The 72089-nt window shown below is 38.2% G+C and overlaps 1 protein-coding gene and 1 long non-coding RNA gene across 2 annotated transcripts; both read left to right on the top strand.

Annotated features, from left to right (window-relative positions):
* Positions 1-4688: 4688 nt before the first annotated feature.
* LOC107814478 (uncharacterized) lies at positions 4689-8185 on the top strand. Its single transcript, XR_012702080.1, has 3 exons — positions 4689-4848; positions 6533-6785; positions 7511-8185. It is a non-coding gene; the product is annotated as an uncharacterized LOC107814478 (long non-coding RNA).
* A 6034-nt stretch (positions 8186-14219) lies between these two features.
* LOC107832002 (serpin-Z10-like) lies at positions 14220-39580 on the top strand. Its single transcript, XM_075236159.1, has 3 exons — positions 14220-14274; positions 37046-37242; positions 38737-39580. Exons 1-3 carry the CDS (start codon positions 14220-14222, stop codon positions 39535-39537), a joined length of 1053 nt encoding a protein of 350 aa, XP_075092260.1. The 3' UTR covers positions 39538-39580.
* Positions 39581-72089: the final 32509 nt, after the last annotated feature.

Here is a 72089-nt window from a genome sequence, read left to right as displayed (position 1 = left end):
GTCTTCTAGCCCGTGGCCTTTTTAGTAAAGCACCCCATCTTGTTCTTTCTCCTCTTCAGAGTCTTGGTCAACAATAGTTTTCCTTTTTGATGAAGAACCCAAAATTATCTCTTGGGCCCTTTCCAAAGAAATTCTGGAAGCTACGATGGCCTCAACACTTATGCCTCGAATGGGAAATCCTGACAAAAAGAAGGATCAAAATAATATCTGGAGGAAGCAATAAGTGAATTTATTAAAAAAAAAACTCTTATCGTGAGTTTTCACATTCCAACCAAATCGATGAGAGAGGTTTTTCCAAGACCTACTGTCCATTGGAGCAACATTCAATAGCTTTCTTACCCAACCACGGAAGTTGGGAATTTCATCAACAACTCCCATGGTTGCTGAAAAAGAAAAGGAAAATTAAAATGATGATCATCAAAATTGAGAAAAAGATACGAGAAAGTTATTGAAAAGAAAACTCACGTGAAAAATTCCACTTCTCAGGAAAGGGAACATTTTCATCATCCACTAAACCAACAGTGGGGGCAGCAACAAACCTGGCGTACCAGCCATGGTCTTTATCATCTTTTGGACTGACCAAAACTCTTTTACTTCTTGCCAGTAGAGTAAAGACTTCTTGGCGAAAGAGTTTGGGAGAATAGAGATGGATTAAATGAAAAAATATAAAAGGTATACCAGCCATGTTAGCCAAATGCCTCAAACAAGCAACAGCCACACAATAGGGCCAATTTGTCCTAAACAGACGTCGAAAAAATGACAGAATTCGAGGATAACTGGGTCAATAACAGGTTTGAAACCCAACGTGAAAGGATATGTATAAACAAAAGAAAACTCAGTTAAATAAGAGGTGATTCTTTGGTTTGTATTGGGGATTATAATGGGGAAGTCATGACTCCAATGGCAATCTCTACGAACTACAGAAATCAAAACTTCAGTAATTTGAGTTGGGTAGATGTTAGCACGATCTAATGAAGACAGTTGGTTTCTGATGGATTCTCTATCATTGTAGAAAGATAGTTCCGCGGGAATACTTTCATCCACTAAAGGTTCACGAAGAGGATCAATGGGTTCTTTAGTCCCTAGATGAAGATCTTTGAGAAAGTGAACCCCTAGTTCTAGAAGGTGGAGTAGAACTCAATGAAGGAATAGAGGGGCCTCGTGATGAAGAAGACCCTAAACTACGAAGCCTTCATCCTCTTCTACTTCTAATAGGAGCAAGAGAAAGGTTATCAATAATGGTGACTCTCCGAGGGTTAGGGTTTGAAAAAGACATAGTAGTACGAGGAAGAAGAAAATTAAAATTGAATACTCTAAACTTTTTGTGAAAAGACAAAGGTAAAAAGTTATATTTATAGTCAGAAGCAACCGTCAAAGGAAAAAGCGCAATGATGGAAACATCATAATGAGAACTGTTGCTTCGTAATTGACAAAGCCGTAAAAAAGCCTTAAAATGCCCTGAAGGGTTGCAGAGCCAACCAGGAGACACCATGTGTCATGGACATTAAATGGAAGAGACAGATGAAGTATCAGTTCCAGGGAAGAATTAATGGCGGGAAATATTCCCGCTTTAATGAGGTCCACTTCCCAAATATTCTATTGATGAATAAATGGCAAGTGGAGGGACTATCTGTATTGGAAAAAATTAAGTTTATATATGGAATTCATTATAAGATGACACGTGGACCAGTCAAAGAAAGATAGGTGATGACGAATAATCAAAGAGGCATGAGCTTCAACAGGCACAAGCAGATATTTAGGGAAAAAGCAAGGAGGATAGGCGCTCGAACCACTTTATGATGGAAGAGAATGAATCTGATAGTAAATAAGGTATAGATACGTACTATTGGGCATTAAATACGGAAAACGTTAAGGAATCTGTATTGAATCAAATATGATTACTGATTGTAGTGTTACATTAAATGTCATTAAATGCCATTAATTGACAATAATGGCTCAATTATGGTAGAAACGAAACGTATTACCTAGAAATAGTTATAAAAGGAGAAGACTGATTATTTGTAAAGACACGAAATACTATTGAAATACATTGATTTACTTTGCATTCGATTATTATTTCTCAATTATTCCTATTTCTATTTGATTATCAGTAACTCGAGTTCTTCTAATATAAGCTTTGACCGAAGTCCTTATTTTTGGTTAAACAGGTATGCAACAAAAGTACACCACCTATCTCTTAATCTATTTTTGTTTTGGGAGCCTTGTTGTTTGAGGATATCGTGGGCATAGAGATGTTCATCAGGTCAATGAAAAAGATTAGTCCACCAAACAATGCCCTATTCTGAGAAAACTTGATAAAAAGTTGAGAATATTCTCTTCTTCGAACATCATAGTTGTAGAAGTCATATAAGAAGAGTATATGGTAAACAGGGTAGATGCAAAAATTTGATTATGGTAAACCTAATATTACTTTGGATGGATCTTATACTATTTTAGATGTCTAACAGATTTTGAAAGAGAAAAATTTGTTTTATCCCAAACAGAACTCTAACTTGAGAGAGAGAGACGATAGTTAGAGCAATATCAGGGACGTTGAATGATAAAAGGGAATAATATCTTCAAATAATTCATAATAGAGAAATATCAGGGAGGTTAAAAAATATCATGTATTTTGGGTAACCAAAAGTTACCATATATACTAGGGAATTCTTGTAACCAAAGAATACAAGTTGTAAACAGTAAATTTTCATAGTCCAACCCTATAGGGTTTTAGGATCCAATCTATATAAATATATAAAGCAGGTCTTAACAGAGCTTATGTGGCACTTCTCTTAAGCTTGTAAAGGGATTTATCTTTTTTGTCATTTTTTTGCTTTTTAGTCTATTTTCCTATCAGTAAATCTTTATCTTCCAAAAGAAAGAATGAAACGTTGCCACAATTGAAATAATGGAAAAACAAATTCTTTCTTCCAACAGAAATTAAAGAACGAAGCGTCGCAACAATTGAAATAATTGAACGGTTACAATTTGCAATAATACTGATAATTAAAGTTGAAAAGGAGCAATACCAACAGTTTGCAACTTATGCAAGTATTTCTATAAGGATTTTAGTTAAAGACATTCTTGTCCGTAAACTATGATGTGAGAAGCACCAGTCACCATTTCCAAACGCCTCACACAATGGCATTTCAATGCAACATATTATCGATGTTACTGCTCCGGTAGTTTGCAAGCCAATATTATGGAACTATGGATCAGAAAGTTAATTAACAAGGTTTCCGATTAAGCTTGAAAAAGAGGTAAGCAAACTTAACCTCGCCTATTTTCTATATATTCAAAAGGTTGTGCATTGTTTTACTCTATCTATATTGAGATCTCCACAAAGTAAAGAACTTTTAATTATTTGCTACTATAAAATCTGCACGAACTGTGAGTTTGTTAGTGGATTTTTGGTTCTTCATATGTGTCGGAGGAGGAAGTAATCACACATTCCGTGAGATTGAAGAAAAATATTTGTTCAGGCTGTGTCCAAAAGTTATGGAGTTGAATGTAAATAATTTTTTCAAGTAACTATTTAGTTCAAACTAGAGTGAAATATTGTACATCTTAAATAAACACTTGGAAGCGCTCACTGGAAAGATATACAGCTTTTCTTATCCATCTTTTGAAAGCCGTTTCTAAAATTACAATAAGGTGCAAATCAATTTAAATATTGGCATAATTGTAGTAAGGCCACGAACATCCACAAACATTATCTTTTTAAGGAAAAAAAACTTATGGGAAAGCAAAGAGCTCCACATAGCACTTCCAAATGGAGAAATTTGATATAAATATGTGCACACGTGCTGCATAAATATCAACATTAAAAAACATATAAGTGAATAAGTACACTTAGACCGGAAAAAATACAATCTTAATAAGCTACAATTAACAGGTTCTACATCGATCAAAGTTGGATCTAGAATTTAAGATATATGGATTCTATCTATAGGTTCTTGTTATTGAACTCATTGTATTTTTAAAGTTATGAGTTCATCCTACAATTTTACTGGAAATTTTATGCATCAATATATGTATTTTCAACTCTTTTTTCTCTCTCACATGCTTAAGGAGAGTAAATATATTTTCTATACCATGAGATCACGGGATGATAGAAAATACACTTTTACAAGTTGGTGTGTAGTTTGAACTATGAGACCAGTTGAGAGGGGACTTATGTAATAACCATTTTTTCAGATTTAAAATAAGGAAAAATTATACAAGTATTAAAATTTATCTCTAATGAATGGAAATAAAATTAAGTACTTATATACATATATCAAATAATGTATACAAAGAAAATACTACATGTCTTAACGTTTGTTACTCATTGCACATGAGATCAATCTTTCTTCAAACGTTATAACACCTCTAAAGTGATGGAAAATAGAGGAAAACAAGTGTTAACAATAAATTAGATAAAAACTTGAAATTTGATTTATTTAAATTAAATGGCTAAAATATTTTACCATTCACATGTTAATAGAACGATTATTTAAAATCTTTAGTTTTCGAGTGCGGATATATTTACTAGTACTATATAAATCAAGGACGGATTAAAACAACCAAAACTTTGACTTAAAAAAAAAAAGAATATGGACTAATGTGTCAATTTTACTGTTGCAGACATAGCAAGACTTTTTCTTTTTCCTTTCTGATAAGTCCACTGGAAAAGATTAATTAAAAATTTCTACTGCTATTAGCAATTTATTTCAATTGTTAAGGAAAATATGGGACAAGTGCAGAGCGAAGCCATTGACAACCGATCTCAAATTGATTCATTAAAGGCATCGAAAGCCACCTCTGCTGATGAATCTCCGCCGCAATCTCTTGATTCTTTGATTGCTGGTAACATCTCTATTCTCTGCTTTTACTCTGTTTATTTCTTCTGTTTTTTTTTGCTTTTGGATAAATTTTTTATTCCTTTTTTCAAGAATCCAAAATCAAAGTTTAGTCTTTATTAATAGCTGCACTACAAGGGGCTTGCAAATTTATTAACTTTTTTTTTTCTTCTAACGGGGTTGGAGAAGAGCTGAGATGTGTAGTGAAGGTAGTAATCAAAGAATTAAGAGATTGCACCTAGAGGCGGATTTAGGATTTTAATTCTATGGTTTCAATATTTAAAGTTTTTAGCATTAAACTCATTATATTTTAAAGTTATAGGTCTATATCTACTACTATTTATTTTAATTTTAGTGATATTCACGTATAAATTTATGTTCTGTGGCGAAAGTACTGGGTTAAGTGTATGCTCCATTCGCCCCTGATTGCACCTATTGCTTTTGGCTCAACCTTTATATGCGTATGTTATTAATAAGCGCAATAACTTCACCTCAATATCAAACTAGTGGAGGTCGACTACATCAATCCTCTAGTTCTATTGGGTTCATTTCTCCACTACTTAATAATTTGTAATTAGGGATCTAAAATTAGAGATTCTCTAAACCTCTGGCGTTTCACTACACTATCTCTAATCAAATTGGCCTTTTGTGACCAACTAGTTGGTATTGATACTTTGTCTCCATTGACCAATAAAAAATAAGAAAAAGAGAGAAAAGGAAAGAAACCTTTGTTTCAATGTCTATTCTTTGAATTATATAGTATTTGCAAAGACTTGAGCGCAAGGAGAGCCTTGGCACAACCGTAAATATTACGGCCGTGTGACCAGCTAGTCACTGTGTTCAAGATGTGGAAATAGCCTTTTGCAGAAATGCAAGGTAAGGTTGTGTGCATAAGACCCAATGTGGTCCGGCCCTTCCCCAGATCCCACGCATAGCGGGAGTTTAGTATATCGGGCTGCCTGACAAAGTTTAGAGTAGTACTCTGCACCTTTGGACTTGAAATGTGGATTCATCTACGGTGGTCGGGGAAAGGGAGTAAAGGGGCTGGTTTGTTGAATATGTGGTTTCTTATGTGTCGATACTACGATGAAAGTTATATGCATGACGGTGTCAATATTTTGTTTGTGCGAAATGATGGAGTTGCTATTTAAGGAAGATAATATTGAAAAATGCAGTTTTCCTGCTATCATTAAAGAATTGACTTTCATTTTTGGCTATCTAATGCATGTTTTCTGTGTACTGAGACTTAACATTATGGCCAAGTTCAACTAGTTTGGGATTGAGTCAGAATTGATTGACTATTTGTTGATTGGAACATTGATAAAGCTCTGATTTCACTTCCCATATGAGTAGCTATCAATGCTATTTTCATGTATTGTTTTCTTACTGCAATCTGATTTTTGCAACTATCTCTACTTCTTGCTCTATGTCTCTATAAGTGTTTGTCGTTATCCCAAATTCCTGAGAGACAAATTGTCTTTGGATCCAGTAACTACAGTTGATCTATTTGTATAACATCAAGGTGTATACCAGATCTATAGTGAAAGTATGCTAATTAGTTATTTCCAAAGTCTTGAGCGCCGTGTAATAACAATATGGATTGAATACTTCCTAATGATGTTTGAACCATATTTGTAAAATTTAAAGACTCCTAAGAAATTTTCACAAATAGTCTTCCTTTCGTCTTGTAGAAGCTGCAGCATATGGTGAAGATGGTGAGAATGAGGTTGCTTCAGGCTTTTCGGATCATAAACTTGCTCAATAAAAGTTGAAATTTGTTACTTCTCTTTGCTCAAGAAACTGAAACTCTGTTTTTAGTCCATTGACGATAAAGCTCAGAAAGCCCTAGAATGCCCTTGCATTGCTCATTTACTGAGTGGACCCTGTGGCAACCAGTTTTCAGATGCTTTCCTCTGTTTTCTCAAGAGCACGGCTGAAGAAAAGGTAACTGAATTTGTCTGCTTCTTGCTATTTGTAGAGTTACAATCGGTGCATCTATCTCATCTCTCGTGAAGATATTCGTCACATCTTTTTAATTCAATTTAATTTCAGGGAGCTGATATTCCTCTATGAACCAAGGTTGTTAAGTGCCACATAAGTTATAACATGGTGACCATAGATCAGCTTATTAAGCTATAGTTGTGCCTATTTCTGTGTAACTGTGTTCTATATTACGAGAAAAAGATTAATGTTATGTGTGTGTCTTTATTTTTTCTTTTTTGAAAAAAGTTGGTCCAAAAATTAAGATTATGTGTGGTTTTTGTTTTCTGCTTGAGAGAAGTTCAGGTTTCCTTTCTCCATAGTCTAGAACAAGTTACTACTATGAACGGCGGTAGACAATACCACGCATTAAAGATCATTCTTGACCTAAAAAATTGGCCTCCACAGTTGATGTCCTAAAATTTGGTTGCTTGCTTATGGTAAATTGACTTTGATGTTATGTAAGAATTACGATCAGAAAGCTTAGTTCGGTGTTATGTAAGAATTACGATCAGAAAGCTTTGTCATCGTCATTCATACGCAACACTGAAAGAGAAGTGCTCAAAATTTTTCTTTGAACTGATAATGGAAATGAACATGAGTTTTCATTCAGTCTTTTACTTACTCGTTTTATTCGTTTTCCCTTTTCATGCTTCTAACATGTGAAAAACCTTCATTTCCGACTGTAGGGCTCTGACTGCGTTAGTCCCTTTGTCGCTCTTCAGAGTTGTATCAAGGCAAATCCTAATGCATTTTCAAAGGACATCCTGGAGGACGATGATAATACCAGGAAACAAGATGAAGTCAAGAAGGAGGAAACACCTAAACAAGAATACAGAATCATCCCCCCCATTTGGTCTGTAGAATCAAAGGGCTCTAAGCGTAAGGCGTAGAAAGTCTCACCTTTTTCTTTGTTCGTTTTTGGTCCTTTCTAGGAAGCTGGAGTGGTATAACACTACTGCACTAAGTAGCAGTGTATTGAAAAACTTTTCTCGTTGTGATTTACATGATCAGACTTTTGAAGTTTATTAAGCTGGAATTGTAGAGACTACTAGGCCATAGCTTTACTGGTTATTGTTATTGCTTTTCCGTCTATTTTCTGGCTCTTAGAATGCTGTTATTAAGCTGGAATTGTAGAGACTACTAGGCCATAGCTTTAGGATGCTCTTAGGATAAAATTTCAGTCTTCTTGAGCCGAGGGTCTATCGGAAACAGCCTCCCTACTCCCTCGGGGTAGGGATAAGGTCTGCGTACACACTACCCTCCCCAGACCCCACTTGTGAAATTTTACTGGGTTGTTGTTGTTGTTATACACAAAGATAACTTGCTTATTTGGCTAGCAAAAGTTTGGATGGATTCAGTTTCTCCGGTGATCCCAACTTTACCGTTGTCAATTGCTATTTCATGGAAAGCTTTAGTCAGTGTATCTCTATTACATGCGCGCCATGTAGTATTAAATGATTTAGCTTCACATTTGATACTTATGAGGTACGCGAAAGGTCCTTAAATTTCAAAAGGGTGTACAAATAGTTTGGATGATAAAGGGGAATGTCCTATACATTATTCTTTTGTTAGCTGTCTAATATTGATACTGTGGCAGGGTTAACCATGGTTAACCGATAAAGTTTATGTATAAGACTCATGTCATGTATTTATTGGTTTGGTGCACCGGATCTGAGATAACATTTTTCGGGTATTTTGTGATCAACCCTGGGAAGTCGATTTTTTTCCCGTGGAGTGACAAATATTTGTGCAAAAGAAAACATGTAAAATATTAATCCGTTTGACAGATATTTGAATTCACAAACCCCATAAAAAATCTTCTAACAGTACTCCTCCTTTGACAGATCTCTGGATTTTATCCTTTTATCAACATATTCTTTTAGTAATCATTAGAAATTATTAACTTGTCAAATATTAATATTGGAGAAGATCACAATAAATAAAGAACGAAATTATTTTGTTCAGAGGTAGATCCAAGATTTTAATTCTATGGGTTCAAAATTTCTATTTCAGCCACTGAAACTATCACCTTGTTGAGTTATGGGTTCATAGCTCAATTTATTCAGCAATTTTAATAAATTTTATACTGAAAATCCAGGTCTAGCATAAAAGTTATGCCATAACTAATATGCTGGATTCGCCCATGATTCTTTTAAGATTAACAAATCTGTTCCATCTTCTCGTTTTTCAACAACAACGCTGGAAATTCTTCCTTGTTCAACGGCCTCAAAGTGAAAGAAACTTCCCAATTGGTGTTATGTACAATTGCCTAGACAAACTCAGGATATAGAGTCAGCGAGTTTAGAATAAGTAGAATATTTTTTTTAAACAATTGTATATATACATATTGAACCAATAAAACCCGCCCTAAAAGAATAAGTAGAATATTTTTTTTAAACAATTGTATATATACATATTGAACCAATAAAACCCGCCCTAAATCTGACTCTCTTGACTTGTCCTTCGTATTCTCCTTCGCCTAACGTGTAGAGTCACACAAAGATAATTTGCTTATTAGTTGAAGAAAAGTTTCACGCAGCTTGTGAGTATACAATGTAAGAGTCACATAAATGAAATGATTCACCTTCTTTATACCTTCCTCAATGACCTACATTTCCCTATATATATACATCAATATATGAACATCTTGCAGCCAAGAAATTGTAAAACATGGAAATATTGGAAAATAAAAATGTAGAAGTAAACAGCAGTAAGTACAGGGGAAAAGTATGTGTGACAGGTGCATCTGGTTTTCTAGCTTCATGGCTGATCAAACGCCTTCTATTGTCTGGTTATCATGTCATTGGCACAGTTAGAGATCCAGGTACATGCAACTACTCCTACTCCTACTACTAGACTATGTTATACGCAGGGGCAGATGTAGTGTTCTATCGACGGGTGCAATTGAATCCATAATTTTCGATGCAGAGTAAAAATTTGTATGTAAAAATTCATTAAAATTGCAAAAGCAGATATGAACCCATAAATTTATAATGGGTTCGATGCTGAAAACCTTAAAAGTTGAGCCCATAGGGTTTGAATCCTTAATCCGACTTTGGTTATACGGATCCTTCATTTGCCTCCGCGAGAGCGATATACATATGCAAATGGAGTGTATTTTCTATGGATTCAACCAAACTTTAAGTTTTTGACACAAACATTCTATATAAAGAACATTAAAATTTCAACAAAATTTAAATTCTGAACCAATGATTTTAAAAGTGCAATGAGTTCAGTGCTAAGAACATTAAGATTAGACTCATAAGGTTTAAATCTTGGATCCATCTCTGAAAGATAAAGGTGAAGGTACTTCTTGCAAAGTCTTCAAAATACACTAAATATTAATAAATGCGATATCTTTCTATACCAAATATGTGTACTTAAACGAATCTATGTAACAATAGCTACTAGTAATGGAGATTTATCCACTCAAATCTGTTACATGGCATTGATGTTTTTATGTTAAAATCAGGGAACCAAAACAAAGTAGGCCATCTATGGAGGCTGCAAGGAGCAGAGACTTCATCTGGTGAAAGCTAACCTTACTGATGAAGGAAGCTTTGATGATGCTATTATGGGCTGTGAAGGTGTTTTTCATACTGCCTCACCTGTCTTGGGAAAGCCTACTTATGATCTTACGGTATTCAAAATATTCTGTTCGTTTCATTTTATATGACAATATTTGATTGAACGCGCTTTTGTAAGTCAAACATTTTAAAACTTCACAAAATGAAAAGAGTATCATATAAATTGAACAAAGGTCATCACCTTTAAGTGACTACATGTGCATATGCACGCTGAAATCATGAAACCTGCAATAGATGGTACCTTAAATGTGCTAAGATCCTGTAAGAAAAATCCAAATCTGAAACGTGTGGTTTTGACCTCATCTTCCTCAACAGCAAGGGTAAGAGATGACTGTCACACCTCCTTTTTCACTACCCCGCAAGGGTACAAGAGAGTTTTCCAATTAAAGGACAATTGAAACGGGATTATTATTAAAAAATCAGAGTCGCCACTTGGGAGATTTATGGTGTCCCAAGTCACCGGTTTAATCCCGAATCGAGGAAAAGAATGACTCTGTTTAACAGTCCGCGAACCAGAAATCCGGATAAGGAATTCTGTTAATCCGGGAGAAGGAGTTAGGCATTCCCGAATTCCGTGGTTCTAGCACAGTCGCTCAACTGTTATATTCGGCTTAATTATCTGATTTTATACAAATATGAACTTATGTGCGAATTCCAACCATGAACCGCTTTTATTCAAATTATTAAAGAAACTTGAACGTCGTTTGAAACATGTCTTTAGATCGCGTCACATGAAATGCACCCGCAATCCTGAACACATTTGATTCGACATTTTGGGATTTGGATTTGGGTCGCATGAAATGCACACCCGAATTTAAGAAAGGTAAGATTATTAAACATGCGCCTAAAGAGACTGTCGTGTTATTAATTCGGCGAAGGCCGTGGATATTCGCTAAACGGCCTCTCCCGAAAGCTAGATAGTTATTAAAAATAGAGGGCCTCGCCGCTTGTACGTTTTATTTTGGCGAGGCACGCCTCATTTATTTTTAAAAGGACATTCCTAAAGTGACTCCATTTTCTATTTAAGTTTGTCTCTAAAATAAAAGAGAAAAATCCTAGTTAATTACATGCTTGAAAAGGCCATTACTTATTTATCGGATTAAAGCAAACGCAACCGAAAAATTGCAATCAAACTTGCGTAAAAGGAGATTATTTCATGCCTTATTCTATAAGCCAATACTACTGAAATTGAAATTATAAATAAATACAGAATTGACAAACAACATATATTCAAAAGAAACTAATTATCCTATAACTAATTTAAACCCACATTGTTAGATGAACTGAACCGTTGGAACTAATTGTTTTCAACTACTTGAAACTAAGCCAACCTTAATTACTAATGATTACGAAAGTTTGCTTAAGCTTGATCATTAACTTAAATAACCTATTGGATTAGTGTTCTTAGCCTTGCTACATTGAATCGCACTTCAAATATATCAAGCCTACGGATTATACGAAATTACTAACCAATTATATTTGCCTAACACTTACAGATCTTTGTTACTAACAAGATTCAAAAAATCACAAACTTCAAGTTACTTCTATTCCAATATTCGCGAGTTCAAAGCTAGATTTTACCAACCAATTAAATCGATTCACCACATTAACTAATAATCGATTCGAGTTGGATGTGATTCCGAAGCTACATTATTTTAAATATATGAATTAGCAAAATTGAAACTGATAACTATGCAATTCCTACAGAAATACGTCCAATAGTTCAACAATCTAACAATTCTGCTCAAATTAAACATGCATACTGTATTGACTAATATTCACGTCATTTCAAGGATCTTAGGTCCGTAATCTAACGTTATGCCCTATCTAGCTGCTAATCAGTGATCTTACAAATATAGTTTTAATACTAATGCCTCTACCCTTCATATAACAGGAAACACATAACTAATATCTAACTAAAATACAATTATTCTATAGTAAAATACATAAATCTTCTGTCCATTTTATTTCAACTTCAATAATCAAACATCGAGGTGATTCAAAGTAGTGTACCTGATAATAGAACAAAAGAAGAAGGTGAGGATTAGTAGATCAGTAGCAGACAACAGCAACAACAACAATAACCAACATGCAACTTAAAACCAACGGAACAAAATCCGGCAACCAGCAGTCCGGAAAACCAATGGAGAAAAACCCAGAAATAGCAATGAAACAGTAACAGATGTCCAACAATACACTTCAGGAAATACTACTTGAAAACCAACAATGCCAAACAATTACTGGCAGAAAAACAGAGTGAATCAGGGGCGAAAGGGCAATGGAACAGTTATGGTATTTTAGAATTAAAGAAAAGACCTCACTTTTAGTTTGAAAGTCAGCCTATTTCAACTTTAAAATTACTGAATTCTGATGATAAAATCCAGCAGGTTTTTAACTTGAACTATGAATGTTTTCCCTTTGTTCAAAGTTCAGCTTCCATTCACCCTTAAACTCTGGACTTTTCCCCTCAAAATCCAGTCTACCTTTTCCAACCCCTCCCTTTTCTTTTACTTTCCAGCTACTATATTCCTCTACTATATGAATCATTTTATCTTTTCATTATTACCTACTGTTGCTAATTTCCAATTAGCAAAAGCACCTCTTATTCCTTAGTGGCCCGCCTATCAATAAGCACTAGTTCAATTTAAAGCACACCAGGACCCTACTGGACAGACTACTCAGTCAAAACCATTTTCAAACCTTTGAACTCCCCAAATTACCCCCTGAGACCCCACTGTTATTATTTCATTACCCTAAGCTTTACAAGTCTGAAGTTACATCTATGTAAGTTCAAACCTGAAACTAATTTTGGTTAAACACCTAAATAACTACAGCTATATCCAATTCACAATCCTATTCAGACACAATGATTTAAGGCAGAAGAACAGAAGAAAATCGAAATGGTATTAATCAGGGCAATGAGATAAACTATGAAGAACTGAACGAATAATCTGGTTAAAATAAACAAGACTGAAAACAACAGGTTCAATTCATTACAGATTTAACACAGAAGACAAAAAGAAATGGTAAACCTACTGGAAAACAACCAGGAACTACTATCATGTTTTCTCTAATTTTTCGAGCAAATTAATTGACGACGCTTGATTAATCGATTATACAGGCCATAATGTACAACAATTATCAACAATCAATCAGAAAAAACCACATGTGATTCGAGTAGCATTTGACAGAAACAGTGAGTTGTAATACAACCAACTAATCGATGAAACTAATCACATTGATTATACAGTTTACAACATATACTTAATCAATAAACAGAAGAATTCGACCAAATAAAAGGTCATTGAAGATGGATAGAATCAATCGACGAAAATCGAAAAATCAGTGAAACTTAAACTAAACAAATAAACGGATATAAACACAAAAAATAGAACAAAAGAAGGGAAAAATAGCTCAGTGACAAAGATCAGAAACAGACGACCTTGGGACCAACTTGGACTTGGATTTTTTGAGGTCAAACGGACCTTAATCGAGTGTTCTCAACTGAGAACACTGGACTAAGGTTAGTTAGAAACCCCAAATCCCTCTTAATTTCGGACGAAGCCCGTGTTTTGATTTTCTAGGGTTCTTACGTTCGATTTGGGGCTCGAACGTTTCTAGGAAGATTCGAACGGGACCAAAGTTATTTATGGTATGAGGGAGGTCTGGGGGTTGCCTAGTATGAATTTGGTGTTGGTTGGTGTAGGTTTCCGTTTGGCTCGAATCTTCAAATGAAGATTCGAGAAGATGGGGGAAGATTCGAACCAAACGAGTAACATATTTGGAATGGGGGTGGTCAGATGGTCTTATGGTGTTAAGGTGGTTGCCGGCGGCGTTGATGCCGCCGGGTTTCAGGCGACGGGGTAAGGTGGCGGCTAGGGTTAGCCCTAGTTCGTCTCTAAGTTGAGAGACGATGAACAGGGAAAAAGGGGGGGGGGTGTTTGGTTTGGGGGGCTGGGGTAGGTATTAGGCTTATATAGTGGAGGGGGGATTGATCTTGGCCGTTGGATCAAGCACGATCAACGGCCTGGATCAACTCACTTAACTGAACGGTGTCGTTCGGTTTAAGTTGGGGAACGGGTTGGCCCGGGGGTGAAGTGGATTGGGTCGTGGTGAGGCCTTGAGACCGTTGGATCAAAGAAAATGGATGGCTCGGATTAAACACTTGAAACTGTGTCGTTTCAAACCAAGCTAGGGCTGCATTGGACCATTTGATCGGTTCGATCAGCGGCTCAGATTGAAGACGCCTAAACGGCGTCGTTTAGGCTATCTGAGAGATCAGGCATAATGGACTGGGTCATTGCATTGCATTTTGGGCCTGATTTTGGCTTGGCCTAGTTCGACTCAGCTAATTATTTTAACTCTTTTCTTTTCCTTCTTTTAATTAACAATTAACAACAACTCTAGAAATAAATTGTAAAAAAAAATTGATCTACAAAAATATTAATTAGCCCTTAACAACAAACAACACACAAGTTAAAACATTTAATTAAAAATAAAATCACACAATGGCACATTTAAATGACAAAATTACAACAATTACATATTTTTTGTGATTTTCTTTCTTTTAAAACCAAATTATGGTTTAATTAATTCCTAATTGTAAGAAATAAAAATCCTAAGTGCACATGCCACATATTTTTTATTATTTCAATTAATTATAACAGGATAAACATTCACAGACAAAAACACAAATAATTATCCAAAAATGCCACGCAAATCCTAAAAATTGTACACCAAGAAAATTTTATTTTATTTTTTGATTTCTTTTGGAGTAGTTTTCGTGAAGCAAAAATCACGTGCTCACAGCTGCCCCTCTTTGTCCGAAAACACAAAGTGTTTTCGTGCAAAGATAAAGTGAGCGGATACGAGCGATTTTTGCCCGTTGGAATACTCCGTGTGAAGCATTTTTTGAAAAGGTTTAACCGAACCTTTGCTTCAAAGGTTTCCTACATATCCTTGGCTAAAAGGGAATCAGGTTAATGTAGTTCGGGAAGTTTTGGTAGCTGGGACTACCATGGGACTGCAATTTTGTTGTTACTGCTGTTGCATGTTGTTACTATTGCTTACCGATCTCCTTGTTACATTGTGCTCAAAAGAAAATAAGAGGCTAGACTAAACTAGGAATTACAAAATCTTATCTATCTTCCACTCGCTCTGGTTGCCTTGCTTTCTTGTCGGCTTGTGTTTCCTCTGGTGCTTTTCTTCCGAAAACTGCTGGGGATGACACTGGCCTTTTGCTTTTCTGAACACAAGTTTTATCATTTCGTTCTGTCTGCTGGGGACACTGCTTCCTACATTAAAGCTTGTTATGCTGGGGATTTTTGTTGTAACCCTCCGCATTACTGACTTCTGATTTGATCTTGAAATGTATTCCTCTGTTCTGCAGGCGGGCTCCTGACTCCGACTTGACTTTTAAAAGATGACACAACCTCCATTCTCCAGGCGGGCTCCTGACTTTAATAGTAATTCAAAAATATAACAACCTCCATTCTACAGGCGGGCTCCTGACTTCTTCAACAATTTAAAAATACAACAACCTCCGTTCTACAGGCGGGCTCCTGACTTCTTCAACTTAAAATTTTAACAACCTCCATTCTATAGGCGGGCTCCTGACTCCAACTTAAAATTTAACAACCTCCATTCTCCAGGCGGGCTCCTGACTCCTTCAACTTTTAAAATAAACAACCTCCGTTCTACAGGCGGGCTCCTAACTCCAACTTAAAATTTAACAACCTCCATTCTCCAGGCGGGCTCCTGACTCCTTCAACTTTTAAAATAAACAACCTCCGTTCTACAGGCGGGCTCCTGACTCCAACTTAAAATTTAACAACCTCCATTCTCTAGGCGGGCTCCTGACTTCAACAACTCCTTAAAAATAATTCAGCCTCCATTCTCCAGGCGGGCTCCTGACTCCAACTTAAAATTTAACAACCTCCATTCTCCAGGCGGGCTCCTGACTCCAACTTAAAATTTAACAACCTCCATTCTACAGGCGGGCTCCTGACTCCAACTTAAAATTTAACAACCTCCATTCTACAGGCGGGCTCCTGACTCCAACTTAAAATTTAACAACCTCCATTCTCCAGGCGGGCTCCTGACTTCTCCAACTTTTAAAATAAACAACCTCCGTTCTACAGGCGGGCTCCTGACTCCAACTTAAAATTTAACAACCTCCATTCTCCAGGCGGGCTCCTGACTCCAACTTAAAATTTAACAACCTCCATTCTACAGGCGGACTCCTGACTCCAACTTAAAATTTAACAACCTCCATTCTACAGGCGGGCTCCTGACTCCAACTTAAAATTTAACAACCTCCATTCTCCAGGCGGGCTCCTGACTTCTCCAACTTTTAAAATAAACAACCTCCGTTCTACAGGCGGGCTCCTGACTCCAACTTAAAATTTAACAACCTCCATTCTCCAGGCAGGCTCCTGACTTCTCCAACTTTTAAAATAAACAACCTCCGTTCTACAGGCGGGCTCCTGACTCCAACTTAAAATTTAACAACCTCCATTCTCCAGGCGGGCTCCTGACTTCTCCAACTTTTAAAATAAACAACCCCCGTTCTTCAGGCGGGCTCCTGACTTCTTCAGCAATTACTTCCCTCAAACTAGTGTTCTCATTTCTCTGAAACCTGCCGGGGATAACACTGCTGGGGAATTATCTTCCTTCTTTAAGACTAGTTACTTTCCTCCTTTTAATAATGGTGGGGATGATACTGATTCAAAGACCACTACCCTTAAAACTTGGGTTATCTTTCTTCTTCCAAGATTGCTTTCTTTAAAACTTGTATTGCCTTCTCCCGTGAACTGCTGGGGATTTCACTTCCTTCAAAACTTGTGTTATCTTCCATCTTTCCCAAGTGGGTATCTGATTTCAAGAAAATTTTCGCACTGAGAGAAAATTTTCTGCCCCAGTTTGATAATCTTCTTTGTGGCCATGTCTTCCCGCTGTCGATAACATTTCCTTTCCCTGCTTCAAATCAAAGAAAAATTTGTTAGTTTAAAAACGTGGTGAGTGGTCGTGCCACTCCTACTGGGGATGGTTTTTCCTTTTTCCTTTCCCTGCTTTGCGTTTTATTACAAAACTTGCTGGGGATGATATTATTCGCTGGGGATGATATTCCTGCTTGGGATGGTTTTTCTTTTCTCCTCCTTCCCCGCTCTGTGCTGTCCGACCATCGCGGAACTTGGTCGATAATCTGTTGGAGTTGTTCCTGCATATCGCAAATCTGTTGGGGATCCTCATAACCTTTTAACGGTTGCTTTTTGTTTTTCTCCACAGATTTAGACCCATTCATCATTTGGTCTTGCGACAAACTTCTTTTCGCTTTGTCGCCTTATATTTGGCCTGTCCTATTCGCATTTTGCTTTGCACCGTTTTGGCAACTAGTAGTAAGCTCTGCAAATCCTTTTCAAAACAAACTGCTGGGGAGGTAAAGTCTTTAAACCAAGAAATGAAAAAGTGATGATTTCAAAAGATAGAAAAAGAAGAAGTCTTTCTGAACGAATGCTGGGGAGAAGAAAAATGAAAAGGACTTATTTGAATGAAATAACCGATCTTGACGATCATGTCGTGCATTCCGGATTAATCAACCCAGTCTATTTGTATGAATCAATCTTTCTGGTGGCCTTATTTCGCTGGGGGATATGCAGGCGCCCAACTCTTTTTGCTAAATCAACACTTTTGCATTGCTTGATGCCTCGACGAATCCTTTCCGCCAATCTTATCTTGTCGCCTCATAGTACCCTTGGAGGGGTTTTCACTAATAAGACTCTTATTTCTCTCAACTCCCGTTTCCTTATGGTGCATGTGAAGGTTTTCACCGATAAGACTCTCTTATTTTATTTCTCTCAACTCCCGTCACCTTATGGTGCCTGTGAAGGTTTTTACCGATAAGACTCTCTCATTTTATTTCTCTCAACTCCCGTCGCCTTATGGTGCCTGTGAAGGTTTTCACCGATAAGACTCTCTCATTTTATTTTATTTTTTCAGCTGGGGATTGGAGTGTTGCCGATATGACTCTCTCTACTGGGGATTCTTCCGGCTATTAATTCATTTCCAGTTTATGATCCTCCTCTCTGCTGGGGATCAGAGTGTTATTCCTGACTTCCATTTGCCAGCTTGGGCACTTCTCGGAGGCTGATCGGGAGGTCTTTTTTAGACATCAATATGGATTTTTGTGTATGGCTAAAAGAAAAGGGGTATCAAAAGGTTCAAAATAATTTTGATGGGTAAAACATTACAACTCTTGGAATCAAACTTCTTTCGCAAAATTACAAACACAACTTCTACCCCAGTTTCTTGCTTGGGGATTTTTATTTTTTTGTTACGCTATGACCGAGCCGTGAGGTGCCTACGTATCCTCTTTGAGGAATCAGGTCGAACGTAGTTCCCACTTCCTTTGTTTTTCTTGTGACTTTTCTTTTGTCTTTATTATCGTTATTTTTTTTTCATTTTCATTACTGATTCCAAAAGAGGGGTATGAAAGAATAAATAAGGCTCAAAAGGGGAAGCAAATGTTAAAGTGTTTGGATATAAGAAAGAATTGCCTCCGTCATTTCATTCTCCGATAAATGCCAAGTACAAACAAACGACAATTACAATTAAAAGAAATTATACATAATATCTCTTAACTGCGTCAAAATTGATAGCCATGTCGACGCATTTCCCTTCGATATCTGTTAAACATAAAGCGCCATTGGACAACACTCTGGTTACAATGAATGGCCCTTGCCAATTCGGGGCGAACTTGCCCTTTGCCTCGGCTTGATGTGGGAGGATGCATTTCAGCACTTGCTGGCCCACTTCAAACTTCCGGGGACGCACCTTTTTGTTGTACGCTCTTGCCATTCTCTTTTGATATAACTGGCCATGACACACGGCTGCCAATCTCTTTTCATCAATCAAGTTCAACTGCTCCAAATGGGTTTTGACCCACTCGTCATCATCAATCTTAGCTTCAGCGACAATCCGAAGGGATGGAATTTTAGCTTCCGCCGATATTACTGCTTCAGTTCCATATTCCAACAAATAAGGCGTTGCCCCTACTGAAGTACGGACAGTAGTGCGATAACCTAACAATGCAAATGGTAATTTTTCATGCCATTGTCTGGATCCTTCTACCATCTTCCTCAGTATCTTCTTGATGTTCTTGTTGGCTGCCTCAACTGCTCCATTCGCCTTGGGACGATATGGTGTGGAATTACGGTGTGTAATCTTAAACTGCTGACATACCTCTTTCATCAAATTGCTGTTAAGATTAGCACCATTATCCGTGATGATCACCTTTGGGATTCCGAATCTACAGATGATATGGGAGTGAACAAAATCTACCACTGCCTTCTTGGTTACCGACTTGAAAGTTTTAGCTTCAACCCACTTAGTGAAATAGTCGATGGTCACCAGAATGAACCTATGACCGTTGGTAGCTGCCGGCTCAATAGGTCCAATGACATCCATGCCCCAGGCAACAAATGGCCATGGTGCTGACATTGTATGCAATTCTGTCGGCGGAGAATGAATCAAATCTCTGTGTATCTGACACTGATGGCATTTCCGCACGAAACTGATACAATCACGCTCCATAATGAGCCAATAGTACCCTGCTCGAAGAATCTTCTTTGCCAATACATATCCGCTCATATGCGGCCCACAAACTCCAGCATGTACCTCTGTCATAATTGTCGTGGCTTGACTAGCATCTATACATCTCAGCAATCCCAAATCTGGGGTTCTTTTGTACAACACTCCTCCACTGAGGAAAAATCTATTGGCCAATCACCGAATGGTTCTCTTTGATCTCCGGTGGCCTGCTCCGGGTATATCCCAATCTTGAGGTATTCCTTGACATCATAGAACCATGGCTCGCCATCCATTTCTTCCTCTATCATGTTGCAATAAGCATGCTAATCACGAACCTGGATATGCAACGGGTCAACATGAATTTTGTCTGGGTGGTGAAACATCGATGCTAAAGTGGCCAAAGCATCGGCAACCTCATTGTGAACTCTTGGGATGTGTCTGAACTCCACTGATCGAAATCGCTTGCTCAGATCGTGCAAACATTGTCGATATGGTATGAGCTTCAAATCCCGTGTTTCCTATTTACCCTGAATCTGATGCACCAGGAGGTCCGAGTCTCCCAAGACCAAGACGTCCTGGACATCCATGTCTGCAGCTAACCTTAAACCCAAAATGTATGCCTCATATTCAGCCATGTTATTGGTACAATAGAAACGTAGCTGAGCCGTAATAGGATAATTATGTCCTATTTCAGAAATAAGTACCGCTCCTATTCCAACTCTTTTCGCATTCGCGGCTCCATCAAAGAAGAGCTTCCAACCTGGTTTTTGGCCTGTTCTAGTTCATCAATGTGCATCACCTCTTCATCGGGAAAATAAGTCCTCAGTGGCTCATACTCTTCATCGACCGGGTTCTCTGCCAAATGATCGGCCAATGCCTGGGCTTTCATCGCAGTCCGAGTCACATAGATTATGTCAAACTCTGTGAGCAAAATCTTCCATTTTGCCAGTCTGCCTGTCGGCATAGGCTTTTGAAAGATATACTTCAACGGATCCAAGCATGAAATGAGGTAAGTAGTGTAGGATGACAAATAATGTTTCAACTTCTATGCCACCCAAGTTAAGGCGCAACATGTCCTTTCTAGGTGAGTGTACTTAACCTCATAGGCTGTGAACTTCTTGCTAAGATAATAGATGGCCTGCTCCTTCCTACCGGTGACGTCATGATGCCCCAGTACACATCCAAATGAATTTTCCAAGACTGTCAAGTAAAGAATCAAAGGCCTCCCTGGTTCTGGCGGAACCAGCACAGGTGGGTTTGTCAAGTAACCTTTTATCTTGTCAAACACTTCTTGACACTCATCAGTCTACTTGATCGCAGTGTCCTTCCTCAACAACTTGAAAATAGGCTCACAGGTTGTCGTGAGCTGAGCAATAAACCTGCTGATGTAGTTCAGCCTTCCTAACAGACTCATCACTTCAGTCTTGTTCCTCGGAGGGGGCAAATCTTGTATGGCTTTGATCTTTGATGGGTACAGCTCGATGCCTCGCCGACTGACTATGAATCCCAATAGTTTTCCGGATGGAACACCAAATACACACTTGGCGGGGTTGAGCTTGAGGTTGTACCTGCGAAGCCTCTGGAAGAATTTCCTCAAATCCCTGACTTGGTCGGATTGATGCTTTGATTTTATGATCACATCATCTACATATACCTCAATCTCCTTGTGTATCATATTGTGAAACACAATAGTCATTGCCCTCATATAGGTTGCTCCACCATTCTTTAAACCAAATGGCATTACCCGGTAGCAATAAGTTCCCCAGGGTATGATGAATGCCGTCTTTTCTTCATCTTCTTCATCCATTAGAACCTGATAATACCCGGCATAGAGATCCACAAAAGATCCGATCTCACGCTTGGCGCAATTATCGATCAAAATATGGATATTGGGTAGTAGGAAGTTATCCTTCAGATTTGCTTTGTTGAGATTGCGGTAATCGACGCATACTCTGATCTAGCCATCCTTCTTCGGCACAGGCACGACATTAGCCAACCAAACAGGATATCGGGTAACCCGGATAACCTTTGCATCCAACTGTTTGGTAACCTCTTCTTTAATCTTCACACTCATATCAGTTTTGAATTTCCTCAACTTTTGCTTGACGAGAGGGAACGCTGGATCAGTGGGCAATTTGTGGACCACTAAATCAGTGCTTAACCCTGGCATGTCGTCATATGACCCTGCAAAAACATCTTTGTACTCAATAAGTGTTTTGATTAACTCTTCCTGGATTTTTGGCTCGAGATGGAGACTTATTTTAGTCTCTCGGATATTGTCTGTGTCCCCTAAATTGATGGCTTCTGTGTCATTCAGATTGGGTTTGGGTTTCTCTTCGAAGTAAACTAACTCTTTACTAATTTCTTCGAACGCTTCATCCTCATCATCATACTCTGATTCGTAATCGCAATCTACTTCTTGAACTATCATTTCGGAATCAGATTGATTTTTAAGACTGGACTGAGAATTTCTTATGCACGCCATGTCATTAAGACCAGTATGAAGAGAACTGTACAGAAAAAGAAAAGAAGAAAGCCAAAATTAAAATAAAATAAGGAATGAAGAAGAAACTTTTTTATTTTATTGAATTATGGGATAACAAGGTTTCACACTTTGATGAACACAATAAAAATAAATCTGGATTACAACCCTGGAATAATCCAAAGACAAGAAAGAAAAATCAAATCCCACTACCAAGACTCCCTCCGAGTAGGAATGGGAGTAGCCATCCAATTGTTGGTATTGGCCCTAGGCCCCACAAACTGTATGTCTGCCTTACTGGAACCTTCTCCAGCTTCTATCATGTTGATATCAGCGAACAACCTTTCAAAGCCTTCATTCAAATCTCCATCCGGCCCAATCAGAGGTCCGAGAACTTTGGACAACAATTGCTTTTTGATGCTCGGCCTGACAAAAGATCTGGACAGGCGTGGAATTGGCTTGGGAAGGACCCAACCTCTTTTCTTCAACTTGCGAGCCCGCTTTACATCTGCTGCGGTAGGCTTGAATCCTAACCCAAAAGTATCCAGGTTCTTGGGCAAAGAAACTGGCTGGACAATTCCCTGCAGATCAATCCCCAAACCTTTTCCTGGTACAAACCCGCTGTTTAACATTTCCGAGGCTATCATGAAGGTTGCAGCTGCTATTCTGGGAAATGGAAGTCCCCCACCCTCGGGAATTTTGTCTACTGAGACTGCGTTAAAAACCTGGTAAACCCATGGGCCCTTGTCATCGTCGGTTTCTATGAAGGGCACAATGGCATCACTAACGGCGCCTGTACCATCATCCCCGTGTACCACAATCTCTTGTCTATCCCATTCGAATTTGACCACCTGATGAAGTGTAGAAGGCACTGCTTTGGCGGCGTGGATCCAGGGTCCTCCCAACAGAAGATTATATGACACCGCCACGTCTAACACTTGAAACTCCATGGTGAACTCGACTGGACCAATTGTTAACTCAAGTATGATGTCACCCACTGTGTCTGTACCACCACCATCAAACCCTCGAACACAGATGTTCTTCTTGTGAATCCGGTCACCATCGACCTTCAGTTTGTTCAATGTGGCCAAAGGACAGATATTGGCATTGGAGCCATTATCAATTAGTACTCGGGTGACTACCGAGTCTTCACACTTCACAGTCAAATAGAGGGCCCTATTATGTTCTGTACCTTCCACGAGTAACTCATCGTCTTAAAATGTGACCCTGTTGACCTCAAAAATTTTGTTTGCTATTTTCTCCAGATGGTTCACAGAGATTTTATCTGGAACGTGGGCTTCGTTCAGGATTTTCATCAATACCTAGCGATGCTCATCTGAATGGATCAACAAGGATAACAATGAGATCTATGCCGGGGTCTTCCTCAACTGCTCCACAATGGAGTAGTCTTGTGCCTTCATCTTCTTCAAAAACTCCTCTGCTTCTTCCTCCGTTACTAGCTTCTTTATTGTTATTGGATTGGCCCTTCTCAATTCTGCGGGAGAAAAACACTTTCCCGAACGAGTTAACCCCTGGGTCTCGCATACTTGTTCCACAACCTCCTTCCCCTTATGCATCACTGTCACTTGACTGTAGCTCCATGGCACAGCTTTCTCACTTGTTATCGGCAACTGCATTACTGGCCTGATAACAACTGGTCCTACGCGGGCCGCCTTCACAACTAACACTGGTGCGCTTGGTACTCCCTGCAGCACTACCTTGACCGGCTCCGGCTTCTTCGCAACAACAGATGCACATTTCCCTATTACCACAACTAGCTTGTCATCTACCCTTCCCAACTGCACCGCTGCCTCTCCATTGGTCGGCTTTTCGTTTGGACTGGCACGAATCATCATTACCGTTTGTGAGGGTTTCTTGGGCTCCCCTCCTTCGTGCACTAGTTCGATCATGTGGGCCTCATGGTGCACCGGCAGCGGGTTCTCATTGATGTTGGGTACCTCTAGTGCCTGAACCTCGATCCTATTCGTGTCAATAGGATCTTGTATGGCAGTCTTCAACTTCCAACACTTCTCAGTATCATGTCCGGGAGCCCCCGAACAATATTCACAGCTTACCGAGTGATCCAGATTTTTGGGCAGGGGATTTGGCAATTTGGGCTCAACAGGACTCAATAGGCCTCACTGCCTCAATTTGTGGAACAGAGTAGTATAGGTTTCTCCCAACGGAGTGAATGTTCTCGACCTCTGCACCCTTTCATTCCTGAAAGTCTGATTCCCACGGAAGCCTGGCCCCGTAGGATTCCTGTAGGCTCTTGGTGGTGAATATGTATTTTGTGGAGGTGGGTATATGTTTTGTGGAGGTGGATATGTATTCTGGGGAAACGGCGCATGCCATTGTGGGCGAGCCGGAGGCTGGGTGTTAGTTTGGGCATGATGGACGGAGAAATGTGGTTCTTGTGGTGGATAATAGGGCTGTGGAGGGTTGTATGAAGTGTGTAGGTAATTTGGGTGATGGGGTTTGGGTTGGTAGCGAGGGGAAGGACCTATTGATCTGGACTAAGTACCTGCTTCAACTGTTGCGACCTCCTCTCTCTTCTTTTTCCCGAGCGTACCTCCCGTGCCGCTTTGGATAGCCTGAGTTGTGGCCTTGATTGCCAAATAACTCATTATCTTGTTGGACCTGAGTCCTTCTTCAACCATACCACCCATTTTTACTACTTCGTTGAAAGATTTACCAACTGACGTCACCAGGTGACCAAAGTAAGTTGGCTCCAAAGTTTGTAAGAAGTAGTCCACCATTTCTCCTTCCCTCATTGGTGGATCGACTCTTGCTGCTTGTTCTCTCCAACGGAATCCGAATTCCCTGAAGCTCTCTCCAGGCGTTTTCTCAAGTTTCAACAGTGTGACACGGTCAGGGACGATCTCATGGTTATACTGGAAGTGACCTGCAAATGCTTGTGCTAGATCGTCCCAAGTATACCACCTACTAGGATCCTGCCTCGTGTACCATTACAGTGCGGACCCGCTTAGACTTTGACCAAAATAAGCTATCAGCATCTCATCCTTTCTACCTGCCCCTCTCATCTTACTACAGAAACCTCGTAGATGTGCCATGGGATCACCATGTCCCTCATATAGATCAAACTTTGGCATCTTAAAACCTGCCGGCAATTGAACATCGGGGAAGGGACACAGATATTTGTAGGCCACACTAACTTGGCTGCCCAATCCATGTATATTCCTGAAGGATTGCTCCAGGCTTTTCACTTTACAAAGCACTTCGTCCTGCTCCAGATTTTTAGCCGGCCTCTCAGTTTCTGCCGGGAGCTGAAGGTGAGGGGTGTAAGTGTATGGCTCGGGGTGCTTTGAAGGTGAGTTTGGGAGGATAGTATTGGTTGTCGTGAACCTGAAACACTGGTTCATCGGACGATTTTTGCAATGTGGCGGGTGGAGGTGCCACAAAAACAAGAACAATTGGTGGAGGAGGGTTTTATTTGGGTGGTGGAGCTTGGGGATTATAGGAAGTTTCCCCCTGATAGTATTGGGCAATGGGGAAGCTCATTGATGGACCAGTGGAAGGGTGTTCTGGAGTCCGAGCCGGTGAGAGGGTAGGAGTAGGGGGAAGTATTGGTGATATTTGTCCCTTAGCCCAGGCTAAGTGCATCCCAGCTATCTCTTGTCTCAACCTGTCTACTTCCTCCTTCATCATTTGCATATCCGTCTTTTCCTCCTCAACACTTTTGTCCGAATTAGACATACTTTCCGGAATGGGCCCTTTAGATCTTGTGTGGTAATGGTAATCTGCCAGAACGTTCTAACGAGCTAACTGTTTCGAAATCTTTCTCTGATAAACAACAAACTTGTTAGCGTTAGAGTTTAACAAATATTGTAATTTCATGTTGGGGAATGCAATGTTCCTAGGCAGTTTAACCATTTCTAACATGTTTTTGCTTCGATTGCATGCGTCATCCCGGCTTACTCTCTCTTTTTATGTCCTTTTTTCCTTTCTTTTATTCACAATGCCTTTTCTCCTTTTTTTTTTCTTTTTAGTGATGGTCGAATCTTATGTGGATTGCCTACGTATCATGTCCCCGCATGAATCAGACCGGGCGTAGTTCTGCCACATAAGTGCGAAAAAGAAAAAAGATAATCTTTTGGAAATTTTCGATTTTTCATTAATAAACATTCTATTACAAACCAGACGCTTTTTTGGAAAGGAAAATAACAGACTCAAAACCAAACCAAGTACGAACTTAATAACTACTGACATACTCTGATGTGAAATAAAGACAGACTCTAAGAAAAGAAAAATACAGACTCAAACTATGAATGTTTCAGAGTTTTGAATTTTGGTGCTTGCGGGGCGTCGTTCGGCCTCGCCGCGGGCTTTGGTGTAAGGCTCCTTTGCAGATCCTTCAAATTTTCCACGATCTGGTGGACATAAATCCTTATTGAAACAAAAAAAAAAGGTTCCTTTTGCATCGTGCTCATCCTGCACATTTATTAAGGTGATTAAGCAAAAATAAAATTTATTTGACTCAACCAATTGGCTATTTTTTTTCCACAGATTAAAAGAAAGATCCGGTTCCGAACACGGCCTTTCAGCACTTCGGGAATGAAGATTTTAAGGCTGTGAGGGTCAACCAATCAAAACTCTAAAGGATGATCAAAAGTGGCCGTTTATGCAAAGTCAGCCTTCCGGCGTCCCTTTCGGGAACATTCGGCTATTCTTGCAAAAAATGGCATCACCCGACTTATTTATGTTGACAATTAAAATTTGATATTTTTTGGCTATTTTTGCAAAAGGGGAAGTTGGACCCGATGAGAGTTGCCTACGTATCTCACATCCCGTGAGAATCAAACCGACGTAGTTCGGGCAAATAAAATAGACCATTTTTTTTTTCTAAATAAACTATTTTGAAAACAAGACAAACTAAAAATAAAGACTTTTTTTTTGCTTTCTGAATAAAACAAACTATTTAAAATAAAACTTTTTTTTTCATTTTCTAAAAAATTTGGCAGAATTTCGACACTATTCGGGCATTGATATTTTTAAAACTAGTGATTAACTCTCTTAACCCTCTACACTGCTATTTCTCTTCTTTTTTTCATCATTTTTTTTCATTTTTTCCACTATTTAAAAGCCGGTCAGCATGCGAGTCCGAAGCATATAAATGCACATGTAGCAAGTAAGATGCATCATGATGGTCTTTTTTGTTTCAGGTACACCTGTCCTAGACAGACCCAACCCCTGTGTTGAGTCTCCAAAGTCAAATGCACATGATGCAAACAAACGTTCCTACTAGGGATCCGGCATGTGGTTTTGTCATACTAGGTTTAAAAAACCTGAGTGTATTGTTCTAAACCTGGCTTACCTGAGCGGACAACTCGAGCCGAGGAGGAGGCAGCGTACCGGGAATACAGAAGCTTCACCGGCTTAGCAACTTATCCGAACCTCGTTCTAAAAATGGGATTGACTCTAAACAGAAAAGAAGTCACACGAAGTGCACCCTTCTTCATGATTTAGAAGACTCAGAGGGAAGATGGGTTTCGTAACAATTTATATACAATTCACAGAATAACAAAGCAATAAAAGCAACAATTAGCACATTGGGCCCAAACATGTAATAAAATCAGATAATAAATAAAGCCAAATGTAACAATTATTCTACGCTCGAATTCTTCAAACCTGAACCAGAGATTCTGGGTTCATTCCCCAGCAGAGTCGCCAGAGCTGTCACACCTCTTTTTTCACTACCCCGCAAGGGTACAAGGGAGTTTTTCCAATTAAAGGACAATTGAAACGGGATTATTATTAAAGAATCAGAGTCGCCACTTGGGAGATTTATGGTGTCCCAAGTCACCGGTTTAATCCCGAATCGAGGAAAAGAATGACTCTGTTTAACAGTCCGCGAACCAGAAATCCGGATAAGGAATTCTGTTAGCCCGGGAGAAGGTGTTAGGCATTCCCGAATTCTGTGGTTCTAGCACAGTCTCTCAACTGTTATATTCGGCTTAATTATCTGATTTTATACAAATATGAACTTATGTGCGAATTCCAACCATGAACCGCTTTTATTCAAATTATTAAAGAAATTTGAACGTCGTTTGAAACATGTCTTTGGATCGCGTCACATGAAATGCACCCGCAATCCTGAACACATTTGATTCGACATTTGGGGATTTGGATTTGGGTCGCAAGAAATGCACACCCGAATTTAAGAAAGGTAAGATTATTAAATATGCGCCTAAAGAGACTATCGTGTTATTAATTCGGCGAAGGCCGTGGATATTCGCTAAACGGCCTCTCCCGAAAGCTAGATAGTTATTAAAAATAGAGGGCCTCGCCGCTTGTACGTTTTATTTTGGCGAGGCACGCCTCATTTATTTTTAAAAGAACATTCCTAAAGTGACTACATTTTCTATTTAAGTTTGTCTCTAAAATAAAAGAGAAAAATCCTAGTTAATTACATGCTTGAAAAGGCCATTACTTATTTATCGGATTAAAGCAAACGCAACCGGAAAATTGCAATCAAACTTGCGTAAAAGGAGATTATTTCATGCCTTATTCTATAAGCCAATACTACTGAAATTGAAATTATAAATAAATACAGAATTGACAAACAACATATATTCAAAAGAAACTAATTATCCTATAACTAATTTAAACCCACATTGTTAGATGAACTGAACCGTTGGAACTAATTGTTTTCAACTACTTGAAACTAAGCCAACATTAATTACTAATGATTACGAAAGTTTGCTTAAGCTTGATCATTAACTTAAATAACCTATTGGATTAGTGTTCTTAGCCTTACTACATTGAATCTCACTTCAAATATATCAAGCCTACGGATTATACGAAATTACTAACCAATTATATTTGCCTAACACTTACAGATCTTTGTTACTAACAAGATTCAAAAAATCACAAACTTCAAGTTACTTCTATTCCAATATTCGCGAGTTCAAACCTAGATTTTACCAACCAATTAAATCGATTCACCACATTAACTAATTACCAATTCGAGTTGGATGTGATTCTGAAGCTACATTATTTTAAATATATGAATTAGCAAAACTAAAACTGATAACTATGCAATTCCTACAGAAATACGTCCAATAGTTCAACAATCTAACAATTCTACTCAAATTAAACATGCATACTGTATTGACTAATATTCACGTCATTTCAAGGATCTTAGGTCCATAATCTAACGTTATGCCCTATCTAGCTGCTAATCAGTGATCTTACAAAAATAGTCTTAATACTACATGCCTCTACCCTTCATATAACAGGAAACACATAACTAATATCTAACTAAAATACAATTATTCTATAGTTAAATACAGGAATCTTCTGTCCATTTTATTCAACTTCAATAATCAAACATCGAGGTGATTCAAAGTAGTGTACCTGATAATAGAATAGAAGAAGAAGGTGAGAATTAGTAGATCAGTAGCAGATAATAACAACAACAACAATAACCAACAGGCAACTTAAAACCAACGGAACAAAATCCGGCAACCAACAGTCCCGAAAACCAATGGAGAAAAACCCAGAAATAGCAATGAAACAGTAACAGATGTCCAATAGCACACTTCAGGAAATACTACTTGAAAACCAACAATGCTAAACAATTACTGGCAGAAAAACAAAGTGAATCAGGGGTGAAAGGGCAATGGAACAGTTCTGGTATTTTAGAAGTAAAGAAAAGACCTCACTTTTAGTTTGAAAGTCAGCCTATTTCAACTTTAAAATTACTGAATTCTGATGATAAAATCCAGCAGGTTTTTAACTTGAACTATGAATGTTTTCCCTTTGTTCAAAGTTCAGCTTCCATTCACTCTTAAACTCTGGACTTTTCCCCTCAAAATCCAATCCCCCCATTAGTCCCCAAAATGACTCCTATTTTATACCCAAAGCAGACCCTTTTCAGCCCCTCCCTTTTCTTTTACTTTCCAGCTACTATATTCCTCTACTATGTGAATAATTTTATCTTTTCATTATTACCTACTGTTACTAATTTCCAATTAGCAAAAACACCTCTTATTCCTTAGTGGCCCTCCTATCAATAAGCACTAGTTCAATTTAAAGCACACCAGGACCCTACTGGACAGACTACTCAGTCAAAATCATTTTCAAACCTTTGAACTCCCCAAATTACCCCCTGAGACCCCACTATTATTACTTCATTACCCTAAGCTTTACAAGTCTGAAGTTACATCTATGTAAGTTCAAACTTGAAACTAATTTCTGGTTAGACACCTAAATAACTACAGCTATATCCAATTCACAATCCTATTCAGACACAATGATTTAAGGCAGAAGAACAGAAGAAAATCGAAATGGTATTAATCAGGGCAATGAGATAAACTATGAAGAACTGAACGAGTAATCTGGTTAAAATAAACAAGACTGAAAACAACAGGTTCAATTCATTACACATTTAACATAGAAGACAAAAAGAAATGGTAAACCTACTGGAAAACAACCAGGAACTACTATCATGTTTTCTATAATTTTTCGAGCAAATTAATTGACGACACTTGATTAATTGATTATACAGGCCATAATGTACAACAATTATCGACAATCAATCAGAAAAAATCACATGTGATTCGAGTAGCATTTGACAGAAATAGTGAGTTGTAATACTGATTATACAGTAGCATTCGACGAAACTAATCACATTGATTATACAGTTTACAACATATACTTAATCAATGAACAGAAGAATTCGACCAAATAAAAGGTCATTGAAGATGGATAGAATCAATCGACGAAAATTGAAAAATCAGTGAAACTTAAACTAAACAAATAAACAGATATAAACACAAAAATAGAACAAAAGAAGGGAAAAATAGCTTAGTGACAAAGATCAGAAACAGACGACCTTGGGACCAACTTGGACTTGAATTTTTTGAGGTCAAACGGACCTTAATCGAGTGTTCTCAACTGAGAACACTGGACTAAGGTCAGTTAGAAACCCCAAATCCCTCTTAATTTCGGACGAAGCCCGTGTTTTGGTTTTCTAGGGTTCTTACGTTCGATTTGGGGCTCGAACGTTTCTAGGCAGATTCGAACGGGACCAAAGTTATTTATGGTATGAGGGAGGTCTGGGGGTTGCCTGGTATGAATTTGGGGTTGGTTGGTGTAGGTTTCCGTTTGGCTCGAATCTTCAAATGAAGATTCGAGAAGATGGGGGAAGATTCGAACCAAACGAGTAACATATTTGGAACGGGGGTGGTCATATAGTCTTATGGTGTTAAGGTGGTGGCCAGCGGCGTTGATGCCGTCGGGTTTCAGGCGACGGGGTAAGGTGGCGGCTAGGGTTAGCCCTAGTTCGTCTCTGAGTTGAGAGACGATGAACAGGGAAGAAAAGGGGGGGTGTTTGGTTTGGGGGGCTGGGGTAGGTATTAGGCTTATATAGTGGAGGTGTGGAAGATCAGACTAAGCTGCAACCACAGAGCATACTCAGACAGAACCTTGACTCAGTTACCAAGATAAATCTTTTCTGATGTGGAAGATCAGACTATGCTGCAACCACAGAGCATACTTAGACAGTACCTTGGCTCTGATACCAATTGTTGCGGAAGCCAAATGTATATAGTGTGAATAAGTCACAACTACTATACCAAAATTATGACAGCCACCAAATAATAAATAAGACAATAAAGCAACAATAAAGGGAACACCAGAATTTACGAGGTTCGGCTAATTTTGCCTACTCCTCGGACACAACCAATATTTTATTTCACTCCAAAATACAAGTGAAATAATACTAAAGAGAGAAGATACAAATGCCTTAAACAGATGAGAAGGCAAATGAGAGGTGTCTTTCAATCCTAAACATTAGGCCTTCTTTTATAGGGGAAAAATCCCCCCAAACTTAACTCCCAACCAATGTGGGACTTTGGCATTTTGCCAAACTTCAACAAATCTCCACCTTGGCAAAATTCCACATTTTCAATTCTCTCTCAATAACAAATTTTGGTTGTGTCTTCATCTTCAATCTTCAGTGTTCAACAATGTTGATCAAATCCAAACAATGTTGAAACTTGACCGCAGTCACCACCTTTGTCAGCATATCAGCAGGATTCTCTGTAGTATGAATTTTCTTCACCGTGACTCCACCTTCTTCTATGATTTCTCGTACGAAATGATACCGAACATCAATGTGCTTCGTCCTTGCATGATAAACTTGGTTCTTCGCTAATTGAATAGCACTTTGACTATCACAAAAAATTGTGATACCTTTTTGTTCAACACCAAGCTCCTTTAGCAATCCTTGAAGCCAAATTGCCTCTTTCACAGCATCTGTAATAGCCATGTACTCTGCCTCTGTTGTAGACAAAGCAATTGTTGACTGCAAAGTAGACTTCCAACTAACTGGTGCCTTTGCAAAAGTAAACACATAACCAGTAGTTGATCTTCGTTTGTCCATATCACCCGCAAAATCTGAGTCACAATATCCAACTACAAACTGATTGTCTTCCTGCTCAAAAACTAACCCGACATCTACAGTATTATGAATATACCGTAGAATCCACTTCACAGCTTGCCAATGCTCCTTCCCTGGATTGTGCATATATCTGCTAATAACTCCAACAGCTTGTGAAATGTCAGGCCTTGTGCAAACCATTGCATACATCAAGCTACCAACAGCATTTGCGTATGGTACCTTTGACATATACTCTCGTTCAGCTTCATCCATTGGCGACATAGTAGTACTTAGCTTAAAATGGGAAGCAAGTGGAGTACTAACTGGCTTAGTCTTGTCATCTATGCCAAAACGTTGAAGTACTCTCTTCAAATATTCCTTTTGAGATAAACAGAGTTTCTTTGAACGTCTATCTCTAATTATCTCCATGCCAAGAATTTTCTTTGCCTCACCCAAATCCTTCATCTCGAACTCCTTCTTCAGTTGAATCTTCAACTTATCAATTTCTTCCGAATTCTTGGAAGCTATCAACATATCATCAACATATAGGAGAAGATATACAAAGGAACCATCTTTAAGCTTGTGCAAATACACACAATGATCGTATTTGCTTCTCTTGTACCCTTGCCGCAACATAAACTCGTCAAATCGCTTGTACCATTGTCTAGAAGATTGTTTCAATCCGTACAACGATTTTTCAAGTTTGCACACCATATTTTCTTTTCCAGCAACTTTGAATCCTTCTGGCTGAGTCATGTAGATTTCCTCCTCCAAGTTTCCATGTAAAAACGCAGTTTTTACATCCATCTGAACTAGTTCCAAATCCAATTGTGCTACCAAAGCCAACATAATTCTAATGGAGGAATGTTTTACAACTGGAGAAAACACTTCATTGTAATCAATTCCCTCCTTTTGAGCATATCCTTTGGCCACCAATCTTGCTTTGTAGCGAACATCTACTTGGTTAGGAAATCCTTCCTTCTTTGCAAATACCCATTTGCACCCAATTGCTTTCTTTCCCTTCGGGAGATTGGCTAATCTCCATGTATGATTCTGATGAAGGGACTGTATCTCATCATTCATGGCAATCCTCCACTTATCTTCTTCTGAACTTTGAACAGCGTCTTTATAAGTAGTAGGAACATCATCAGCTACAATTGAGGTTGCACAAGCAACCGTCTCTATGAGACGAACAGGTTTCGTTATTGTTCTTTTTGGCCTGCTGGTTGCTATTGATTCAAGTTGTTGTTGAGATTCCTGAGTTGGAATCTCCTCTACTGGCTCTCCTTCCAGAGGGTAATCTTCATTTGTTTCCTCCTCTGCTTCTTGTGTAGGAAAAATAAATTTTCCCTCAAACTCCACCTGCTTAGAAGCACCTTCATTTTGTTTGGTATCTTCTGTTACCTTATTTACCATAGCAAATTCATCAAAGGTAACATCTCTGCTGAATATTACTTTCTTTGTCATAGGACACCATAAGCGATATCCTTTGACTCCAGAAGTAATTCCCATAAAAATAGCCTTCTTTGCCCTTGGATCCAATTTTGACTCCGTCACATGATAATATGCAGTTGAGCCAAACACGTGCAAAGAGTTATAATCTACAGCAGGTTTTCCGTACCATTTTTCAAATGGTGTTTTGCCATCAATAGCAGCAGATGGTAGACGATTAATGAGGTGGCATGCATATGTAATTGCCTCAGCCCAAAATTCTTTGCCCAAGCCAGCATTGGACAACATACACCGTACCTTCTCCAGCAAGGTCCGGTTCATACGTTCTGCCACTCCATTCTGTTGTGGTGTATGTCTAACAGTGAAGTGTCGGACGATGCCATCATTTTCACAGACCTTATTGAAATGATCATTTTTGTATTCACCTCCATTGTCTGTGCGAATACACTTGATTCTCCTGCCTGTCTGATTCTCCACCATCGTCTTCCATTTGAGAAAAATTCCCAACACTTCATCTTTGCTCTTCATTGTATACACCCATACTCTTCGGGAAAAATCATCAACAAAGGTTACAAAATAGTGCTTCCCACCCAATGAAGGTGTTTTGGAAGGACCTCAAACATCAGAGTGTACATAATCCAAAATGCCTTTAGTATTATGGATCGCTGTACCAAATTTAACCCTTGTCTGTTTCCCTTTAACACAATGCTCACAAAACTCCAAGTTGCAAGCCTTTACTCCTTTTAACAATCCTTGATCTGATAGAGTTTTCAAGGATTTTCCTCCAGCATGTCCCAAGCGCATGTGCCATAGCTTGGTTGCTTCTACCTCTTTGTCGTCACTGGATGTTACTGTCGCTGTCCCAATAACTGTACTGCCACGATAGCGGTACATATTATTATTCTTCCAATTAGCCTTCATTACCACTAGTGCACCGGAGCATACTCTCATCACTCCATTTTCTGCAATGATTTTGAACCCTTTTGATTCTAGGGCTCCCACAGAGATGAGATTCTTCTTCAAATCCGGTACATATTGAACATCTATCAATGTTTTGATCATTCCATCATGGTTCCTTAATCGTATTGAACCAATGCCATATGAGGTAAGAGGGCTGTTATCCGCTGTGTGGATGACTCCATATTCTCATTCTTGAAATTCCACGAACCAGTCCCTGTTGGGACACATATGATAGCTACAAGCCGAGTCCATCAACCATATGTCTGATGATGTTGATGACTCTGTTGTAACTAATGAGAAGTCTGAATCATCACAATCAGCTACATTTGAATCCATAATAGCCTTTCCATTGTTATGTTTGGCCTTATTCTTCAACTTCGGACAGTCTTTCTTCCAGTGCCCTTTTTCTCGACAAAAGGCACATTCATCTTTGCTGGGTCTGGATCTTGACTTGGATCTTCCCTTCTTTGTCCTCGTTTGATTTTGAGGACGACCCCTCACAAACAGTGCTTCTCCTTCTCCGCCCTTCTGTTTTTCTCGCTTTCTTTGTTCATAGCTGTACAAAGCTGAACAAACTTCTCTGAGAGAAATTTCGTCATTTCCATGGAGTAGAGTAGTTTCAAGGTGCTCGTACTCATCAGGAAGTGACGCCAACAACATTAAGGCCAAGTCACCATCATCATAAGTTGTATCCATATTTTGCAAATCTGTGACCAACTTATTGAAACTGGTGATATGTTCATTCATCGTGGTACCAGGAACATAGGTGAAGTGAAACAGTCTCTTCTTCATGTACAATTTATTTTGACTGTTTTTCTTCAAAAAATTATCCTCCAGTGCTTTCCATAATTTACTTGCAGAAGTTTCCTTTGTGTATGGATATTTCTGCTCTCTAGCAAGGTAGGATCGAATGGTACCGCAAGCAACACGGTTGATAATTCTCCAATCTTCTTCTCCAATAACATCTGGTTTCTTTTCTTCAATGGCCAGATCTAGCCCTTGTTGAAAAAGGACATCTAGAACCTCGCCTTGCCACATCCCAAAATGTCCGGACCCGTCAAATATTTCGACCGCAAATTTCGCATTTGACACAATTCTTGTCATAAGCGAAGATGCCAATGATGACGTATTGTTGACACTTGATGTAGATTCTTCTTGTTTATTGTCTCCCATCTTTGACACAAATATTATTTAATAGCTGACGACACAAATCAAGATTATTTCCTTTCTGGTGTGGAAGATCAGACTAAGCTGCAACCACAGAGCATACTCAGACAGAACCTTGACTCAGTTACCAAGATAAATCTTTTCTGATGTGGAAGATCAGACTATGCTGCAACCACAGAGCATACTTAGACAGTACCTTGGCTCTGATACCAATTGTTGCGGAAGCCAAATGTATATAGTGTGAATAAGTCACAACTACTATACCAAAATTATGACAGCCACCAAATAATAAATAAGACAATAAAGCAACAATAAAGGGAACACCAGAATTTACGAGGTTCGGCTAATTTTGCCTACTCCTCGGACACAACCAATATTTTATTTCACTCCAAAATACAAGTGAAATAATACTAAAGAGAGAAGATACAAATGCCTTAAACAGATGAGAAGGCAAATGAGAGGTGTCTTTCAATCCTAAACATTAGGCCTTCTTTTATAGGGGAAAAATCCCCCCAAACTTAACTCCCAACCAATGTGGGACTTTGGCATTTTGCCAAACTTCAACATGAATATCTTGCAGTTGAGAATATCGATGATCTGAATACCAACTTCTTAGATATGGCGGCTATAGCGACGACCAATAGTGATGGGGGTCCTGATCTGTGCTTCCTTAGTGCACTTTGGATAGATGAAAAATTTCGTCTCAAAAAGTCTTATCAAGAACTAGTCAAGAATGTCTACAAGACAACCGCAAAAAATGTTGATTTTAAGCGAAAGGTACTTCTTTTTCATGTTTTGTAAATAACAGTATTTTCTTGTTTCAGAAAGATTTATGCCTTTGTCAAGAATAGCGTGATTAGAGTCAATCAGTTTACAATTAATTATATCTCGGAAGTAGGGATTGAGCAAACGGCCGGCATGTTACAATTATGTGGCACACGAGGATAAATGAGGTGAATGTCACATGGCTTGCCATCTCAATGCCTCTAACCTATTTTACCCATCACTTTTATTTCTTTTCCGCTACTAAGATTTTCCTTCCCTCCATCATTGTTGTCACCATTATCGCTATTATAGAAAATATTGTATTTCAAGTTTTAGTCTTGTATATATAAATTAGGGGCGCTGAGGTCCACCTCATCAAATGTCAGTGTCAGAGAGGATTAGATGTCTACCTTAAACAAACTTAACAAATGAGAGGTATATTTGAATCAATAGTACGACAAGAACATATTTAAATCCACTATATAACGAAGTATATATTTAAATATTTTTTCTTAGTACAAAAGTATATTTGGTCTCTGCTTTTTTTTTTTTTTTGTGGAGGGGGAGGGGGGCCTTTTTCTCTTATTTTTTCTCTCTTAGTTATCCATTCTTCTCATTCTTTAAAAGACACGTCCACTACAATTAGTAGTTAAAAGACACGTGCATTGCAACCTATTTTTCTCTTTCCCATTCTTATTTAATACTCATTCAGTTATAATTTGTCACTAGACGTTACTCTTTATATTCCTGTTACCCAATGTAAGTTATAATTGTAGTAGTTACTATAAATATTGTTGGTGCTTTTGCCACAGCTATTAAGTTATCGTTTTACGACCATTAAAATTTTCTAACCAGAATATAATTAACTAATTAATAAGAGGGGTTGCTCTGATGATAAGCAACCTCCACTTCCAACCAAGAGGTTGTGAGTTTGAGTCTTCCCAAGAGCAAGGTGGGAAGTTCTTGGAGGGAAGGATGTCGGGGTCTATTTGGAAACAGTCTCTCTACCCCAGAATAGGGATAAGGTCTGCATACACACTACCCGCTCCAGATCCCACTAAGTGAGATTATACTGAGTTGTTGTTATTGTTGTAAGGTTTTTATTGATCATAAGGGACCACATACATGCTATTCCCTATCTTTAGGTAGTGTCAGAATGTCAAATGTGCTTAAATTTAATGTGAGGTATTTTAATATCATAATCTTATTCTAGAAAATGTCGCATCATATCCCTTGAAAAGATTGTAACTTTGAAACTTCAAAATTATATAAGAATAATTCTTGACCCTCCAGAAAAGTATGCAGGCAAAAGTACTACTTTCATTTTAATTTATGTAAATTTATTTGATTAGGTACGAAGTGTAATAAGAAAAAAAAATTAAAATTTGTAGTCTTGAACGTATTATATAATATTTGTCTGGTTATAAAACTTTTTTACTTGTACGGCTATAAAGCTTTTCATTAAAGAAACGAAGGCCGAAGGGCATAATGAATTACAACATGCAGGAGGAGGTGGTAGAAGAAGCTAACTCATGGGCCAAGTCAGCAACAAAGGGCCTTATTGAACAAGTTCTCAAGCCCGAGCATATCAACGAAGATGCAACGCTCTTACTTGGAAACGCCTTATATTTTAAAGGTACATGGAAAGACAATTTTATTCAAAGTCTCACTCAAGACAAAGATTTTTACCTACTCAATGGCGACAAGGTTTTAGTTCCCTTCATGACTGGTTGTGACAATTATACATATGGATCATTTGAAAGTTATCAAGCAGTGAAAATTCCTTATGAAAAAGGGAAGAATGACAAAAAAATGTTCTCAATATGCTTCTTCCTTCCTAATGCAAAGGATGGATTGCCAAGCTTATTGAAGAAAGTGAACTCTGTTCCAAACTTCTTTACACAAGATTTTCATCTATGGAACGAAAACCTTGCTGCATTTTACATTCCAAAGTTCAAATTCTCATTCACCACAGAAGAAGGGTTAAACACAATGCAGGAAATGGGAATGACACTACCTTTCGACGAGACTTGCATGGACCTAACAGAGATTGTAGAAAATGGAGGGCCTTTATATGTGTCCATGATAATACAGAAAGCATTTGTAGAAATTGATGAGAAAGGTACTGAGGCAGCTGCTGTTACTTTTGCAGAAGATGATGATATGGGATGTTGTTTGTCCGAAAGTCCTCCAAAAAGATTTGTAGCTGATCACCCCTTCTTGTTCATGATTAGAGAAGAGACTACAAGGTCTGTACTTTTCACTGGAACGGTGGTAAATCCCATGTTAAGTGGATCTGATGAATAGTACAACCATGCAGTGATTTTACCAAAAGGATTTCACTTTTATTACCCTGTCAAATGTTTAGAAGTTAAACTATATATAATAATTTGTTGTTATTTTCTGTATAGTACTTCTTATCTGGTATAAATATGGAATGATGGAAGATCAAGTTTTAACTTTTCCACTCTTAGATATATATTATCCTCTTTATTAACTACCTACAGTAGTAACATACGTAAATATAAATGATATAACTGAAACAAAAATTAATTCGAGCCCACTGAATTCACAGTGTTTCCTTAAGGAATTTAATCCCCTCCTAGTACCCAAGGTTGTGGATTATTTCCTCCCAGGATAGAACGAATTACACACTGGTGTAGCGGTACTTCAAACCCCAGTATTTCAGCGAACGCAAAGTTCGGCAGCAAATCACACTTACAGTTGCTTTGTTTGTAGTTTTAAAACAATGCAGAACAAGGAAGGAGAACTCAGAAGTCGAATGGAAATTCTGAGAGGAAGGAATGCAATGTATAGCCGATGTTGAATTCTTACTGAAGAGGATATCAGATTGCAATTCGTTTTTTCAGTGTATACACAGTGTATACAGAGTGTATATCAATTGTATACTGAGTGTTTCGAGTGTTTTTTTTCAGTGTGTTCTTCTTTCTCTACAACTTCTGCTCTATTTATAGCAGTCATGTGAGAGAAATCCGCCCCCTCCATGGTGGAAAAGGCATTAGGATATCATGGAGGAAACACTTACATGGTGGAATGAACACTTGCTTGGTGGGAGGAGCACTTGGCCATGGTGGGAGATGCACTAGGCATCTTGTTGCTTTCTTGGTGCAACACAATACACGCATTGGAAAATATCCGTTACAAACACGGATTATATCACGTTAATATTCACTATTAATAAATAAATTTGGTCCAAATAATTAATCAATCGATCGATCATTTGATCAAATCCAAATCCAAATCCCATTTCCCATTCACTCTCATTTTAAGACTATTTCATCTTAAACAAAAATTCAACAATCCAAAACTCAACAATCCAAAACTCAACAATCCCCCACATGAATGGGGAATGACTATATCACGGAAGTATGCATGAAAAACTTGTGTGATTTGCAAGCAAGAATTAATTGCATCTGGATAAGTAGGTTTCCCTTTGAAATTTCCGTAGTGAACTTATGTCGGATATACTCGGTCAATCGGTAGATTTGATATCTTTGAACCGTCGAACTTTAGTGTATACCTAGACAACCATAAGTCACACAATCAATCCCTTAACCGTCTTTGGTTCTCATTGTTGTGTTCGTTTCAGCCATGAACACTGCCTGGTTTCATAAGTGCGTAGAGAATTGGCCTTGCAAAATTCTCCTTGAAGCGGCTAACACTTCACACTTACATAGGTGATTCCTAAACGTGTCATCCCGTAGATACACTATTTGATATACCCTGTATCAAATTTAGAAATCATTAAAAAGCCTTAATGCTTTATCCTTGGTACTGAACATTGTCTCATCACGAGAATGGACTAAAATTTTTTGTTGACAATGTTGGACCGTCATTAATGACTTTGTTTGATCTCCTTGAACCTAGATCTTGGGATCTCCAGTCTTCTAGGTAGAGTTACCGCCACAATGACTTGTTCTCGGCCATAGTCCCATTCCCCTCGATGATTTCTCAACTACCTCTCTAGTTAGGCTTTTTGTAAGTGGATCCGACACATTATCACTTGACTTTACATAGTCAATCGTGATAATTCCTCTAGAGAGAAGTTGCCTAACGGTTTTATGTCTTCGTCGTATATGACAAGATTTACCATTATACATAACGCTCCCAGCCCTTCCAATTGCCGCTTGGCTATTACAGTGTATGCATATTGGTGCCAACGGTTGGGGCCAAAATGGAATGTCTTCCAAGAAATTCTGGAGCCATTCAGCTTCTTCACCGGCTTTATCTAAGGCTATGAACTCAACCTCCATTGTAGAGCGAGCAATACATGTTTGTTTGGATGACATCCAAGATACCGCTCCTCCACCAATTGTGAATACATATCCACTTATGGACTTCGAATCAGTTGAACCGGTGATCCAATTTGCATCACAATATCCTTCAATCACCGCAGGATATTTACTGTAGTGCAAATCAAAGTTTTGGGTATGTTCTAAATATCCCAAAACTCGTTTCATTGCCATCCAATGAGATTGACCTGGATTGCTCGTGTATCGACTTAGTTTACTTATAGCACAAGCTATATCTGGTCGTGTACAATTCATGATGTACATTAAGCATCCCAACACACGAGCATAATCCAATTGTGATATGCTTTGGCCTTTATTCTTTGCTAGTGCAAGATTTACGTCAATTGGAGTCTTTGCAACTTTAAAGCCCAAGTGCTTGAATTTTTCAAGTACTGTCTTAATATAATGAGATTGTGACAATGCCAGACCTTGAGGAGTCTTTTGGATCTTAATCCCTAGAATTAAATCCGCAACTCCCAAGTCCTTCATATCAAACTTGCTAGTTAGCATACGCTTAGTCGCATTTATGTTGGCAATGTCATTACTCATTATCAGCATATCATCCACATATAGGCAAACAATGACTATGTGATTTGGAACATTTTTAATGTACACATATTTATCACATTCATTTATCTTAAAACCATTTGACAACATTGTTTGGTCAAATTTCGCATGCCATTGTTTGGGTGCTTGTTTTAGTCCGTAGAGGGACTTAACAAGTCTACATACCTTCTTTTCTTTACTTGGAACTACAAACCCTTCAGGTTGTTCCATGTAAATTTCTTCCTCTAAATCTCCATTTAAGAAGGCTGTCTTTACGTCCATTTGATGAATTTCAAGACCATAAACTGCAGCTAAAACTACTAGCATTCATATGGACGTAATTCTCATCACTGGAGAATATGTATCAAAGTAGTCAAGACCTTCTCGTTGTCTATACCCTTTGACAACAAGTCTTGCCTTAAATTTATCAATAGTGCCATCATCTTTCATTTTTCTCTTAAAAATCCATTTAGAACCCAAAGATTTATTTTCAGGAGGAAGATCAACCAATTCCCATGTATGGTTGTTCAATATGGATTCTATTTCACTATTGACTGCCTCTTTCCAGAACAACGATTCTGAAGAAGACATAGCTTCTTTAAATGTTCAAGGCTCATTGTCCAATAAGAAAGTCACAAAATCTGGTCCAAACGAAGTAGACGTTCTTTGACGTTTACTACGTCTTGGATCCCCTTGATTAAATGTACTTTCTTTTGTTTCTTCCCGAGGTCGTTTAGATCCTTCACCAATCGACTCGCATTCCTTTTTATACGGATATATATTTTCAAAGAACTCAGCATTATCTGATTCTATAACCGTATTATTATGAATGTCGGGATTTTCTGATTTATGAACCAGAAATCGATATGCTTTACTATTAGTCGCATATCCTATGAAAACACAATCAACTGTTTTCGGTCCTATTTTTACCCTTTTGGGTTTAGGAACTTGCACTTTTGCCAAACACCCCCACACTTTAAAATAATTCAAGTTGGGCTTCCTTCCTTTCCATTTTTCATATGGAATGGATTGTGTTTTTCTATGGGGTACTCGATTTAGTATTCGGCTGGCCGTAAGAACGGCTTCCCCCACAAGTTCTGTGGCAAACCAGAACTTATCAACAATGCATTCATCATCTCCTTTAATGAACGATTCTTTCTTTCCGCAATCCCATTGGATTGGGGCGTGTAAGGGGCTGTTGTTTGATGAATAATTCCATATTCTAAACATATTTGTTCAAAAGGAGATTCATATTCACCACCCCTATCACTTCTTATCATTTTGATTTTCTTGTTAAGTTGCGTTTCAGCTTCATTTTTGTATTGCTTGAATTCGTCTGTTGCTTCATCTTTACTATTAAGTAAGTAAACATAGCAATATCGAGTACTATCGTCAATAAAAGTTATGAAATACTTCTTTCCACCGCGAGATGGTATTGACTTCATGTCACAAATATCTGTGTGAATTAACTCTAAAGGATTTGAATTCCTTTCAACCGACTTATAAGGATGTTTAACATACTTAGATTCCACACATATTTGACATTTTGATTTTTCGCATTCAAACTTAGGCAATACTTCCAGGTTAATCATTTTTCGCAAGGTTTTATAATTGACATGACCCTAACGTACATGCCATAAATCATTTGACTCAAGTAAGTAAGAAGAAGCTGAAGTTTTATTATTAGTTTCAACAACTATTACATTCAGCTTGAAAAGGCCCTCAGTAAGGTAACCTTTTCCTACAAACATTTCATTCATACTAATCACTACCTTGTCAGATACAAAAATGCACTTGAAACCGTGCTTTACAAGAAGTCCAGTAGAGACTAAGTTTTTCCTAATCTCAGGAACATGAAGGACGTTGTTCAAAGTCATGACCTTGCCAGAAGTCATCTTGAGAAATATCTTACCGTATCCTTCAATGTTTGCTGTAGCAGCATTTCCCATAGAGAGCGTCTCTTTGGGTCCAACAGAAGCATATGTAGAAAATGCTACCCTCACAGCACAAACATGGCGAGTGGCTCCAGAATCAATCCACCACTCCTTTGGGTTTCCTACCAGGTTGCATTCAGAAAGCATGGCGCACAAGTCATCAACATCATCATGCTTTTCTACCATGTTTGCTTGACCCCTTTGCTTGTCTTTCTTCCGAGCACGACACTCCGTAGATTTGTGTCCGGTTTTCCCACAGTTGTAGCAGTTTCCACTGAACCGCTTCTTGCTTGGGTTGTATTTCGGACCAGAAGCCCTATTTCTCTTTTTGTTATCTTCAACAATATTTGCTCCCATTATTGTTGAATTTCCACGGCCTCTCCTTTCAGCAGCTTTATTGTCCTCTTCGATTCTCAATCGAACAATGAGATCTTCAAGGGACATCTCCTTTCGTTTGTGTTTCAAATAATTTTTAAAGTCCTTCCACAATGGAGGCAACTTCTCAATTATTGCTGCTACTTGGAATGCCTCATTGATGACAAGACCTTCAATGAAAATTCCGTTAGTAAAATTACTAAAAATTTTACTTTCAACATTAGCATTCATTTTAAATATACCTTCACCAAGTAGATCATGAATAATCACTTGTAACTCCTGGACTTGGGTAATAACATATTTGCTATCTACCATTTTGTAGTCCAAAAATTTTGCAGCGATGAATTTCTTCATCCCGACATCTTCAATTTTGTATTTCTTTTCAAGTGCATTCCACAATTCTTTTGACGTCTCCACGCCACTGTATACATTATACAGATTATCTTCCAGTCCGCTAAGAATATAATTCCTGCACAAGAAGTCAGAATGCTTCCACGCCTCAATCACGAGAAAGCTATCATTCTCTGGAGTTTCATCTGGAAGATCAGGAATATCTTCCTTGATGAACTTCTGTAGACATAACGTAGTCAAGTAGAAGAACATCTTTTGCTGCCAGCGCTTGAAATCCATTCCGGAAAATTTTCCGGGTTTCTCTGTCGGTGCCAACGCCGGAGTTCGACTTGTCGATGCGTTGTCAGTCATCATCGGAACAACTTGATTTCCGTCATTCGCCATTTTTACTGTAAAAATGACACAAACGTTTAATAAACGTTTAAAATTGGACTGAAAAATCACGTAGATTTTAATCTCCAACAAAATGTCACGAAGGCTTTACTCTCCAAATGGGAGTACACAAAACCACAAAGGTTTTAAGTTTCCAGAATAATAAAAGTAACACAAATACAGAAATTAAAATTATTAAATCCCTTAAGCTTGTTGTTGTTATTTCCTGTATAGTACTTCTTATCTGGTATAAATATGGAATGATGGAAGATCAAGTTTTAACGTTTCCACTTTAGATATATATTATCCTCTTTATCAGCTACCTACAGTAGTAACATACGTAAATATAAATGATATAACTGAAACAAAAATTAATTCGAGTCCACTGAATTCACAGTGTTTCCTTAAGGAATTTAATCCCCTCCTAGTACCCAAGGTTATGGATTATTTCCTCCCAGGATAGAACGAATTACACACTGGTGTAGCGGTACTTCAAACCCCAGTATTTCAGCGAACGCAAAGTTCGGCAGCAAATCACACTTACAGTTGCTTTATTTGTAGTTTTAAAACAATTCAGAACAAGGGAGGAGAACTCAGAAGTCGAATGGAAATTCTGAGAGGAAGTAATGCAATGTATAGCCGATGTTGAATTCTTACTGAAAAGGATATCAGATTGCAATTCGTTTTTCCAGTGTATACACAATGTATACAGAGTGTAGTTTAATTGTATACAGAGTGTATATCAATTATATACAGAGTGTATATCAATTGTATACTGAGTGTTTCGAGTGTTTTTTTCCGGTGTGTTATTCTTTCTCTACAACTTCTGCTCTATTTATAGCAGTCATGTGAGAGAAATCCGCCCCCTCCATGGTGTAACAAGCATTAGGATATCATGGAGGAAGCACTTACATGATAGAATGAACACTTGCTTGGTGGGAGGAGCACTTGGCCATGGTGGGAGGTGCACTAGGCATCTTGTTGCTTTCTTGGTGCAACACAATACACAGATTGGAAAATATCCGTTACAAACACGGATTATATCACGTTAATATTCACTATTAACAAATAAATTTGGTCCAAATAATTAATCAATCGATCGATCATTTGATCAAATCCAAATCCAAATCTCATTTCCCATTCACTCTCATTTTAAGACTATTTCATCTTAAACAAAAACTCAACAATCCAAAACTCAACATAATCTTGAGAGGTTTGTTTTACTTTATTTTTGTCAAATCTTTTTTGGCTGAATGCCTATGTCTCTCTATCTTAGTTATGTCAAATTCTATAACTTTGGTTTATTTTTTAAAGTACTATTAGGGGGATCAAGCAGGCATGGTGTCTCTCCCCCTCGACACCGTGGTGCTTTTCTATAATAGCTTTCATTAATGCAATCAAGCTTTTTTTCAGTTCTCAATTCTCTTTTCTGTTCTCTTAATTGCTCTTGACATTGGTTTTTTCGTACGACACTAACAATCTCGTCTAGCGTGTGGAGGGGACACCAGTTGGTGGATAGTAACTACACGAACATCGATCGCTTAGTCTTACATCGCCATTCAAAGGAATCTCAAGAAGGCGCCGCGTAACGGTTGGTATCAGAGCCTAGGCTCGACATCGGACGAGGGAACACATTGCCATTACCACCATTTCTGACCATGGTGAATCATGGGAATCGCATTGCGACCCTTGAAGAGATGGTTGACGTATTACGACCTATTGTGAATACGATGCCTAATCTAAGAACCAACCTAGTACAAAGGTTGGACAACCTGGGTCGTAGAATGCGGTAGACCGAAGGTGAGATTGCGAATATCAGTCGCGACTTTGAAGGAGACTGGCAAACGGGAGCCACAGAGGCAGCCGAATTTTTTGGCAAATTCAAGGGCCTCCAACAGGAGCGCACTGAGGGTTTAGCCTATAGGCACAAGAGGCAGACAGGGTGACTGCTATGCAGTAAACCATAGACAACTTGACAGGCCAGCCCAGTGTTATCAATGTTGCACTATAAGGCCTATTTCAAGGAGGCGAAAACTAGATTGGGGGTGCTGTGAACCTCACCCATATGCCACAAAAGCTGAAGATTCATGTGCCAAAACCATACAATGGGGCTCAGAATTCCAAAGAAATGGATAACTTCATCTTTGATATTGAACAATACGTTGATGTGGTCGGGGAGTTAGAAGAAGCAAAAAAGGTAGCAACTGCTGCCATGCATCTTCAGGGTGATGCTAAACTCTAGTGACGGGTGAAATACGATGCCATCAGGGCCAGTGAAGATACTCTCGAGACATGGGTATAACTAAAGGCAGCCATACGCCTACAGTTCTTCCCCGCAAATATTGAGTACAATGCATGGAGAAAGCTATGGGAGCTCCACCAGACTAAGTCAGTGTGGGATTACATGCGGGGAATTCTCTACGCTCATGTTGAACATATAGGATATGAGGGACAAAGACAAACTCTTCATATTCCTGGAAGGTTTGAAACCTCATGCCCGTATAAAGCTGCAAATACAAAGGGTAGACACTTTACCCAAGGCGATCGAAGCAGTAGAATGCCTTGGGGACTATCAAGTGGAAGCTCAAAAAAATAGGCCTTAGTCGCTTATCCAAGGGGGATACAAAGGAGGCCAGCCTGGCAATGGTGGCCCTAGAAGAAGTGGAGGAGATCGGAGTGCAACAAAATCTAAGGCTCCTTCCTCTGGCAGCATTAGTGTTGCATCTAACAACAACGATCTGGGGAGGAAGCCCCCTTCAGGATGTCGTCATTACGGCGAGTCACATTGAAAGAATGAATGCCCACATGCACAAATAAACGCCCATCAAACTTTTGATGATGGGATGGATGACGACACAAATGATGCTGACCATACAGAACCAATTTGTACCTTCAATAGAACCTATTTTTGAGGCCTTAGCGGGAACCAATGCTGGTATCTATAAGAAGAAGGACCCCTGCCCGACTACAAAGAAAATAAAAAAGAAGGTGGATGAGGTGTATCCTCTTAACCAAGAGAAGACCTTGATGCTCGTCGAGATGAAAGTTAATAGCAAGCTCATTCAGGCGATGATAGACACGGGCGCTACTCACAACTACTTAGACTCAAGTTAAGTACAGTGCTTTGGTCTAGTTGTAGGAAAGGTCAGAGGTCGTGTCAAGGCTATCAACTCATCGCCTGAGCCAGTGGGTGGAATAGCCAAAGGAGTGCCAGTAAAGTTTGGTCCTTATGAAGGAAATTCAACTTGTGTGTAATGATCATGGATGACTTCGAGCTGATAGGTAAGTTGGAATTGATGCGACAAACCAACATCATTCATGTTCCTCATGTCGATATGCTACTCAAGATGGGAGCAAACGGGGCCAAGCCCTGCATTATCCCATTCACAACCATAAAGATAGTTGCTGAGAACATCTTGACCCTACAGTTGAAGAAGGGAGTCAAAAGACATGAACCTACGTTCCCGGATACCCTCTGTATTGAAGATATAGAACGCTCTTTAAGTCCCATTCCTGCACCCGTGAAAGAGCCTCTAAAGGAGTTTGAAGATGTCATGCCACAAGACATGCCAAGGTGACACCTTCCTAGTCGCACTGTGGACCATGAGTTGAGTTGCTGTCGAGTTCAAAGCCACATGCCCGGGTGCCTTATAGAATGTCACAACTCGAACTCACTGAGCTTCAGAGGTAGTTGATGGAAATGTTAGACACGGGGATCATTGTGCCCTCCAAATCCCCTTATGGGTCCCCTGTGCTATTCTAAAAGAAACATGATGGCACCCTACGACTCTATGTAGATTATCGGGCCCTAAACAAAATCACCTTGAAGAACAAGTACCCTATCCTGCTAATGGCAGATTTGTTCGATAGATTTGGTGGTGCTACAATGTTCACCAAAATAGACCCGAAGACAGGTTACTGGTAAGTCTGCATTGCTGAGCGAGATGAACACAAGACGACCTGTGTGACAATATATGGGTTGTACGACTTCCTGGTCATGCCATTCGACTTGACTAATGCTCTAGCCACATTTTTCACCTTGATGAACCAAGTCTTCTAAGAGTACATTGACGAGTTCGTAGTAATCTACTTGGATGACATTGTGATATATAGTAAAACATTGGAGGAACACCTAGAGCACTTGCAAAAGGTCCTAGCCCGATTGCGGGAGCATGAATTATATGTGAATCTATCCAAGTGCGCATTGGCCCAAAAACATATTGACTTCCTCAGATATGTCATTGAGGAAGGGCGGATAGAGATGGACCAACAAAAGATTCGGGTTGTCACAGATTGGCTGCCGCCTAAGGATATCCATGCCTTGAGGGCGTTCCTTAGCCTATGCAGCTTTTCTTGGAGATTTGTGAATAATTACTCTCTTATTACGTTGTCGTTGAAAAAGCTCCTAAAGAAAGTCACACCTTGGAATTAGGGTCGCAAGCAAGTGGAGGCCTTTAACACATTGAAAGCGGTTACGTCTAGTAGCCCTGTCTTGGCCCTTCCTAATTTTGCCAAGCCATTCGAAGTACAAACGGATGCTTCTGACTATGCTCTGGGCGGAGTCTTGCTACAAGAGGGGCATCCAGTGGCGTATGAGAACCAGAATTTGAAGGATGTAAAATAACGCTATGCCGCACACGAAAAAGAATGTCGTCCATTGCTTATGCATGTAGAGGTACTATCTGCTGGGAACCCCGTTCGTGGTCAAGACAGACAACACATTTGTAAGCCATTTCATGACCCAACCAAAGCTTAATGGCCGATAGGCCAAGTGGCAGGAACTCCTAGTGGAATTTCACTTCAACCTAGAGTACCAAAGTGGGAAGACCAACCAAGTTGCTGATGCACTGATTTGAAGGGTTGACTTAACATCAGTGTGCCTACTCGCCACCCTAAGGGGGAGCGAAGTTGCCACCACTATAAGAGACCATATATAAGATCTACTACCAAAGGATCCTGCTGCACAGTATTTGGTCAATTTGGTAGGACAGGGAAAGACTCGTCAGTTCTACATGGAATATGGGTTCCTAAAGGTGAAAGGGAATCGACTTTATGTTCCTAAAAGAGGAGATCTACGAAGGAATGTTCTGATGGAATGCCATGATACTTTGTGGGTCGGCCATCAAGGTGAATAACGCACCATGGCGTTGTTCTGCTGTTCTTATTATTTGCCTCAAATGGCTGATATGTTGCTCATTATGTGAAGACTTGCCTAGTATGCCAAAAAGACAAGTCAGACCTCTTGACACAAGCAGGACTTTTGGAGCCATTGCCTGTTCCAAAGAGACCTTGGGAAAGCGTTTCACTGGATTTTATCACCGGATTGCCCAATGTTGAAGATATTGCAACTATTTTGGTTATGGTAGATCGAATTTTCAAGTATGCTACATTTATAGCTGCCCTACAATATATATCAGTAGAATATACAACTCAAATATTCTTCTCTCATGTTGTCAAATATTGGGGTCTACCTAAAGATATCGTTAGTGATCGTGACTCTCGCTTTACTTGCAACTTTTAGACTCAGCTCTTTAAGTGTCTCGGGTATAAATTGAGCCACAATTCAAGTTTTCATCCGCAATTTGATGACCAGATGTATCGGTTCTGTCACGACCAAAACCGATGGGCCGCGACAGCACCCGATGCCATACTCAGCCCGAGCGTACCACTATATAACTGTGAACTCTGGAGGGGTAACCCTTAACTTAGGCCGATGAGGCCATACTTTGAATCATCTTAAAATATCATATCTCTCATATGAGGGGTAAACATACCCAAAAGCTAATATATATATATATATATATATATATATATATATATATATATATATATATATATATATATATATATATTATACTGAACTGTATCATGATCGGGACAGGGCCTCGACCTAACCATCAAACCTGTATATATAAAATAATCTCCAAGGTATAGACCTAGTAACTCCGAGAAAGTGGAGCATACCAACCACACTGATGTTTGACTCTGTCTACTGGGAAGATCTATCCAGCTATCTATCAAGATCTGCAGGCATGAAATGCAACGTCCTCAGCAAAAAGGACGTCAATACGAAATAATGTACCGAGTATGTAAGACAACAGAATAACTTAAAGCTGAAACTGAATTGATAATATAATAACTGAAGGTAACTGAGAGTCAAAGATAATCTGAAGATATGCTTACCTGCTGATACTGACTCAACTCTCTCAATATAGTAAGTAAAATAGTTGTCCGACCCTATAAGGCTCGGTATATATATATAACTGCTCTGCCGTAGTAGGCTCGCTCATAGGCGCTCGGCCACAGTAGGCTCGGTATATAACTTACCATCTGATCAGAGGTTGCCCAATAGAGGCCTGCCCATCGATTATAGCTCGATGGTAATGAAAATACTGTAATTCTGTATATATAGGCTCTCTGCTCTCTTGACTGGAAGAAGACAATACTCAATTGAATATGATAAGCGAGAATATTGTAACTTATGAGACTTGAAAAATGTACATAAATTTAGGAATATGGGTTTTCTTTATGCATCGTTATCAAACTTTTGTAATTACGAGATCATGCTAAAATGAAGGAAGGGATTAGCCTTAACATACCTGTATGATATCTTCCTTATTACTCAACCAAGCTCAACACAATTTCTTGCATCTACAACAAGTGAAATGATATTGCCGTTAACATATAGTGTCGTACCATCGTATTTGGTTAGTTGCATGACTTAAGGAAAATCGAGCAGCAACTCCCCTATTTTTAATACATCCCAAAGACTACTAAGGGTCATCAACAATCCAACAACAACAACTATAACCAACACTAGCAACAACAACAATATAATCCAATATGAGTTTCTCCGATTATCTTAATAATCATATTGAGCGGCAAACTTGTTTTTTACTCATAACAAGATATAAATTGAATCCAAGTCTAATTCAATAAATTTGTTACAACCTTCAGAGAATCATACATATATGTACCATATTATTTCTTATTTTAAACCTCCACAAAATGCCTTCCAAAATAACCCCATACGTCTAGCACCTTAATTTTTATCGTCAATCACTTGTTTTTACTCTTTTCTTTTTCAATCAACTTAATTAACACCTAGGAAAGCTTAACAACAGCAGCCACAATATTATCAAATTATTTCTTACAATTTCCAGCCACCAAAAAACATATTTTTAACCACAAACAGCACAACCAAAAAGACAACCGTATCCCATGTTCCTTCAAGTGCATCTTATGATTTTTCACTCAAACAACACAACTAACACAAGATTAACCTTAGACACAATCAAGAAGATGTTATACATACCTTGGGAAGACTCTACAACTTGAAACCCCATCTAAACTTAGCTCACAATAGCCCTCAATCACACCACAACATCATAGAAGTATTCTCATGTAGTCTTTAATACCTTTGATGAGGATTTGTGTTGATTTCTCTTGAGTTTAGTGCTTGGAACCTTTGACAAGTTCTTGGAGAGTTTGAGAGTATTTTGCAGTAATTTATATCTGGATATTGACAAAATATAATGGATAAAGACAACTTATAAGCCCACCGCTTCAATTCTCCAAGCAGGTGGGCAAGCTGCCAACTTGGCAGCTTGAGCAGTGCAACTTCGGACACTTGTATCTCTCTACTTAGATATCGTATTAACAAACGATTTGTGAAACTAGACACATAGGGTTTTAATTCCATATAAATATCTCCATGCAACTCTCAATATGTTGGGAGAAAATTGAATCGCAACTTGGCCTATAAACCTGCTAGTTTCTCCGAAGTGCGGCAATGTGACTTGGTGACCTTAGTTTAAAAATCCATATTTCTATACCCCGATGTCGTATGAATAAATGGTTTGGACCTTTAGAAACTAGGTCTCAAAACCTTCATTTTGGTATGATATATGTCCCAAAATGACACCATAAAGCGTATGAATTTAATTTCTCAAAACGGCTTGTTACAAGGCAAATTTTAACTTGATTTTTCCGTAAATTAAATCTAATTTTTTCCAAACTTTATATTTTATGTCCAAACATCATATATAGTCATATTATGACTTAACTCATTATATCATGATTAACAAGTCTCATATTCATTATACATCACATTAGAACGCACAAGGTGTAACACCAAACTTGTCGACTTTCGACAAAACTTATCTTCTTCAATTCGCTTAGATTATAAGCCTTCCAACCATCTTGGTACTTGTTATTCATGATCCTAAATATTATTAATTTCTACGGGTAACATGATTAACTTACTTTATAAATTTTTCAAAGATGATTTCATTTCTGAGCTTATATCAATTGACTTACGACGTACTCTTAAGTACGAAAAAATGGGGTGTAACATCATTTTCCCCTTTGGAACATTCGTCCTCGAATGTATACTGATGCACTTATCAGTCTCATACCCCATAACTCTTACGAATATTTAAATATTGTCCTCGCCATCTAGCCAACTGCTTTGTGAACAAATCTAAAGGCCAGGGCATTCCTCCTTTAGGCGTCTTTCTCACACCACGACTTGTAGTCGGAATCCTTCATCATGCAGCCTGTACGACCTTTTTCCTTGTATGTGTGCCTATATGACTCTTCCCTCCAGCTTTTTCCTCAAGTTTTTACCTAATCTCTAGGCCTCACCTTATAAACATATACAGAGCTTGACAAAATGTCCCTCTAGGAATCTATAGGTATACTGAAGTTCTTCGCTTGCTATACCTTACTTCATGGACCCGGTTATCCAACCATATGACTTTACCGCATCTAGGTAGGTCATACTATAATTACTGAGGCCTTCTACCAAACTCCAAGTTATTCTCATTGCTTATCCTATATGCATAAATATAAGTCCTTTAATGCTTCCTCATTATTGTTCATCTTAAGAACGACGGCTTAATCTTATCTTATACTTTGTGACACCATCATCTAACAACTCAATCCTTTGTCTATGATCTGGAATCAATTCTTTTCTTTTCTTTTAACTTATACCGGAGTTTTCTAGGTTGTATGATTGTCAACATATATGTTGGATGGATAATACTTCGAAATCTTAAGTGCGTTCATAACGTAACTAATCCTGGATCATTGTTCGAATAATTTCTTTCGTTTCTTCTCAGCTTTCATTAAACGTAGGCTATTACTTTTCCTAGACTTTCTGCCCCCTTGTAGCCTGTATACTTAGCTTTTCTTAGTTCCCACGCATGACGGAATTTCCGTGCAGCTCACATGATCTTGAATCCTACTTTCTTATAGAGTGCATACAATGTTGTAGTGAGACTGTTGTTACAAGATTATTTCCTCTTTAGGTCACTATGCTTAGGTTGAAGCATTCTTCCTTATTTCCTTAGCTAGTATTTTATTGTAGTACTTAGTGAGGACCCTCTGATTCTTGCAAGGCTGCGAGCTTATTACATCATTTACCCGACAGAATTTTTGATGTTCTTTCTTACTTGTAATTATCCTTACTTACTTACCTATGCCCTTTTGTTCGTAGGGTAGCTTCTAAGATAATATTTTAATTGTCTTCCCAGTGGCACTCTCTTTTATCTCCATAACACTCATACAGTACCTTTAACTACCCCAACTCTTATCTTAATATTTCTCAAGGTTATGATGTCATATCTGCGAGACTAAGTTCCCCATGTTGGGATTTACTATGTTTATCTTGTACGATCCATTGATTTGTCTGTATCCCCTTGTTTAGACGTAACTAGGCTCTTCCTGAATCAGTTGCTAACTACTCGTTGGTCCATTCTCATATCAATATTCTGCGTAATCTTTCCTGGGTTATATCCTTTATCTTAACTTACCTCTCGCATTGGCCCCTTATTTATCAATAACATCCCGGAGAGGAACCCTTACTTCCTCTCCTTGACGTTGCGTTTGCATAATATTCTGGAATCATAGCATATCATTAGGATTTGGATAACTGCAATCTCATCCCTTTTCTCATTTTTTTATCGCACTCTTCCTTCACCATTCCAAAATTACTAAAACCACTTAATTCTGACTTAATGCCACATCATTCAATATTTCCCCCTTTAGGGGAGTACTAAGATTTAGCGCTACGACGATCTACCTATATATGTTTTACCTCTTCATCTTTGGCATCTTCTCACATCATGGATGACCCTCCAAGGCTTCCAGTGCCTATCTTTTTAGTACTCATATCTGGTTGTACTATTCTAGAGTGCACCATCTGGGTGTCTCACAAGGAGATATATTAGCATATTTTCAATATAAATAGGGCTTTAATTCCATATAAATATCTTCATGTAACTCTCAATATATTGGGAGAAAACTGCATCGAAACTTGGTCTATAAACCTACCAGTTTCTCCGAAGTGCGGCAACGTGGCTTGGTGACCCTAGTTTAAAAATCGATATTTCTATACCTTGATGTCTTATGAATAAATGGTTTGGATCGTTGGAAACTAGGTTCCAAGACCTTAATTTTGGTATGATATATGTCCTAAAATGACACCATAAAGTGTACGGATTTAATTTCTCAAAACGGCTCATTACGAGGCAAATCTTAACTCGATTTTTCCGTAAGTTAAATTCAATTTTTCCCAAACTTTATATTTTATGTCCAAACATCATATATAGTCATATTATGACTTTACACTCATTAAATCATGATTAACAAGTCTCATATTCATTATACGTCACCTTAGGACACACAGTTTGTAATACCAAACTTGTCGACTTTCGATAAAACTTATCTTCTTCAATTTGCTTAAATTCTAAGCCTTCCAACCATCTTGTTACTTGTTATTCATGATCTTAAATATTATTAGCTTCCAACGTAAAATAATTAACTTACTTTATAAAATTTTCAAAGATGATTTCACTTCTGAGCTTACATTAATTGACTTACGACATACTCTTAAGTACGAAAACATAGGGTGTAACAGGTTCAATGGCATGCTGGGGGAATATCCCCGCCATTTTATTACCGAATCACATAAGAATTAGGGGAAGCTTCTGGATGCTGTTCAACTGTGTTTCAATTCACAAAAAAGCTCTAGTGCAAACAAAAGCGCTTTTCAAATTGTTACTGGACAACAACCGCTACTCTCACACACTATGAATGCCCCAAACATGTCAAAATATCCTCGAGCTGCTAGCTTATAGAAGAAATGGAAGGGAAATTTGGAGATAGTGCAGAGCTATCTTGTCAAAGCCCAGAAGCGGATGAAAAATCATGCTGATCAAAATAGTCGTTTTGTTTAATATCTAGTAGGAGACAAATTAATGGTGAAAATCCCAAAGTGGTACTTGTTTGCAGGGGTCCATGACCCTCGCCTATTGCAAAGTACATTGGACCCTTGTCCATTGAGAAGCGTATTGGAAAAGTGGCATACTGGGTGGATACCCCATCCTGGTGGAAGATTCACCCAGTATTCTATGTTAGCCTTCTGAAAACTTTTTGGGAAGACATGGAGGATCCTTTGTGGAGCCAACTCATAATACCCATCTGAGGCCCTAATTCAACCTAGAAAAAGTGGATAGAGCGATGATCGAGTGATTCATAGTTCAAGGAAATATCACCAAGAGTTCCTAGTGAAATGGTAGGGTTGTAACGCAGAAGATAATACTTGGGAGAGGGGAACAAACCTCAAGCCTACAAAAGCCAGATCGAAGATTATCTTGCAAGTAAGACATCGAGGATGTCGCCAACTAAGGTGGGGGACAATGTCATAGGCGGCTTTCCAGCCATGCCCCATGACCCCTTGGATGCGCCTCATAGCATCCTGGCAAGCTTCTTAATGCCTAGCGCCATGGATGACCCAGTGGTCTTGGCTGTGCCAAGTGACAAGTGTGTCTGTGCCTATGTCACCCCACCGGTAGCCCTCACCAGCTCCAAGCTGCAGACAAATGCTAACAACGCTGCACGCAAACGGCATCGCACACGTAGACTCTGATTCTACAGACAAGGTTGCTGCCAATGGACCTGCTTCTGCTTTGTAGGAATCTAAGTCATTTCTATTGTAAATATAGAGTAGTTTTGCTTCATGTATTTCCATTATGTCTTTCTAGCTTAGTTATGTCAAGTCCTGTAACTTCGATTTTTTTAAGTATTATTCAGGAGGATCAAGCAATCAAACTTTCTAGCAAGCAAACAATTCTCTGTACTGATGTCTCTCCCCCTCGACACCGTATTGCTTTTCTGTAATAGCTTTCATTAATGCAATCAAGCTTTTTTTTATTCTTAATTCTTTTTTATGTTCTCTCAATTGCTTTTGATATTGGTTTTCTTGTACGACACTGACAATCTCATCTAGCATGTGGCGGGGACCCCATTTGGCAAATAGTAACTACACGGACATCGATTGTTTATCTTTACGTCGTCCTTTCAAGGAATCTCAGGAAGGCGCCATGTAACAATGCATATGCGGCCCCTCAAACTTCCCCATTTGTTTCATTTAGACGCTTGAATGATATCTTGTTTCAATTGAACACCTAAACTCAAATCATAATGTACCAATTAAACACAAAACTAGAAATCCCTCACAAAACAAAATGTGTGACTCTCACGCACGCTAACATGATGACGAGCGCAAAACACAACACGAAATTAATGCTCGCTAGCCAAAGATAGTATAGTTTAATTATCGTCTTCACATGGATTGAATTTAAATAATGTTCAAGTAATTTCTGGTTTAAAGACTATTCAGATGATTAACACTTTGAGTGGAATGATTATGAACTAAAATTAAATATTAAAACAAAAGCAATTAACAATTGATCACAGAAAGACACGAGTTCAGAAACACAATCAAAGGGAGAAATAAGGGTCATGACAGGATAGGTACAAGATAGTTATTCGGGATCTAACTCTTGTTCAATTCACTCGAATATTCTAATAATTCTCACGAATTCACTCGATGATTAGTTCAATTGTATAGCCAAGACTCCTCTCCGGATTAAATCTGAACTGTACGATATGCACTAATATAAAGTACTGTAAAGGTATGCAAGAGCACGTTAATGGACTAATCTTTTAGGAAAACGTCTCTTGAATATTCTTCTAACTTGATTTAATCAATAATTTAACAAGCTCTTTTTATTACTTAAAAGATCACTGAATTAAACCAAATGAAATAATGCAAAGATTATCACCCAAAATATTCCTCTTTTGATTAAATAATTTAGTGAACAAAATTGCAATTCAAAGCTAAACGAATTCATGCAAAATAACTAGATTTAAAATACATACATATCAATAAAAATACCATATCCGTCAAGCCTTAAAATAAACTACTCCATAATTATGAAGAAAGTCATCACAAATAGAGTTTAAGAATAAGAAAACATGAATTCAATCCAAACTCGATTGTTGAGTTGAGGAAAGAATGATAAATCCTTGTGCCTTAGAGTCTTCAATGCTCTCCAAATCTTCCGTAGGTCAAAAGTCCTCTCAAAAATATGTTTCTAGTGTATTTATACTAAGTTGGAACATGCATGAACCAAACTACCCTCTTTGATACATATACATTAACAATTCAAACCTCACACTTGTGTTGAACCACACTCCAACCTTCATAAAATAATAGCACCACATACCCACAAGCAAGATTTACTACTACCAAGGATATATATACATACACACACACAAATGCTAACTCTCTTTTTTCTTTCTAAGTTCTAATTTTTTTCAAGCAGATTTTCTTTTTTTTTTTCTAATTTTCCATAAAGTGGCTATCACTTTTTTTTTTAAAACAATCACCTTTCTCATTTTTCTATAGTTCCCCTCAAAAGTCCAACTATACCTTCACTTAGCTTTTAACAAACTCATAACAATTTCAAGTGCTCAAGAGAGATAAAAGGTTCAAACAAACGGTCAATTCAATCAAAAGTTCAGGCTCGTAATGTGGTTGACAAAGAAATAGGATATAGGCTCAAAGGGTATAAATAAGATACACATTAATTAGGTGGCTCAGATGTATAAATCTATCTCAACAAAAAAATGTCTCTATCACATCCTAAATTGAACAAAATTGTTATTTCGTTTTGCAAACACACACAAAAGTTCTAGACAAACATTAATTGACATGCACAGAATATCAACAATAACCTTACACACACATTGGCACATAACTCACTCAGGACCGAATCTGTTCCAACTCTCTAGTCAAAGTAGTTAAGTAAAGTCAAACTCGAACAATTTAAGGCACTTATACACGAGTTAAAAAAATAATCCTAAGCATCACAACTAAGGTACTCACCACTCTCAAGACACAACAAAGTCAAGAAAAATTGCTTACAACTAGCACATCGACACAAGATTCTTTATTCCTATAAAAAGAAACAAAATAATACACCTGGTTCAAGTAAACCCTTGAAAAAGAACCGCAGCACAAAGAAAAACCAAGAGGGGTATTGTTACACTACCTAAGAAAATAAAATAATATAAAGGATTTTTTTAGATTTTCGGCTTTTTTAATTTTAATCCCTCAAGAAGACAGTTGAGGAAATCTATCGTCGGGAAAAGTCAATTTTTGTGAATTTTTTTAAATACTAACAAAAAAATACAAAGATAAGGAGAAGAAAAACAAATACACTTATACATATTTACATCTCCACCCCACACTTTAAATTGTAGCATGTCCCCATGATACACAAGTAAAAAAAGTAAGAGGCAAAGGAAACTCCTCTGAATCGTGTAGTCTGGGTCTGAATCGATGCTGGGGTCCACATTGCACGCTCGACCCAGTGCACATATCCATGTTGAGATTTTCTTCTCTAACTTCTTAGGGCGCACCCCACACTTATCATGCTTGTCCTCTTCACCTAGCTCCTTTAGGACATCCACCTTAAAATCAGAGTATGCAGCCAGCTCCTCTCAAGGTTCCCCTATTGCTTCCTTCATCTTGAACACCACTCTTTCTTCCCCTACTTTTAGCTTGAGTTGCCTTTCCTGAATATCTAGTATAGATCTGCTAGTATCCAAGTCTCCCTAAAATTAGAGGGACCTCCTTATTCTCTTCCATATTCACCACAATAAATTCCAAAGGGTACGCAAATTTGTCCACCGAACTAGCACATCTTCCACTATTATTTCGGGTAATATTGTGGTCTGATCCGTGAACTGCAAAGACACATGTACAGATTTGATTGCCCAATTTCTTTCTCTAGCTTTCTAAAAATACACAAGGACATAAGATTAATAGAAGCACCTGAATTACATAAAGATTTTTCAAATTTAGTACGTCTTGAAGAATAAGGTATAGTAAAATTCCCTAGGTCTCCACATTTTTAGGGAGCTTATATTGCAGAATCCCACTGCAATGCTCTCTGATCTTGACAATCGAAGTCTCTTCCACTTTCCACTTTTTGGACAATATCTCCTTCAAGAACTTGGCATATGATAACATTTGTAAAAGTATCTCTATGAAAGATAGAATAACATGCACCTACTTGAGCACTACTAGAAAATGCCTAAACTGTCTATCCAACTTATTTCTTCTCTGCTTCTGAGGGAAAGGTAGAGCGGGTACATATTTTCTCTCATCGGTTTCCTCATTTGTTGATTTTTCCTTCTTATTTTTCAAAAATCCAATTTTCTGTTCTTCTTTAGATCATCCTTTGGGGTCTACCCTCACTTCATCTTCTGGATTTTTGTTGTTTCTCTCTTCCTCTACAGTCTCCACTTCACTTTTAATCATCTCATTCTTTTGTTTTGCAACGAGGTCCTTCAATACTTGGACAATCCTCAAAGGCACCACATGTATTGTTTCTTTTAGATTCCTTTCGATATTAGGAGGAAGAGTTCCTGGAGCCCTCTCAGATAATAGATTAGTAATTTGTCCCGTTTGTCCTTCTAAGTTTCGGATGGTTGTGCCTTATTCTCGGATGATTGTGCCATGAGTTTCAAGTCTCACATATGTCTAAATAATGTAGGCATTCATTAAATCTTGCATGCTAGACTGATTAGACTGTTGAGGATTTGCTGTCTTTGCTGATTTTGAAAGCCTAGAGCTCCATGTCCTTGGGGTCTGAGATTATTCTATTGCCATTCATTCAAACTATCACCAAGTGAATTCTACGAAAATACAGGGTGCCTCTGTCCCATGGAGTTGAAATTATTACTACTTTTGTAGTTTCCTCTATCAAATCTCCCCACTGCATTCACCACCTCATCTGCAATTGAGGCCTGACAATCATGTGTTAGCTGGCCCATCCCACAAAAATCACAAACCGATGGTGGCTAACTTTGTACTTTAGCCAAGTTCAACTTTCTGATTTCTTTTTCCATTGGATCAAGTTGAGCATGCATTGAGATATTGGATTCCACCTGATGTATCTCAATTGCTTTTCTTCTTTCGTTTCCTTCAGCAGTCCATTGGTTTGCATCTTTAGATAGATCATCAATAATCACAACAATCTCCTTAGGTGTTTTCTTCATTAACGAACCTCCTACTGTATTTTTCAAAGTTCTTCGTGTGGAAGGTGTCGGCCCATCCCAAAAATCCTGGAATTGCATCCACAATTCAATTCCATTGTGCTGATATTTTCAACTATCTCCTTGAATCTTTCCCAAGCTTTGAAGACTGTTATAGTGTCCTTCTGGAAAAAGTTGTGGATTTCCTTTCTGAATTTCCCTGTTTTTACAGATGAGAAGTATTTGTCAAGAACTTCTTCGTCATATCTTCCGATTTAGTGATCAACCCAGTTGGTAGGTTTCGAAGCCAGCACTATGCATCATTCTTCCATGAAAAGGGGAATGCCCTTAAATAGACTGCATCTTTTGACACTTTATTATACTGGAAGGTGTTCATGAATTCCTCAAAATCCATCAAATGAGTGTTTGGATCTTTATTCACCTTGCCTCCGAAGACACATTTATTTTGGATGATTTTCATAAGATCTTGCTTCAGTTCAAAATTGTTTTCTCCAAGAGGCGGGGGCCTCACACTCGACAGTCCCTGATTGTATACTAGCCTAGCATATTTTTCTAATGATCGACCGAGCCTAGGGTCCTAAATTCTCAAATTCATCTTCTGAAAGAGGCCGGTTCAGGTTGAATCCCCGTCCTCCGTTTCCATTAACAATTTCATCATCTCTTAGAGTTGCTTCAATAGCTACTTTTTGTCATTGGGCTGCTTCCCTTGCAGACAAATAGAATCCATCATCACCATTTTTAGCCATGTGTTCTTGGGTCCAAGATTTCCCCAAGAAATTTTTGGTGAATCCTCTTTCTTTTGTCAGTTATCTCAGGTGTTTCTTCAAGCCCGGTTCATAAGGTATCTCTTCATTTGAAGAAGATTGAGTCGTACACCAGATAAGTTAAACTTGTTGCATGTACACCAGTGAGAAAAATTAGGCCAAAATTGGTCATCATTTTCTTTATCCGACAACTCTTTCATCATTCCCGGGTAAAGAGAGGCAACTGTTGATACCCAATTTTACCCTCATATTTTTTCAAATAAGTATATATATATATATATATATATATATATATATATATATATATATATATATATATATATATATATATATATATATATATATATATATATATATATATATATATATATATATATATATATATATATATATATATATATATATTTTTTTAATAATTTTTCATAATTTTTAAAATTAATTTTTTCTTTCACTTTACTTACTTGAATATGCATTAATTACCCCCTAAATTATTTTACGATGGTTTAATCATCCAAATCTATTATTTTTATCCACATATATGTTTTATAATATTTTGCTTTATTTTATATAATTACATTCGCAAAATTTATGCCAAATACGTAATTTTGCACTAATAGCCTATATTTTAAAATTAATTGCATTTGCTATTTTTATTTAAAGTCAAAATAATTATTTGCATTTTTATAATCTTCAACGAGTGTATTAAAATATTAAGTTGAATAAATAACATTATTTAACTATTTATTTAAATTTTCTCCCCTTAATTTCTTATTATAAAACCTGGCCCAAATTAGGCCTTATTTTCGTACCAACTAAGGTCCAAACAAATGAGCTCAACCCCAAGCTGCCCAGGCCCAAATTAGATCCCCTCTAATTCCCTAACCCGGTTGGTACCCCATCAAACAACCCATCCCGCTTCCCCTTTAATCACGATCGTTGATCTTAGATGATCAATGGCCTATAATAATCCCTACCCTTCCCTTTTGTCCCTTTACCCTGAAACCCTAACTCATTCCCACCTAAACAGCCGCCTCTAAAACCACTCCATTCTCTCATCTCCACTCTCACACTAAACCCTAGTAGCCATAAAGAGCCCTCCTTATTCTTTTCTTATATGTGCCCATACGCGGGTTTTACTTACTTTTCTTGCTACTGTTACTCATTTATGGCAACTTTCGTTACTATTCCATCTATGGCAAGTCCAATTTTCACAAATCCAGCTTTGATTCTGTGTTTCTGGGTGCTATTGTGGTTCTATACAGTGAAAAAAAGAAAATCTCTCTCGCATATGGTGTATCTCCGTTGATTCCGTCATGATTAGGTCTTATGAACGATTTGCCCTAAGTTCGATTCCAACTAGGGTGATTCTGATTCTTCTTTTACTGGTCCTATTATAGATTGCATGTGATATTTTCTTTCCTAATTTAGGTTTAATTGATTTCTTTCCTTTTTTGTTCATATTCATTTGAACACTATATAAACCCCTCCCCAATTTCCCCCTGGGACAGACCCTAATCGCTAAAAACTACTACAGTCTCTCTCATTCTTTCTTGTCTTACACTATTCTGAGGCTCAATCTTTTGGCCGGCTGAAAGCTAAGGCCACCGTATTCTCTTAACCTTCCTCCAGTGCAAGCACTGCTCGGGGTTCGTTTGAGGCTCTTGTGAACTCTGAAGCACTGGCGGTTTGGGATTTTTCATCACTCTCCTACAAATGGGTATATTCTTGAGATTCTGAGTTTCTCGTTCTTTATTTGTTTGTTTGCAACTGGTTAGTGTCTTGTACCCTCGTAATTCTCTTCCTTCCTGTTTGTGCTTATGCTATTTGCATCAATGTTCTTTGGATTTCTCTAAGTTAATTTCGATAGTATACCATTCTGCTCATTTAGCTCTACTCTACTATTCCATTAATTCTGATTTTGTGCAAGTCATGATGTCAGCTCATATGCACATAGCTAAATGTCTGCCTAATATGTATTTGAAATCTAATTGATGGTTGTTTGAACTTTATTTGACTTCTTACACTGAAACCTTCTGTGAGACTAGTGAGAATATGCTCTTGTTCAAAATTTCTTTGTTCATATTGAATCCTCATGCCTAATCTGCTATTTCTCTTCAAGACATGCTTAGCCTAATAATTTCTTCCAACTTGAATGATCATCATGTATACCTATTGCTTATTCTAATTATGGGCTTCTCGCATTATTGAGTACTATCATGACAACCAACTCAGACGTTCCAAGAATTTAAATATGATCAATTCCTAATGGCCTGATAGCCAATTGTGAGCTTAATATGTGTTCTATGTTTCATTTAATCATGTGTTGCTTGATATCACTTCTAGTCTATAAAACGAAAGGCAGCATTTAGCCCCTTTATGTGACAATTTAGTATTTGCATATTATGAAATCTGACCCTCCCAAGTGTCACTTGACCTTCATATTCACCATGAATTCTTTAGACTTTGAGATCTCTCTATTATATTCAGCATGTTATGTTGTCTGTTGTTTGTTGTCTGTTGTGGACCATGCCTACTTGTTTGTTTACTATGTCTAATTGCCATTCTCTGACTATGACTTTATTAGACCTTAATGCCTTAAATTCCAAGTTCTGGGTCTCTTTTAGGCTAACTTTGGCTTATGTTTCACTATAAACTTGTCGTTTCAGAAACTAAGTATGTATATGTGCTTACCATGTCAACCTAACTGGCATACCTTTCCAACCCTGGTGACATTGTGCATGTTATACTCTTTCACTTGTTATGAACTTATGTTGTTAGTTTTTCATGTCATATAGAGACTAAATCCTACTGGTGCTCCTAGTCTTATGGTTAATCCCCAGATCAATCTTGTCACCCTATCTTTTCAAAAAAAAATGTGAGTGCAACGATGTATTATGTGAGCCTTGTCAATATGTTTCATGATTTTGTATCTATGTCCTAATGAGAACTGTTGTCGGTAGGCCTTGGAGTTGTTTTAATTGGCTACCATGTGTGGCTCATTAACTTGTGTGGTTAAGTTGTCCATCTGCAAAGCAAATGGGCCTTCTCTTTGGGCCTAATGTGGGTCCTTTCTGTGTCTAAGCTGAGCAATTGACAACACCCAAACGTTTGGGGTGTATTTGGATTTGAATCTTCTATTTTTATGAAGAATGAGCCTGCTGAAAGCACAGGCTTTACTGGATTAATTTACTTTGGGCATGTTTTGTAGTTGTTTAGCATGCAATGTTTGAACTTGTGTTCCTTATTTTAGGCCTAAAATCATGTGTAATAACGAACACCTGGGATTAGTGGAAAAGGGGGAACTAGGATAATTCATCTTTTACATGAACGGGTAGAAATCATGCAGATCTTAATTGTTTGTTTGCTCATCATGCCTCACTCTTTAAAAATATGTGCACATAATGTTATGACTCGAATGGCTAGAGAGTATGCCTATAGGATCTAAATTGGACTCATTGCACGTAGACGTCATGCCTGTAGGAGCTAAATACGGACAACTAAAAAATGCATGTTTGGGCCACTTCTTTAAATTGTGTAACTCAATTAGATATCATGCCTATAGGAAACTCAAACACTTTGCCTACTCAACCTGTCTAATGCCCGCATACTGTCAGTAACATGTTTGTAAGAACTTAAGTGCTTCATTTGTTTGCATGCTTACTTCTATGTGCTCTTAGATAACATGCATATAAGATACAACCATATAATACCTTTGCTAATCTTGATACCATGGCTGTAAGGTTTAATAATTAATCAACTGCTTCATATTATTTTTGTACTGCTCCACTTAAGTAGCATACCTATAGGGATAAAACTATATAAAATCAATTTCAAGTGTCATCTACTAGAAATCCTGCCTCTAGGAAACTGTGACCTGCCTAAGAAACTTGTCTATAAAATCAACGTTGGTAATTCAGGATTCTAGGATCGTTTCACTGCCTCATTGTGTAAACAATCTAGAGATCATACCTATAGGTTTGTAATTCCCTTAATCTGCAAATTTGTTGCATGTACATTGCTATAAAACAGAATCACTTAGAAGACATGCCTATAGGACCTAACGACTATTGTAGACATGTAATTTTTGACCCTCCCCAAGATTTTACATATTTTAGCATTTAAATATTTAGTTTAGGTCCAATATAGCTATTTCAACTACTTTTGACTCTTTTACTTTATCTTATCACAAAAAATAAAAATTACAAAATAACTTCGTTAATGTTTTGTAGTCACACTATTATACTAGGATTTTTATTTTTATATAATCTTTAAAAAATACCAAAATAGTCTTACAATATAATATTGTTTATTTTAGTTAATAAGGATTAATTTTATATTTTTATGGTATTATTTTAGAAAAGAAATTAATATCTTTGGCCAAATTGCAAGAAGTATGGAATTAAAAGCCAAATTGAGCCCAAATTCGGATGTCCCATTTCCCTTAGTCCATACAACCCCCCACCTGATTTTATAACCCTAAAACCTAATTAATTCTAGATATAGAGATAACCCCTAACCTAGAGAGGAACCTAAGAGACCTAAGACTAAATCCGCCGCAGAATACTAAAGAGAGACCCCCCTCCTGATTTTTCATCTTATTCGAACCCCCCCAGCCGTTACAGTCATCAATACACACCATCAAGAACCCCAAAACTCATAGTCGTCGATCCTTTCAACCCAGAACTGGCACAACGACCTTTCTTTTTCACTCGATCTCACCAGCTCTCCGGAAAAAAATGAACGACCTTAAGCAGCTGGCCGAATCTCGACCATTCTCTAATACCCATCGCTACTCCTCCTTCTCTTTACCATAGCTCGCCGGAAAACACTCACCCACAGTCACACACACGCACAGAAACGAGGAAGAGTGGAAAACGAGAGGAGCAAAAATTCGAGGTTCCAGGTTTTAGTTCCGGTCGAAAATTCTGTTCTTAGGCTTTGTTGCTCTTTCTTGTTGGATTACAAAATCAAGGGTTGTGTATTTCTGATTTATTTCCATTGTTATATTGAAGAACTCTTTTAACGGAGCTTGTGTTTCCATGTTTTTTGGTTCGAATTATCGTTGTCTACTAAGTGCCTTCGAAGTTCAGATTTCTGTCGTTTGTTTGTCACTGAATTTAGCGACTGCTTTTTGTGCTTCAACAATTGTGTTTCATTTTTTTCGCATATCAATTGATTGAAATTTCATCTTCAGATTTGGTTATTTATGTCTCTGCTTAAGTATTTTACAAAATTAAAGTTGCTGGTTCGAGCTATGCCGTGAAGTTTGTTTTGGAATTCTGAATCGGAGTGTGCTGGGTTTGTTGGTTCGTGGTAGTTCTACTTCGAGTTCAAGGATTACGTTCAGCTCATATCTAAGTAACGTCGAAAAGGTCCTCGTTCTCATTGAGGTTCAACTCTTCAATCCTCTACTCATTTTATTCTAACTGAATGTTAATCGCTTGTTTGGTGATTTGGTTCTGTGATTTGTTTGGTTATTGTCTCCGGTTTTGAGTTTGTTCATGTAGTTATCTACTCGCATGCTATTCGAATTGGTTATAGCTGAACATGATTTTGTCACAGTATAGAAATTGGGTTGCTATTCGTCGGCTGAGTTACGTCAAATTAGATTAAAAGGGCTCGGGTACTAAAGTTTGCGAAATTGATTTTTCATGTCGGGCTATAGGGTTGTTGGTCTAAATTGAAATGAAATATTGAAACTATAACCTTTATTGCATTATTCAATTGTTTTGACTGTTAGGAGCATGGTTAGGCCGTTAATATTCATAAACATCGTAGCTTGCTTTAGGTGCGACTTAATCTACCATCGTGGTTGTGTACACGTTCGCGTGACATAATTACGATTTTAAAAACAAAATTAGAGTATGCGTTCACGCAACTTTGACTAAACTTTCTTAATAATAATAAAGAGTTATTAACTGTGGACACATACGCATGACATGATTTTTGACGCACCAAACAAATGGGTACACGTGCACGTGACCCGTTTTAAAATAAAAGAAGTAAAGCACATAGGTTCCAAAATGAGTAGTTAAACAATTTAATTAACCCAAGTATGATTAAAGCGACCGTGCTAAAACCACGAAAATTGGGAATGCCTAACACCTTCTTTCGGATTAACAGAATTCCTTATCCGAATTTCTATGTTTCGCGGACTGTAAAACAGAGTCAAACTTCCTCCATTCGGGATTTTAAACCGGTGACTTGGGATACCATAAATTATCTCAAGTGGAGACTCTGAATTTAATATAAATAATCATGTTTCGATTGTCACTAAAATTGGAAAAACTCCCTTATACCCCCTTGTAGGGTAGAAAAAGGAGGTGTGACAGCTCTGGCGACTCTACCGGGGATAAGAACCTAGAACTTCTGGTTTATGGTTCAAGAATTTGAGCTTGTTTGGTGATTTTTACTTGGCTTTATTTATTATTGATATTACTATATTTTGTGGACCTAATGTGTTAATTGTCGTTTATTTACCGCTTTGATATTATTTGAATTGTATTAAACTATCTTCTTATGCCTCCCACCTGAGTCTTCTAAAAAATGGTGCACACGTTCGCGTGACCCACTTTTTTGTTAGAAGTTATACAAATTGTAACGAGGCTGGGCCAGCAAGAAGGCCGGGCAGAATTTCGTGCTCCCGGTACGTTGTCCCCTCTTTGGCTTGAGTTGTCCGCTCAGGTAAGCCAGGTCAAGAACACAATCCCAGGTTTAAACTTAGAATAACATAACCTCATGTCGGATCCCTAGTAGGAACGTTTGTTTGCATCACGTGCATTTGACTTTGGGGACTCAACACAAGGGTTGGGTCAGTCTAAGACAAGTGTACCCGAAATAAAAGACTATCCTGATACATCCTATGTGCTATATGTTGCAATCTTCAAGGGTAGAAAGGGTCATTTGGCGGACCAATGATGGCTGAGGGTTAATGAGAAAGAAAAGAGGGTGAAGTGTGAAAATAAACAAGTAGGGCCCAATTATGTTTTTCTTTCATGTTTTTAAGAAAAAGACCAAAAAAAATTAAATGAAAAATTCCAAAAAAAAGAAGATTTTGCACTTTCCCATCATTTTCCGAAAAAAAAAGTAAAAAAAAAAGAAAAACAAAAAAGAAAAATATCCAAAAAGAGTTTACATGTTTCATCCTTTTTCAAAAAAAGACAAAAAAATATATTTTCTCTAAATTAGTTACTTTTTTTAATTCAAACCTGTATCCAATCTGCCTGAACTACGCAAACCTGATTCTCGTCTCTCGGGGCGGGATATGTAGGCAACCCACATAGGGTCCGTGTGATGACTCGGCCGGTCGTTTTAAGAATTTACACCCCGATCCTCCATTAACTGCTTTCCCCAAGTTTATTTCTGCTATATTGATTTGTCGGGATGTTCGGTTTTGAGTTTCGGAGAGTTTTGGGACACTTAGTCCCTAAATGAGAGCTTAAGTGTTGGAAAGCTGACCGTAGTCGGAACAGTATGAAGACGGCCTCAGAATGGAAATTTGATGGTTCTATTAGCTCCATTGGGTGATTTCGGGCCTAGGGGCATGTTCGGATTGTGTTTTGGAGGTCCGTAGCTAATTTATGCTTGAAATGCCGAAAGATGAATTTTTGAAGTTTGCGGTTCGATAGTGAGATTTTAATCTGAGGATCAGAATGGAATTATGGAAGTTGAAATAGCTCTGTAGTGTTTAATGTGACGTGTGTGCAAAGTTTCAGGTCATTCGGACGAGATTTGATAGACTTTTTGATCGAAAGCGTATTTTTAGAGTTTTTGGAATTCTTAGGCTTGAATCCGATGAAAAATAGGTGGTTTGATGTTGTTTTGAGTGTTTCGAAGGTTGGAACAAGTTTGAATGATGTTTTAGGATTGGTTGACAGGTTTGGTTGAGGTCCCGGGGGCCTCGGGTGAGTTTCGAGTGGTCAATCGGACCATTTCATGATGTTTGAAGTTGCAGAAAACTGCTATGTGTGTTGCAGACCAGTTGTTCTTCGCGTTCGTGAGTGGACCCTCGCGTTCACGAAGGGTTAGGATGTGGAGATGAAGGTTTGTCCTTCGCGTTCGCGAGGAAGGTCCCGCATTCGCGAAGGGCTGGGGTCTTTGAACTACGCATTCGCGAGAAGGGAGCTGCATTCGCGATGGGCTGGGAAGATGAACATTAGCGTTCGTGAAGAAGGGGACGTGTTCGTGAAGAAGGAAAAATGGTCAACATAAATTTGTGCTTCGCGAACGCGAGGCTTTGACCGTGATCGCGAAGAAGGATTTAAATGCTTGGGCAGAATGATTTAAAAGGCCTATTTCGCGATTTTAAGCCTAAGTTCCTCCATTTGTGGGCGATTTTGAAGCTTTTTGAAGAGGGATTCAAGGGGAATCACTTGGAGGTAACATTTTTGACTTCAGAACTTGTTTATATGTGATTAAAGACCTAATTGGTGGTGAGAAATTTGGGTAATTAGGGCTTGAGATTAAGAGACCTTAACATGGGTATTTGAGGGGTCAATTGAACTCCGATTTCAGTGTTCTTATTATGTATAGACTCGTGAGAGTACGAGGTTTTTGAAAATATAAATTTTACCAGATTCCCAGACGTGGGCTCGGGGGCATTTTGGTCATTTTACCTAATTTCGCTTATTAGCTTAGAATTTCTTTGTAGAATCAGTTGCTTGAAGTGTTATTTACATTATGCAATTGAATTGAATAGATTTGGGTCATTTGGAGTCGAGTACTCATGGCAAGAGCGTGGTTTCAGGTTAATTTTGAGCCGGTTCGAGGTAAGTGGCTTGCCTAACCTTGTGTGGGGGACCTTTTCCCTTAGGATTTGGTATATTTGGTAATTGAAATGCCTTGTACGTGAGGTGATGAGTGCGTACTTGTGATAATTATTGGAAATCTGGTTTTCATTAAGTAATTACTAGTATGTTTCCTTTCCTGTTTTTGTTACTCGCACTATTAAGCCTGTTGTTAGCTTAGGAAAGCATGTCTAAGTGATTTAATTGCTTTATTTTCTCAAACTGCCTTACCCGAATTTTGTGCAACATGCTAGACTAGAATTACTTGTTGCCTTAATATGAAATTTGTCATTTCTGAATATTTTCCTGTTGCTGCTGTGTATTTACATTGGGACTACGGATGTGAGATTCCGGTAGCTCCCCCTTGTCTGTTTATTTTGGACTAGGTATGTGGGATTTTGGTAGATCTCCCTGCACAGTTATATGGAACTATGGGACTGCACCTGGTAGATTCCTCCAGTATTGGGTATTTACATTTGGGGACTACAGAATGAGATTCCGGTAGATCCTTGGCGCATTATGAGTTGGAATACGGGACGACACCGGGAGATCCACTGGACATTTACATTTGGGGGACGATATCCTGGTAGATCCCCGGTTGCTATCTCTGTGTTGAGCTGTGTTCCCTCGGTGATTATTTTGCCTCTGTTCTAGTTGTTGTTGCTCTTTCTATTCTATGTTATTTCTTACCGTTGCACTTAATTATATTGTCTTGTTCTACACTATTATACTTTGTTTTTTATTTAACCTCAGTAGGGCCCTGACCTTCCTCGTCACTACCCAACCAAGGTTAGGCTTGGCACTTACTAAGTACCGTTGTGGTGTACTCATGCCCCTTCTGCGCATGTTTTTCATGTGCAGATCCAGGTACTGCAACTCAGTCCTATCACCCTTGAGGCGAGGCGACTGCTCTAGCGACTTCGAGGTATATCTGCCGCGTCCGCAGACCGATGAGTCGCTTTCTATTCTAGCTTTTAAATATTTGCCCTTCTGTATTTATTTTCC

This window comes from Nicotiana tabacum, chromosome 18, assembly GCF_000715075.1.
Source record: "Nicotiana tabacum cultivar K326 chromosome 18, ASM71507v2, whole genome shotgun sequence".
NCBI lineage: Eukaryota > Viridiplantae > Streptophyta > Magnoliopsida > Solanales > Solanaceae > Nicotiana > Nicotiana tabacum.
Note: the sequence above shows the minus strand (reverse complement) of the source record. Positions and strands in the feature narration are given on the sequence as shown.

Excerpts from the sequence above, each read along its gene's own strand:
- LOC107832002 (XM_075236159.1), top strand. The coding sequence starts at position 14,220 with ATGGTGTTAAGGTGGTTGCCGGCGGCGTTGATGCCGCCGGGTTTCAGG. Across the intron at positions 14,275-37,045 it reads GCCGGGTTTCAGGCGACGGG|TTGAGAATATCGATGATCTG; the intron begins GTAAGGTGGCGG and ends AATATCTTGCAG. Across the intron at positions 37,243-38,736 it reads ATGTTGATTTTAAGCGAAAG|GAGGAGGTGGTAGAAGAAGC; the intron begins GTACTTCTTTTT and ends TACAACATGCAG.